Raw genomic sequence first — 61,567 nt, forward strand, 5'->3', positions numbered from 1 at the left:
GAATGATTCAATATACCATTTTTCTTTCTGCAAAATATGTGTAAAATTACCATTAATGGGGTTTCTCATTATATACAACCCAGCCATCAATGACATGTGGGGCCCAGATGGGTTAAGTACGGGTTCCATGGTTACTGTGTGGGCATGGGCTTTGGCTGGGTGAAATCAGCGAGTCCCATGTAGGTTTTGTAGTATGAGTCCCACATAGGAAGCCCATATGAGCTGATTACATGGGCCCCATAAGGGACAGGCATAGGCCAACTGGGCATGGGTTTGAACTGGGAACATATACATGGGTCCTGCATGGCATATTTATGGGCCAAGTGGCCATGGGTTTGAACTGGGAACACATATATGGGTCCTGCATGGTGCATTTATGGGCCAAGTGGCCATGGGTTTGAACTGGGAACACATATATGGGTCCTGCATGGCATATTTATGGGCTGAGTGGGGATGGCCGGATGGGTTTGATCTGGGAACACATATATGGGTCCTGCATGGCATATTTATGTGCTAAGTTGGATTTGAACTGGGAACACATGGGTCCTGCATGGCAGAGGGGCAAAGTAACTATGTAGGCCTATTGAGTTATGTAATTACTTACTGTACAATTTTTAGTTACTCTACATGTAGGCTAATCAAGCATGTTGAGATTGAGTAATTGTTACTCAATACATTTCAAGTCACGCTAGTCACCAAAGAACAAACATTGCATACATGTAGATCTTTTGCCAAAACAATCCATCAGTCATTTTCCACGACCAAAAAGGGTGGTGTTGGCGCAGTGGATAAGACACACGTCTTTTTGGCGTGAGAGACCCAGGTTCGAATCCACTGTGAAACACCAATGTGTCCCTGAGCAAGACACTTAACCCCTAGTTGCTCCAGAGGTGTGCGACCTCTGACATATATAGCAATTGTAAGTCACTTTGGATAAAAGCGTCAGCTAAATATGTAAATGTAAAATTTTTGTTAGTCGTGCAGAAAATGAAAAATGTAACTTCCCAAAAATTGAAAAAACATCAAAATTGATCAAAGTTTACATTGTGTTGAATTTTGCTGATTAGTGGACTCTCAGAAAGGTTGCAGGCCTACCGTAACACTTCAAATAATAGTCCAGTCCCAGACACCTGTCCCTTGGGGCAGAAACACATATTTAGACAACTAGGGATTATTATATTATCGGCCAATATTTGGCTTTAAAATTCAATATCGGTAAATATCGGTATCGGTTTAAAGATCCTTACAGAGCCCACTTTAAGGGGCATTCACGGTTGAATCCTGGTGCAATCCCACTTTAAACCCCTTTAGGCAGGTAGGGCCCAAATGGGTCTGACATTAATTACCCAGTTAAGACCCACATAAGACCCTTACAGGTCCCACTTAAAACCCATCTTGGCATCCACGGCTGGCCCCCGTGTGGATCCCGGGTGCAAGCCCATTTTAAACACTCTTAAAGCAGGTGGGGCCGAAATGGGTCGGTCATGAATTGCCCAGTTAAGATTCCACATAACACCCTTATAGATCCCTTTTAAAGCCCATCTGGGCATCCACGGCTGGATCCTGGGTGCAAACCCAATTTATACCCATTTGGGCAGGTGGGGCCCAAATGTGTCTGACATGAATTGCCCAATTAAGACCCATGCAGTACCCTTACAGGTCCAACTTTTAGTACATATGGATTTCCACAGCCTTCCCCAATATGGATCCTGGGTGCAAGCCCATAATGGGGCCCACATATCTATAAACTAAATCTAATTTGCATATTAATGTGTTTTTGGGGCAACATGTAATGAAAAAAGAAGTGTAATAATGGGAGTAATAATTGACAAGATTTTCATAATAATATATATAATATTTCATAGAATATTGAAATATAATTTCTTTCTCTATTCATTTGTTATGTCTCCAAAAATGCATAATAAATATGCTTTTAGTCCCAGTGTCCTCATGTGAGGACCTGTATGAAATCAATGTCCTATTTAGTAACAGAAAGTCATATTTTGATTTGAAACCCCATAGCATTTTCCTGAGATGTTGATTTATGACACATAGTTTAAAAATTAGACAGATTTAAATGATAACTACAAAATATTATCATATTTCCATAAGAGTGTCACTAAATTAATTTCAGACATTTTGATGACCAAGGAGAGGGAGTGGTCATGTGAAACATCCAATCATTTGGTATCTCTGAAAAGCCCTGAATGTGCTCTGTACAGGACATCCAGACTTAAAACTGTGGCATGAACAGTCTCAGAGAAATTTACAAAAATGTAATGTCCTCATATGAGGCCGCAGGGTCTCAAGAGGATAACTGACATGATAGCAGTCACTCCTGCTGAATGTGCTGCTCTTATTGGTGCCTATTTAGGGACACACACAGGAGTCAGGATGATAAGTGTGGTCGATATGTCCAGCAGAGCATAAAATTACAGTAACACCAAGCTGCCATGTAAGTTAAATGCTGTGTGTCTCATTTACATGTAGGAGATTTTGCTGTCGTGCATTGGTTCTGTTAGCATCTGGAGGTCTGCATTTGCTGCAGCCAGTCATGTGTTCACGGGTGCTGAGGGTCAGAGGTCAGGCAGAGGACAGCGGTCTGCAGGATCGTGGCCAGTGGGCTTGTAAAGCTGAATTTCTCCTGGCTGTTGCAGGACAGATTATCGGTCTGGGTAACGTGTGGCGATTCCTATATCTGTGTTACAAGAATGGAGGAGGTGAGAGACATACAGTGCTCTAGTCATACATTTTAACATTAATTTATAATATTCTTTTTACGCTTGATTGAGATACAGTGTTCCCAAAAGTATACTTTTATATTTTGCACTTTGTTATCCATTATCATGGAACATGTCTTTACAGGACATATACTGTAACATACACATATAACTTATTCACAACTCAAACATAATGTATTCATAATAGAGAAAAAAAAGGAAATTTTACTAATGAATGAGCACACTATAAAATTATTAAAACTGTAGCTAAAATTAAAATGAAAATTAAACTGAAAATATAAAAATAAAAACTCAGATTCAAAATATATATTGAACAAATATAAACTATAAACGGGCACCGGGAGAACACGTCATTTACTTCTTCGTCTGAAGCTTGCGTCCGAAGCATGGCAGGGAACTAGAGGACGCAGTGTCTCGTTCCCTACTCAGGGAACCATGGTTACATTCGTAACCTGAGACGTTCCCTTTCAAGGGAACTTCGAACTGCATCTTCTAGGGGCCGCTATGGGGAACAGTATACCCATGCCGCCATCATGAGGGGAGTGCAGGCCAGAATCATGGCAAACACTAAGTACCAACTCTATCATTTCCACAGGAGTTTAGACGGCTGACTGTGACAGTACCCCTTACGGCCAAAGGCCTAAGCTACATACCCAAATTGTTAGAGCCTCGGCCCGGGGTAGAGCTGAAGGCTTGGAATCAGGAAAGTTTCCTTTAAAGGGATATGGCTAAGAACCTAGCATTTTCCACCAAGTCTTGCCTGTCACACAGGGGCTACTGCTGGCTTACGCATAAGCTTGCTGAAAGAGCTGTCTCAACAGTTCTCTAGTAGCAACACCCTGTTTAGATAGGTATCCGAGAATACATAGGTGGAGTGGCGCCCAAGATGAAAGGGGCTTTTACCAACTCAAGAAAGGGCACGAAGCAACCGCGCGAAGCCCTCACCATATAGGATTTTAGAAAGAACGCAGAATACTAGCGTGCAAACTTACCACAGTGTGGATTTCAGAAATTGTGCAAAGACTTCACGTGCACACTTACCATAACATGGATTTTCAAATACTGTTCTAAGGAGGGGCTCTCGTGGCACTCTGCTAGAGCAGCTCATAGATGGAATGTTGCATCTACAGTTGTGGCCAAAAGTTTTGAGAATTACATAAATATTAGTTTTCAAAAAGTTTGCTGCTAAACTGCTTTTAGATCTTTGTTTCATTTGTTTCTGTGATGTACTGAAATATAATTACAAGCAGTTCATACGTTTCAAAGGCTTTTATCAACAATTACATGACATTTATGCAAAGAGTCAGTATTTGCAGTGTTGGCCCTTCTTTTTCAGGACCTCTGCAATTCGACTGGGCATGCTCTCAATCAACTTCTGGGCAAAATCCTGACTGATAGCAACCCATTCTTTCACAATCACTTCTTGGAGTTTGTCAGAATTAGTGGGTTTTTGTTTGTCCACCCGCCTCTTGAGGATTGACCACAAGTTCTCAATGGTATTAAGATCTGGGGAGTTTCCAGGCCATGGACCCAAAATTTCAACATTCTGGTCCCCGAGCCACTTAGTTATCACTTTTGCCTTATGGCACGGTGCTCCATCAAATGCATTGTTCTTCACCAAACTGTTGTTGGATTGTTGGAAGAAGTTGCTGTTGGAGGGTGTTTTGGTACCATTCTTTATTCATGGCTGTGTTTTTGGGCAGAATTGTGAGTGAGCCCACTCCCTTGGATGAGAAGCAACCCCACACATGAATGGTGTCAGGATGCTTTACTGTTGGCATGACACAGGACTGATGGTAGCGCTCACCTTTTCTTCTCCGGACAAGCCTTTTTCAATATGCCCCAAACAATCGGAAAGGGGCTTCATCGGAGAATATGACTTTGCCCCAGTCCTCAGCAGTCCATTCACTATACTTTCTGCAGAAGATCAATCTGTCCCAGATGTTTTTTTTGGAGAGAAGTGGCTTCTTTGCTCTCCTTCTTGACACCAGGCCATCTTCCAAAAGTCTTCGCCTCACTGTGCGTGCAGATGCGCTCACACCTGCCTGCTGCCATTCCTGAGCAAGCTCTGCACTGGTGGCACTCCGATCCCGCAGCTGAATCCTCTTTAGGAGACGATCCTGGCGCTTGCTGGACTTTCTTGGACGCCCTGAAGCCTTCTTTACAAGAATTGAACCTCTTTCCTTGAAGTTCTTGATGATCCTATAAAGTGTTGATTTAGGTGCAATCTAAGTAGCCACAATATCCTTGCCTGTGAAGCCATTTTTATGCAACGCAATGATGGCTGCACGCGTTTCTTTTTAGGTCACCATGGTTAACAATGGAAGAACAATGATTTCAAGCATCACCCTCCTTTTAACATGTCAAGTCTGCCATTCTAACCCAATCAGCCTGATATAATGATCTCCAGCCTTGTGCTCGTCAACATTCTCACCTGAGTAAACAAGACGATTACTGAAATGATCTCAGCAGGTCCTTTAATGACAGCAATGAAATGCAGTGGAAAGGTTTTTTTGGGATTAAGTTAATTTTCATGGCAAAGAAGGACTATGCAATTCATCTGATCACTCTTCATAACATTCTGGAGTATATGCAAATTGCTATTATAAAAACTTAAGCAGCAACTTTTCCCATTTCCAATATTTATGTAATTCTCAAAACATTTGGCCATGACTGTACAAACAGTATGATTGAGAGTCATCAACTCGATCTATGGAGACAATACTGGAGCGCTCTGGGGAAAAGATCTCATATGAGAGGAGAACTCCGAGCTCAGAGTAGCGCGCTCATAGGCGACCCTTTTTTGGAAAAAGGGGAGCACTGCTAAACTACCATGAGAATCGCCAAAATAGCCCCTCATGTTGAGGGAAGCGATGCTTGAAGTGTATAAATTAATACACACTGGCTGAATGAAGACCAAGGAACTAAGGTCTAATCATCTCAAGAAAGGAAACGAGGCGGAGCACGTAACCCTTACCGTACATGATTTCAGAAAGTGCGCAGAGTCTTTCGTGCACACTTACATAAATTTTAGAAAGTGTTCAAAGTGCACACTGATCACCATGTGGTTTTGAGAAAGTACACAAAGCTTAGCGTGTGTACCTAAAGGTTCCTAAGCGTCGCAGAGGTGCTGAATCGCACGGGAGAGGCAAGCTCAATTTTACAAACCTCGGCGAGAGGAGCATCACCTGAGGCAGCATATACAAGAAGACTTCTGTAACTGCCACCTCCACTTCCAGCTGGGTGTGACAGCACCACTTAAGCGGTCAGAAGACCCCTCAGGGTGACCTGGCCGGACATCCATGAAATTCCCTGCAGTGCTGTGCCTGATGATCAAGGAGGCTCCCGCAGAAGTCTGTGATCTCTGCCACCTAATACCAGAACATGAAGCCGGATGGCTGGTGCTGGCGAGTGTTTAGTAAACACTGTAAATGAGCACTGCAAAGGAATTTATTAGTAGACACATAACCACCAGCAATTTAATACACATAAATATATAGAGAGAGGGTTACGTACTCACCCAACCCTCCTGCGCTGGAGCCCCGCTCAAGGGGCGCCTCCTTTTATTAAGGAACATCAGTCAGGTGGTTGCTATGAACATAAAACCAACAAAAAATATTATAGGTCCAGTATAGGAGACTATTATGCGAGAGGTTTCCACCTAACCTCGATCAGGTGGAGAGCTGGTGGTTACAGGGGAATAAGGAAGGGGAGGATAAAAGCAGAAGTAAAAAATCCCTGAAGGGAATGAGTAGATTCCTCGGTATCAATCTGATTCGGATGAGAACGCTGCCTCGTCTGGATCACAAAATTTAGGTTCTGCTTACCTCCACGTGACCCACGATTCCTCTTACCCCTACCCGCAGGTGGGGGAGGAGCGCGAGTCGCGACACTAGCCTTCTGTGCCCATCTTTGATCCTCAGATCGAGGCCAGGACCCCTAAGTTTTTTCTTGCTCGGTCCTGGACCTTCGTGTAACAAAGGATCTGAAAGCAGCAGAGCGTGCCTTCGTCTCCCTGAACCTCTCGATCACCGTCTCAATGGAAATACCGATAAGTTCAGAAGGCGAAACCTGAGTATCGAGAAGAAAGCCTTTTCTTTCTTCCCGATGTCTGCCAGGTTAATCCACAGACGTCTCTCCGCTGCCATCATGGCCACCCTAGTCCCGCCCATGGCAGAGGCGCCTTGCTTTGTAGCATGGAGAGAGGTCCGTGGTACGGCGCGGCTACCTGATCAGGAGAAAGGCCCTTGCCTCCATCCAGGTCTCTTAGCAGATCAGCCTGATATGCTTGAAACACCACCATCGTGTGTAACAAAGCCACAGCCTGACCTGCTGCTGCGTATGCCTTGCCATCTAAGCCAGATGATTTTTTTGAAGGGGCTCAGATGGCAAGGAGGGAGCTTTAAAGAGAGGATGTCTCCCCCACAGAAAGAAATAGTTTTTTTTAGCTCTATCTACAGGGGGCATCCCCTCATAGCAGATTACGCGTATCACCTCGATGTCGGCAGATTTACTGTAATGCCGAAACCGAGGGATGTGAGAAGAAAACGGCCTCTTTCATTTCTTTTTGATATCTGTATGGAGATCATGCAAAAATGGAAGGCTCACCTTTGCTGGAGGGCTATGGTCAGAAAGAAAACCCTCGATGAGTGTTTTCTTTCTGACCACATCGTCATCTTGTTAGCGCATTTTCATGGCAAGCCCAATTTTTCCATGGCGCGATCCATAACCTCTAAAAGCTCTACATACGCAGGGCAGGAGAATTGAAAAGGCTCAGGCTCAGCTTCTTTACCATCCTCAAATATCTCCTGCTTTCCCTGGGTAAAAACCCAGCAGAGCACTAACCTCAGTTTCAGATAGTGTTAAAGATATAACATCATCCTCCCGAGGCTCTCTCTCATCCGCCGCCATTACGAGCGCAAAGGGAAAATCCCTTTTTAAATTATTCAAACAGATCCACCTGTTTTCTCACGAGCTCATTCTCCTCCGTGCCTCAGCAGCGGCAGGTCCTGAACCACGGGAAGCAGATTACTGCCTTTTTTTTCCTTTTTTTCAGAAGAGAGACAAACGAGAGTGGAGCTTTTTTTCCTTGAAAAAACGCTCACAATGCACGCCAATTGCCTTCTCAAAGACATCGCGTGCGTGCTCTTTACCCAAACAAATGACGCAAGGATCGCGTGTGTCATCGGGTGTCAAATAACGCAGACACGGATGCACACATTGTCTAAACACTTGCTAGTAGTCGCCATGAAATACAGAGAAAGATCACTCTTACCAGTTCTTTCAGATGCACACTTCAAACAGAACGGTCAGTGAAGACGAAGAAGAGAATGACGTGTTCTCCTCTCCCGGTGCCTGTTTATAGTCGCGCCGTTAGTGACGTCAGAGGTTGTTGCTGACCAACAAGTTGTTTTTTTTTCATTGTATGCTTCAGACATGGGTCACGACGAGGTGTTCCCCATAGCGGCCCCTAGAGGACGCAGTTCGAAGTTCAAAGGGAACTTTTTCACCATCAACACTATTACTGAACTGAACTTGGTTCATATTTGACCAATTTTAGAACACTGTTTTGCTGTTTATTTCTATGAAACTGCTTTGAAGCGGTCTGTATTGTATAAAGTGCTATAGAAACAAGTGACTAGTACTGTCAAACCTATAATCCTCCATCACTCTGTTTGCTGAGGATAGGTGTGTTCTTCGTGCCATATCTGTTGTTCCTGGTAGTGAGTGGCATTCCTCTCTTCCTTTTGGAGACTGCACTGGGTCAGTACACCAGTTTGGGAGGAGTCAGCGCCTGGATGAAAATCTGCCCTCTGTTTGCAGGTTTGAATTGAAAGTAGTCATGCATCCAAAAGTAAACCTCCTCTGATAATTTATTCACCCTCATGATGATCCGATTGACTCTTGTTTAAAGATGTTTTTTTTTTGTCATTGGTGTTTACAAATATAAAAAAACTTAAAGTTAAAATAAAAGACAATTTAAAATAAAAATAAACAGAAAAGTTGCTTTGACAACAAGCTGAATAAAATAAGCTAAAGTTTTTTAATTAATTTAACTGATTTTTTAATTAATCAGTTAATATTTATTTTATTTTAAGGGTGCACTGTGTGACATTGTTATTTTAGTATTTAGTGTTGTATTTTTAGTATTTTTTAAATGTCTGTGTAGTTTTAACTTTTATTTTAGTTTAATTTTACATTTTTATAGTACTACAATTTTAAACAATTTTCAATTGTTTTCCTTTAATATATATATATATATATATATATATATATATATATATATATATATATACATATATATATTGTGACGAGTCAGCTGCCTCCTCCCTGATTATCACCGGCACCCCGTCCTAAATCGCCGCCCTTCACCAGGCTCCTGACTGGAGTGGGTGTGTGAGAGGAGGGGCGCTGGACGAGTCAGGGCTGACGGCGTGTGATGGGGCACACCTGAAGGAAATGGAGCCTCATCACCGCCGCTGTTTAAAAGCCCACGCGCCTCTCCTCGGGAGACCTGTCTCTTCCGCGTGCATGCACACTGGTGTCCTCGTGGGTCCAGGAAGGGTGCGTTGAGGGACTCCCACGCCCACTGTGTCTGTCTTGTGCTCCTCCCGCCACAGTGGTGGAGAATATATAAGGCGGAGCCTAGACAGCGCAGTTCATCTGGTGACGTCATTCCCTCTTGCTTCCAAACGTTTGTGAGAACCCGGACTGGGACGGAGGAAAACCGGGGACAGCCTCCCAGCCACAAAAGGGGTAAGTGACGTTTCTGTTATTGTCATTTTACCCTGTGGTTGGTTGAGGCTGTCACTAAAATCCAGGTTTCCCTGTTCCGGTGTGCTGCAAGACAGAGGATTGCCCGGAGAGGAATCCCCGCCCACTCCGACCGTTTGGAGCCTGGTTGAGCATGGTAGCACTCCCATGTAAGCGGCGCCCTGATGACGGGGATGTCGCTTGGGAGGGGGAAAGTGACGAGTCAGCTGCCTCCTCCCTGATTGTCACCGGCACCCCGTCCTAAATCGCCGCCCTTCACCAGGCTCCTGACTGGAGTGGGTGTGTGAGAGGAGGGGCGCTAGACGAGTCAGGGCTGGAAGGAAATGGAGCCTCATCACCGCCGCTGTTTAAAAGCCCAATGCGCCTCTCCTCGGGAGACCTGTCTCTTCCCCGTGCATGCACACTGGTGTCCTCGTGGGTCCAGGAAGGGTGCGTTGAGGGACTCCGGCGCCACTAAAGACGTGAGCTGCCGGACCCGCGATCCGGATGGGAACCACACCCGTTTGCACGGCAGACAGGCCAGGATGCCGGGCCTTCCATCCCCTACCAGCGCCGCGGCCAACGTGAGTGATGCGGCCACTAGAGGAAGCCGCCTCCCCTCGTGCCCCGGACCAAAGAGGGGAGCGCTTGGGCCGCCGGACTCCGCCCCTTGCCTGGACCCTTCCTCCATGAACACTGCCCGACCCACATGAACCCCGCAGCACGACGAGGACACCAGATTCCCTGTTTATTATGGACACTCTTCCCCTTTGGCCACCTTTATCCCCTGTTTTATTTGATTTCTTTTAATAAAAGCCTCTCCGAGGCCTGACGCCATGCCCACTGTGTCTGTCTTGTGCTCCTTCCGCCACAATATACACACACACACACACACACACAAACCCGATTCCAAAAAAGTAGGAACACTGTACAAATTGTGAGTAAAAAATGTAACCCGGTTGAGTTATGTTCTTTAGTATAGGATGTACTAGTTTGAATAAATCTAAAATAAATGGAGTTTAAGGTTAAAAAAAAAAAAGTCAAAAAATTCATTGACCAGCAAAGAAATTTTGATTTTGCTCAATGAGAGAAATACATATGGTGTAATGTTCATTTACGGTATACAGCATTTAAAATGTTAAATATTTGTTGGGTAATAATATATGTGAAAATGTTTAAAAGATGCCTGTGAAAATAGTAAGAAAGAGTAACACAAATGTTTTGTGAATTTATTTTATTTCTGAAAGTTTTGTGTATGAGCCAATCACTGGAGAGGTCAAGGGTAAGAAGGACGTGAGAGACAGACGTGAGTGAGATGAACGTGAGTGAGTTTGTGCGGAGGAAAAAGACCGTTAATGTAATGCACCTGAAAATGAAAGTGTTCAACACGAACATTTACACAAGACATTAGTGGTGATAGTTCTGTTTGTTTGAGTGATAAACTCATTCGTTACGACAGACATAAGTTTAAATTGGCCAGCGACCTTAGTGTGAAAATATGAGACCGTGTGAAAATATGAGACCGACGATGATCAAAGACTTTCCTGGAGCCGGATAGCGTTGTCGAGTGATGGACTTTGCTGAGATCGTCAACTGTGTGAACCTTCTCTTCAACCGTCTTCTCATCATCACGAATCCTCTCGTCCTGTCTTCTGCTGCTGACGCCCTGCTGCTACACCGATTCTGTGCACGTGAGGTTACATTCACATTGAAGAAAGGTACAATTTGTTTATTTTGGCCTGCATGGTGAAACAGCCATTGGGTTTAAGGCTACAACGTACCCGAGCTACATTCAGGCCTGCATCATTTGAACACTTGAAGGGTATTTCATTTTAAGATAGGCTTTTGCCGGCTATTTTATTTTCTTGGGCCCTTATGTGTTTAATGTGAATTTAAATGCATCTGTGATGTGAAAAAGTGAGTTTGACCAGACATATTTAATTTCTGACATTTCTGACTTTTCTAAGTAAATGTTATATATTTTTTAAAACCTTTGTGGTTACTGACTCTTTTGATATTTTAAGTTAATAAAAAAAAATAGTAAAATTTGGGTTAAATGTGAAACTGTTTATAGGAGAAGAGTAATTCCAAGACTTAATTTCCTGATAAAGTGTAAATATTACTGCTTAAATTGTGATTTAAAGTGGAATAGTATTTCATTTCAAAAAAAGATAGTAATCACACACAAGTTAGATACTCATACATTTATTTGTGAAACATCACTTATTTGATTTGAAAGATATTTAAAGAACTTAGGATAGCCACCTCTCATCATAGTTTACCACTATGATGAGAGGCGCTACATAAAATGGAGGCACCGCTGGGATAATTAGTGTGGGTTTCTTGTTTTTTTTTTGTTTTGTTTTTTACATTTTACATTGAAATTAGCATTTTTAAGCTTTAAATTGTGCTACTTGATAAGTTAAGATGGAATGTATGAAAGAGATTGTATCAGAATTAAAAGGATGGTGCCATGGCGAGGCATTAGACGAGGGTCATGCAGTCCTGGTGCTCATTCAAGAAGATGTAGACACACATACAATAGAAGAGACAATGCAAACTGTGAAGTGTTTGTTACGTGTGCGAGTCCGAGGCCGAACTTTCAACAGTCAACTAAACCAATACCTGGTCTTGTGTGAATGTAAGGAAGTAGTAAAAAGCTAAATTGTTCCTATTGAAGTGTTTCCTGTTGATGGTGGAGGGCCGTGGCCTGTTATTATAGCAGATGCAGCTACCCCAGCCAGTACACAAGCTGGTATGTCCAAAACGCAACAAGCTCCAAGTAAACATGTTGAAGACCTTCGCACATTGTTACCTGAAAATGAAGCTGCTGCCAAGTCAACCGAAGCCATCCTGCGAGCTGTAAGTGATTTACTTGACAAGACATCCAAGTCCTCCAGTGAGCATGGAAGCTATCGCCGCCTACGAACTTTCTCTGGATTGTTGCCCACCCCTGCTGGATAAGAGCAGTTCGACCACTGGTTGGGTCAAGCACGGCTCATGGTGGAAGATTGTGACTGCTCTCACAAAGAGAAGAGGCGGAGATTAATGGAAAGTCTCAGAGGCCTGGCGCTTGACATAGTAAAATCAGCACGAGATAGTGATCCTGATGTAGGCCCTGAAGACTGCTTAGAGGCCCTGGAGCATGCTTTTGGTACAGCAGAGTCAGAAGAAGAGTTGTATTTTGCGTTTCGTTTACTGCAATAACAACCAGGTGAGAAGCTGTCTGACTTCCTCAGACGTCTAGAACAGTCGTTGAATAGGGTGGTGCAGAGAGATGGACTTCAACTTGGATGTGCAGATAGAGCAAGACTTATCCAATTGTTACATCGTGCGATAGCCTCTGATCTGATGTTAGATAACCTTCGTTTGAGAGAGAGGAGAGCAAAGCCCCCAACCTTTCTCCAGCTGTTAAAGGAGATACGCACCGAAGAGGAATATGAGGCCTCACGAAAGAAGATTACTCCTGTCATACAAGGTGGAAATGTAAGGCACAATGCTGATGTGAAACAGATGGAAATTCAGAACTTGAAGTCTGAGATCAAAGAACTTAAAGCCTTGGTTGCTGCTATCGTGACTAAGCCCACCCATGATACTACAATAAGCAGTGAGAAAATTCCTCCAAATGTAGTGTGCAATGAGTGCAGTTCTGACGGTGAGGTGGCAGCTTTGAAAAAACAAATGAAGCGCTTGCAACAGAAAGTAACAAATAAAGTAACTGAACCTCAAGCAGCCATTGCAGCTGTGAATACCTCAAAACCAGTAGCCAGTTCCCCACAACGATCATTCAAAGTATCAGAGGAACACTTCTGTTATCGATGTGGAGAGAATGGGCATTTCGCAAGGAATTGCCAAAGCCCAGAAAACCAGGCTAAAGTTATCAACAGACTTATCCACTTATCGAGCTAAATAAACCTGTTGCTCAAGAAATCCTGATGATAGATTCTTCACCAACAGCTGCCTTACCTGCTGATGTAATTTTTCATCCCATGGTTGTGCCTAGTGGGGCATTGGATGTCAACAGTTTGAGAATATTAGTAAAAAATGACTCTTCAAGAGAAACTTGCATACCTGTGGGAACAATGATTGGATGTGTGTACCACGTTGATTCACTTGCGACGATTCCCCCTAAGGAGACTGCTTCCTCTGACTTTGATGAGAGCATGATCAACTTTGGAGACTCTCCTATCTCAGAGCAATGGAAGAACAGATTATGCAAGAAACTGGTTCAGAAGTCTCATGTATTCTCAATGCACGAGTGGGACGTGGGATTAGCAAGAGGAGTGGAGCACAGAATTCGTCTCTCTGATTCCCGGCCTTTCCGTCAACGATCATGCCGGCTAGCCCCTGCAGGTATCGAAGATGTGAGAAAGCATTTACAAGAACTGCTGCAGGCAGGGATCATAACAGAGTTGCGAAGCCCCTATGCATCCCCTATAGTTGTAGTCAGAAAGAAGACTGGGGCTATTAGGATGTGGATAGATTACCGACTGTTGAATAGCCGCACCATACCCGACCAGTACACAACACATTCAGAAGATGCGCTGAATGCATTAACCGGGAGTCGGTGGTTTTCTGTACTGGATTTGCGCTCCGGCTACTATCAGATAGCTATGTCCGAAGAAGACAAAGAGAAGACGGCATTCATTTGCCCGCTAGGGTTTTTCCAATTTGAACGAATGCCTCAAGGCATTACTGGGGCACCAGCCACATTTCAAAAGTTAATGGAAAAGGCAGTTGGTGACATGAACCTCTTACAAGTGCTGGTGTACCTGGACAATGTGATAGTGTTTGGAAAAACTCTTGAGGAACATGAAGAGAGACTGCTCAAGGTCCTAGATCGTCTCGGTAAAGTTGGGCTGAAACCTTCAGTGGACAAGTGCCAGATCTGTCTGCCAAGGGTCAAGAATCTGGGGCATATCGTGTCTGCAGATGGAGTTGCCCTAGATCCAAACAAGATTGAGGCCGTCGCTGCATGGCCTATGCCAACAAACCTGAAGACGTTACAATCATTCCTAGGATTTTGTGGTTATTATCACAGATTCATTCAGAACTATTCTGAATTTGTTAGACCGTTGACTGAACTCACAAAGGGATATGCTCCAACTCAGAAGAGAAAGAAGTATACCCAAGATGTGAACAAAGTTTACTTGAAAGAATCAGAGCCATTCGGGAAAAGATGGGACCAATCCTGCACAGATGCGTTTCATCACATAATTCACTGTCTGACACATGCACCTGTCCTGGCATTTGCCAATCCACAACAGCCATACATCCTGCATGTGGATGCCAGCTTGAAGGGTCTTGGTGCTGTTCTTTACCAAGAACATCCTGAAGGTCTGAGACCAGTGGCCTTTGCAAGCAGAAAAAAGTCAGCTCTGCTGAGAGAAATTACCCCATACATCAGCTGGAATTTTTGTCACTCAAGTGGGCAGTAGTCGACAAATTCCACGACTATTTGTATGGGGCAAGATTCACTGTACGTACTGACAACAACCCTCTTACGTACTGTACATGCTGACCACAGCCAAGCTCAATGCGGTGGGGCATCAGTGGCTAGCTGCTTTATCGACGTATGAGTTTGATGTGCAGTATCCTGACCTGTTGTCAAGGAACATGCCAGAGGAGGACGACAATGGCTGGGTGACTATACCTCAGTCTGGTGTGAAAACCATCTGCCAAAGAATCTGCATCTCAGAGAATGCATCTCAGTATGCCAGTCTGTGTTGCTCAACTTGGAGCATCTCCCCACTGTGTTCCTGACCTGTATGCATTTCCTACACACATGGAGTTAAAGTCCCTGGAACTTTAACCATCTAAGTCATCAAGCATGGGCGTTGGCAAGAGGAGGGGACCATGAGTCTTGAGTGGTCCAGATTGAAAAAGGAAGCAGGAAAGCTGGCAATGAAAAATGGATTACTGTACCGGCACAGCAAGAAACCATCCGGAGAGGTGATCAGTCAACTACTCCTGCCGAGAGAGTTTCGGGAGATTGTTATGAAGGCCATGCATGATGACCTGGGGCACCTGGGACAGGAAAGAACTCTTGACCTGCTCCGAAGTAGATTTTTTTGGCCTAGGATGTCGATGCAGGTGGAAGAATACATCAAGAACTGTGGGGAGTGTGTCACTCATAAGACCCCTATACAGAGAGCTGCTCCGTTGCACCAGATTGTAAGCCTTGGGCCTATGGATTTAGTGTGCATGGACTTTCTTTCCACGGAGCCTGACTCCAAAGGCGTAAGTAACGTGTTAGTTGTAACAGATCATTTCACTCGGTATGCTCAGGCTTTCCCAACTAAAAGCCAGAAGGCCCATGTTGTGGCAAAGGTCTTAATTGAGAAATATTTCATACATTATGGACTGCCTTCCAGGATCCATTCTGATCAAGGAAGAGATTTATGAGAGTCGTTTGATCCGAGAACTGTTGACCTTGATGGGGATACGCAAGTCACGGACAACGGCGTATCATCCGCAAGGAGACCCGCAGCCAGAAAGGTTTAACCGAACTCTTTTCTCCATGTTAAGTACATTGGGAAGGGAGAAAAAGCGTACTTGGAGTCAACATGTGCCTCACTTGGTCCCTGCATACAACAGCACCAAGTGTGATGCCACAGGGTACTCTCCTTACCTTCTGATGTTTGGCAGAGAGGCTAGACGTCCTGTTGACTTGTGCTTCAGAACGTCCCCAGATGGCATAGAAGAGACGTCTTGCACTCAATATGTCACAAAGCTTAAGGAAGACTTGAAGCAAGCCTTCAAGTTAGCCTCTGATGCTGCAGACAAACGGCACCAGCGAAACAAGAGGTTGTATGATCGTAGAGTTAGTTTTCAGTCCATAGAGATCAGCGACAGAGTACTGCTCCGGAATCTAGGTCTGAGAGGCAAGCACAAACTGGAAAGCAAGTGGAGTCCTTATCCATATGTTGTCATTGTAAAGATGCCAAACCTACCTGTGTTCAAGATCAAACGGGAGGATGGAAGGCTAGGGTCAAAGACAATATACAGGGACCACCTTCTTCCGATTGGACAGATGGTGAGAATGCCATGCACTGACCAGGATGCTCAACCACCTACAAAACCCAAGACCAGAGCAGACACTCATAAGAGAAATCAAAGGGACTCAAGGCAAGAGACTCAAGAGTTACAGGAATTTTCTGACTCATCCTCTGACATGGAGTTTTATATCCCTCACTGCGTCAATTGGAGAGAGCCTGTCCAACGGGTGCGAAATACTTCCAGGCCAGTAGTTGAAGTAGAAGACGACCCTGAAACAGAACATGAAAATGACCCTGTAGCTGAACATGTTCATGAAATGGATTCAGACCCAGAAGAGGTTGATAACAACTGGGACCCAGAGTCTGAAGATGAGGAGTGTGATCCAAAAGTAGCTCTGGAAGAGACAAGTGAAGCTGGATCAGAGTCTGAAGAAGAGGTATCTGAGGTCCAGGAGAACAGAAGGCAGCCCAGCTCTGAGCCTAGACCTAAGAGAACGGTTAAACCAGCTATCAGACTTGCCTATGATAAGCCTGGTAAATCCAGAGATGAGCCTTTGACCATAGTACACATAGGGATAGTCATTAAAATAGGAAATCACTATACACATTAGTTATTATGCCCTTAGGACTCCTTTGTTAGTTTATTAGTGTCTGGTGAGGACACACAGACATTTAAAAGGGGGAGGGTGTGACCCGGTTGAAATATGTTCTTTAGTATAGGATGTACTAGATTGAATATATAATTTCATATTTTAATAAATATAGTTTAAGGTTAAAAAAAAAAGTTAAATTCATTGACCAGCAAAGAAATTTTGATTTTGCTCAATGAGAGAAATGCATATGGTGTAATGTTCATTTACGGTATACAGCATTTAAAATGTAAAATATTTGTTGGGTAATAATATATGTGAAAATGTTTAAAAGATACCTGTGAAAATAGTAAGAAAGAGTTACACAAATGTTTTGTGAATTTTTATTTCTGAAATTTTGTGTATGAGCCAATCACTGGAGAGGTCAAGGGTAAGAAGGACGTGAGAGACAGACGTGAGTGAGTTTGTGCGGAGGAAAAAGACCGTTAATGTAATGCACCTGAAAATGAAAGTGTTCAACACGAACATTTACACAAGACATTAGTGGTGATAGTTCTGTTTGTTTGAGAGATAAACTCATTCGTTACGACAGACATAAATTTAAATTAGCCGCTGATTTAGTGGTTAGTGTTTTGCATGGACTTTGCTGGTAAGCTAGCGGCCAGCAACCTTAATTAGTTAAGCCTTTGTGAAAATATGAGATCGACGATGATCAAAGACTTTTCTGGAGCCGGATAGCGCTGTTGAATGATGGACTTGGCTGAGATCGTCAACCGTGTGAACCTTCTCTTCAATCGCCTTCTCATCATCACGAATCCTCTCGTCCTGTCTTCTGCTGCTGACGCCCTGCTGCTACACCGATTCTGTGCACGTGAGGTTACATTCACATTGAAGCAGGCCCGGTTCTACGGGGGTGCTTGAGGGTGCTAAGCACCCTCAAATAAAAGTGAAAGCACCCTCAGATGAAAAATTATTAATAGCACACTTAAACGAGATTTTGCCGAAAATAAAACACCGACGGATTTCACACTCTTGCCTATAATAGGATAGCCTACACAAAATAAATAAATTAATAAAATTAAACAAATATATATATATTAAATATATTATTTCGTTATGCTTTCATGTTCAATGCATTGTAGTTGTCCTTTCGTGATCGCAATACGCAAAATGTGAAGCTGTCTCTTTAATTGCCCACTTTGCTTGCGTGCGTGCTTCCAAGACACGCTGTGTTCTGTGACCTTTTTTTTCCACTGCCCAGGGACAAGCATGTGAAGAGTCAGTGGCTAGAGTTCATATTTACTGACACAGAAGTTTAGCCCGAACCTCGTGTCATTTTAATGACGTTTCTCCAACATAATGTTCTCCAACATAAATGCTTTCAAGTCTGGATTCGCAAGCCATTTGAAGGAAGGTTACAGTACTGAATTTATTTGGATTAGCTTCTTCCTCCTCCTCCGAATCACAACCTGTAAGTATTATTATTAATAATTGTAGCATGCTCAATAAGTATTTTGTGCAACGTTATGTGTGTTGTGTAACGTTAAGCTAGCGCAGCTTCTTGGTCTTTTGCTGTCAATTGTTTTGAACTGCTGGTCGTTGTTATTGGAGTTGTCATAAAGAATATAGCAGCAATACCTTGGTGTAATAACGTAACTGCAGCAGTGCTTTATCAATATGTTTATGCATAACGCTTACAATGAATGATTGATTGGGTGTTGATGTGTTGTCATGGTTGTCATATTGTACAGACCCGGCAGTCAGCGCTAGTGCATTATGGGTAATTGTTTGTTGGGAGTTGATTTATGCGTTATTACAGCAATATGGTTGGGGTTTGTGTTAGTAAAGTTACATGTGTTTATGTTCAAGTTAGGTTGGATGTTCTTGGTACATTTTCTGCCTTGTTATGTAAAAATGTGTCTCTCACCGTCATGGAGAGAGATGTGTGTAAGGCAGTGACTTTTGGCCATTCAAGGAGTGTTCAATTGAAGTTGAAGCCGGTTACAACAAGGGTATCACCACAGTGTAGTTAGGCTATGTGTGGCATGTTTTAATGTTTTGCAAAGTGTAGATTGCTGCTTGTTTACATGCTATTCTATAATTTACTGCCAGATCGTATATTGTTTAACATAACAGCAATTACAGTAGTATTGTTGTATACAACATCCCCAATTTTGAGATACTATGTTTCAGACTGATGACTGTGCTATTTCCTACGATTATGTAAGGAGCACCCTCACTATATTCAGAAGCACCCTCAGTGATTTGGTTCTAGAACCGGGCCTGCATTGAAGAAAGGTAAAATTTGTTTGTTTTGGCCTGCATGGTGAAACAGCCATTGGGTTTAAGGCTACAACGTACCCGAGCTACATTCAGGCCTGCATCATTTGAACACTTGAAGGGTATTTCATTTTAAGATCGGCTTTTGCCGGCTATTTTATTTTCTTGGGCCCTTATGTGTTTAATGTGAATTTAAATGCATCTGTGATGTGGAAAGTGAGTTTGACCAGACATATTTAATTTCTGACATTCTTTTCTAAGTAAATCTGATATATTTTTTAAAACCTTTGTGGTTACTGACTCTTTTGATATTTTAAGTTAATTAAGAAAAAGAGTAAAATTTGGGTTAAATGTGAAATTGTTTATAGAAGAGTAATTCCAAGACTTTTAATTTCCTGTTAAAGTGTAAATATTACTGCTTAAATTGTGATTTAAAGGGGAATAGTATTTCATTTAAAAATATAGTAATCACACACAAGTTAGATACTCATACATTTATTTATGAAACCTCAATTATTTGATTTGAAAGATATTTAAAGAACTCAGGATAGCCACCTATCATCATAGTTTACCACGCTAGAGACGCTAGAAAAAGGAATGGAATAATTTACAAATCTCATAAAATTCTATTTTATTCAAAATAGAATATAGATAAGATATCAAATGTTGAAAGTGAGACATTTTGAATGTCATGCCAAATATTGGCTCTTTTTGGATTTCATGAGAGCTACACATTCCCAAAAAGTTGGGACAGGTATCAATACGAGGCCGGAAAAGTTAAATGTACATATAAGGAACAGCTAGAAGACCAATTTGCATCTAATTAGGTCAATTGGCAACATGATTGGGTATAAAAAGAGCCTCTTAGAGTGGCAGTGTTTCTCAGAAGTCAAGATGGTCAGAGGATCACCAATTCCCCCAATGCTGTGGCGAAAAATAATGGAGCAATATCAGAAAGGAGTTTTTCAGAGAAAAATTGCAAACAGTTTGAAGTTATCATCATCTACAGTGCATAACATCATCCAAAGATTCAGAGAATCTGGAACAATCTCTGTGCATAAGGGTCAAGGCCAGGAAACCATACTGGATATAGGTCAAAAAAGAAGCCATATCTAAACATGATCCAGAAGCGCAGTCATTTTCTCTGGGCCAAAGCTCATTTAAAATGGACTGTGGCAAAGTGGAAAACTGTTCTGTGGTCAGACGAATAAAGATTCAAAAGTTCTTTTTGTAAAACTGGGACGCCATGTCATCCGGACTAAAGAGGACAAGGACAACCCAAGTTGTCATTAGCGTTTAGTTCAGAAGCCTGCATCTCTGATGGTATGGGGTTGCATGAGTCCGTGTGGCATGGGCAGCTTACACATCTGGAAAGGCACCATCAATGCTGAAAGGTATATCCTAGTTCTAGAACAACATATGCTCCCATCCAGACGTTGTCTCTTTCAGGGAAGACCTTGCATTTTCCAACATGACAATGCCAGACCACATACTGCATCAATTACAACATCATGACTGGGTAGAAGAAGGATCTGGGTACTGAAATGGCCAGCCTGCAGTCCAGATCTTTCAGCCATAGAAAACATTTGGCGCATCATAAAGAGGAAGATGCGACAAAGAAGACCTAAGACAGTTGAGCAACTAGAAACCTATATTAGACAAGAATGGGACAACATTCATATTCCTAAGCTTGAGCAACTTGTCTTCCAGACTTTTGCAGACTGTTATAAAATGAAGAGGGGATGCCACACAGTGGTAAACATGGCCTTGTCCCAACTTTTTTGAGATGTGTTGATGCCATGAAATTTAAAATCAACTTATTTTTCACTTAAAATGGTACATTTTCTCAGTTTAAGCATTTGATATGCCATCTATGTTGCATTCAGAATAAAATATTGAAATTTGAAACTTCCACATCATTGCATTCTGTTTTATTTTTTTCACAATATGTATAGTGTACCAACTTTTTTGGAATCAGGTTTGTGTATATATATATATATTAGGGGTGTAACGATACGCGTATTCGTATTGAACCGTTCGGTACGAGGCTTTCGGTTCGTTGGACTAATTAATTATATTTGGAAAATAAAAAAAATTGTGAAATATAATTATATGCGTTCAACAAGGTAGCCCAATAACCCAAACGACGTAACAGGCAATGCCCCTGACACCCCCGAAGAAGAAAAAAACACCAACTCATGTTAGGCTACTCAGTCAGGCGCTTGCTCACTCAGTAATAAACGCTGAAGGCTCATTGCAAAATGGCCAATGCGTTTAACTTACAGGGAATCCAAAGTGCACCCAAACACCAGACCTGTTGGTTATTGGAGGATCTTCTATTTCTGGTCTGTTAAACGCATTAGCGATTTTGCAACGAGCCTTCAGCGCGTACTGAGTGAGCGAGCGGGGCCTTTCACACAGGACGCGGTATGCGTGGCGCAGCGCTGCGCTGCTCTATAAAACCCATTCATCTCAATGGCTTGCTCCGCGCAAGGACGTTTTGTTGCTGCGTCGACCAAAGCGCCAGCGCAGCGGTGCGCATCATTTGCGTGCTTGCGCGCACGCCGCGGTCAAAGTTCAAAATAGTTCAACTTTTGCCGCTGCGCTCTGTGACGATTACCAGCGCGACCAATAGGATCCAAAACAAGCACGGAAATCAAAATGAATGAACGGCTAGTACAGTACTATGTGTGTCAGAATTTCCTGAGCTGTACGATACAAGTTTGAGGTAGTATAGGGACATCGTCAGGAAAGCTGTGTCATGGAGACATATCTCCATTCAAGGAACAACAGACTATGATAGAGCTCCCGCTAAAAGTTTTTAAAACTCCGCCTACGCCATAGCGCAACGCAGCGCAAATCGCGTTGTATCTGAAGGGCCGCGCATACCGCGTCCTCTGTGAAAGGCCCATTACTCTGTAGTGGAAAACGTAGGTTTTAAGAACATGCTTAATGTAATTGAGCCCCGTTACAATATTCCTTCACGAGCCCATTATAGACAGACCGTAATTCCTGCTTTGTTCCAAAAAACATAAGCCCTATAGAGGACCAATTGAGTAAAAACACACTCAATATAAAGAGTTATAGAGTTCCATATAAAAAGTTACATCTTTGTATTTGTTCATAACTACTACAATAATATAACATTTTCATTTTTTTTTTATAAGGGGCTGTTTTTGTTTTATACAGTATGCTGCTAAGAAAACACTATAGAAGATGGGTAAAGAATAGCTCCATCATTGTTCAATGTAAAAAAAAAAAAAAAAACATTGTTAGTTTTAATAAATAAAACATTTTTTAAAAATCAAGGAAATTTATCTGCCAATTTTTTCTTTTTGCTGTATCTAAAACGTACCGAACCGTACCGTACCGAACCGTGACACCAGTGTTTCGTATCGAACCGAACCGTGAATTTTGTGAACCGTTACACCCCTAATATATATATATATATATATATATATATTACCTTAATTTAAAGTGTTGTTTTATGGTTTTAGTTTTAGTTAATAACTGTAATAACCCTGTTATTATCAGTCCTGTGTTCCCGTGTCTTGTGTTTTTTTTCCCATGTTCTCCCCATTACCTAGTTTCTCCCTTGTGTCAGTTATGTTTATTTGTTTCAGCTGGTTCCTGTTAATTTCCTTGATTAGTCCCATTACTTAAGCCCTATGTCTTCCATGTCTAGCTTCCGGTATTGTTCATCAATCCCTCATTCTACTTGTGTGTTCCTGCCTGTTCCATGTGCTCCTGTATCTGGATAAATAAAGAATGAATATTAATCCACTACATCTCTGCACTCCTTTGTCTCCTCCACAGTAGAAGCACTGTGACCGTTACGTTAGAAACAGACCCAAACTTCAGTTATGATTCACTGAAAATCTTTGTCACTGCTGTAATTTTAAATCTCATTTGCACATCATCGTTTATAAAACTTGGGCAGTCCATTCTATTACGACACATTAATTTAGTAACATGACTACATAAATCTGATAAACAGGCCCAAAGTCCGCATGTCATAGAAGTGTGTCTGTTTTGTTTTTTATTTGTGAATGCAACTTTATTTTGAGTCTATATGAATTTGAGTTTGTGCATTGTAATTTTAGATTGATTTATCTTTTATTTGTCTTTTCTTTGTTTCTGTATTTGTGATTGGATCATTCTGTTATTTCAGGTCTGGGTTTCGCCAGTCAGATCATGATCTTACACAGTTGTGTGTATTATATTGTTATTCTGGCCTGGGCATTTTTCTACCTGTGCAGCAGCTTCCAGACGCCGCTTCCCTGGTCGCACTGCAACAACACGTGGAATACAGGTGTGATCCCATTCATACATACCTCACGATCCCAGTGTGTCCCTACAGATCTAGGCCATTCCTCCAGTGTGTCAGTGCTCTCACATCATCCATGTGCTCATGCAAGTTTAGAGGGCCAAGATTTAGGGTGAATTTTGGCACAGTTCATTTCCATTATCCAAGCATCTTGTGTGTGTGTGTGTGTGTGTGTGTGTGTGTGTGTGTGTGTGTGTGTGTGTGAATTTATGAAAACTTATGTGCACATTGTATACTAACATTTCAGCTTTTTTGAGTGGGTGGGGGCTGATATCTTAATCAGAGAAAAATATACAGGTGCTTCTCAATAAATTAGAATGTCAAGAAAAAGTTCATTTATTTCAGTAATTCAACAAAGATTGTGAAACTCATGTATTAAATTCAATGCACACAGACTGAAGTAGTTTAAGTCTTTGGTTCTTTTAATTGTGATGATTTTGGCTCACATTTAACAAAAACCCACCAACTCATCTCAATTAATTAGAATATGATGACATGTCAATCAGCTAATCAACTCAAAACACCTCCAAAGGTTTCTTGGGCCTTCAAAATGGTCTCTGACAATCATTAACATCCTTCACAAGAAGGGTAAGTCACAAAAATGAATTGCCAATGAGCTGGCTGTTCACAGAGTGCTGTATCCAAGCATGTTAACAGAAAGTTGAGTGGAATGAAAAAATGTGAAAGAAAAATATGCAAAAAATGCACAGAGATAACCGCAGCCTTATGAGAATTGTCAAGCAAACTGGATTCAAGAATTTTAGAGAACTTCACAAGGAATGTACTGAGGCTGGGGTCAAGGTATCAAGAGCCACCACACACAGAAGTGTCAAGGAATTTGGCTACATTTGTCATATTCCTCCTGTTAAGCCACTCCTGTACCAAAGACAACGTCAGAGGCATCTTACCTGGGTTAAGGAGAAGAAGAACTGGACTGTTGCCCAGTGGTCCAAAGTTTTTTCAGATGATAGCAAGTTTTGTATTTCATTTGGAAACCATGGTCATAGAGTCTGGAGGGAGTGTGGAGAAGCTCATAGCCCAAGTTGCTTGAAGTCCAGTGTTAAGTTTCCACAGTCTGTGATGATTGGGGTGGAATGTCATCAGCTGGTGTTGGTCAATTGAATTTTTGATAACCAAAGTCAATGCACCTGTTTACCAAGAAATCTTGGAGCACTTCATACTTCCTTCTGCTGACCAGCTTTTTGAAGATGCTGATTTCATTTTCCAGCAGTATTTGGCACCTAGCCACACTGCCAAAAACACCAAAAGTTGGTTAAATGACCATGGTGTTTGGTGTGCTTGACTGGCCAGCAAACTCACCAGACCTGAACCCCATAGGGAATCGATCACCGTTGATCACCTGAAGATCCATGCTGGTTAAAAATGTGTCTGAGGGTGCTCCGCCTTGCTCTGATGTCATGCCGACATTAATTCAAAATTCAACTGAGCTGACCAAAAGCACGATGACCAAATTAGTTGCTGATGACACAGCTTAATCCTCATCGTTTCAAACACCCATGTTGTTGCATTCTCTTCAATTTTTTTTTTTTTTATCTTATATCACCTGAGCAACAGAACTGAAATTATATCATCAACATGAGTGTGAATAATGCAATATCCACCTTGATCTCGTAGGTGTCAGTTCTACTTCGAAAGGTCAGAACTGTCCATCTTGTCTGCACTTATTTCACTTCTCCCCTCACTACAGCCATAACCATCTTGGCAGCGCATCACTGTGTGTCACTCCTGGATTATAAAAAATTGGCAAAACGGTGGTATGTGTGTGGAACTGGTTGCTGAAACCCACTGATACCCACCTAGCTCAACAGTGGTGACAGCAGAGGCAATGCACCTGTCACTCAAGTTGCTACACCCCTAATTAAACAGAACTTTAAGGCTTAATATTATTTAAACATATTAGTTATAAAAAACTAAATGAGCTATAGAAACCAAAACCCCTTTTTGTGCCAGGCTGTAAACATTTTTTTTTTTGCTGTAAATTTGGACATTTTAACCTTGGGGGTCTGTGGGATTGACTCCCTTTTGTAGCCAGTCTCTAGCAGCCAGTTAATGAATTACAGTTTAAGTCACTTCCATGTTGGTTTCTGTAGTAGTTAATACTGTACGGTAATTATAGTATCAGTACTAGAGTAAATACGGTAAGGGGGATGGTGACTTTCCCCGGAACTTATCTGTATCAGTGAAGTACTACGAAGTAAACAGCACTCACCTTGGCTCTGTCTCTGCGTGTGTTATTGTTCCTCTGCAAATATTACAGTGGCGACGAGGATATAGAGTTAATGGATCCACATGAGGAAGGATATTGAAGATATCTGACGAGTGAAACTCAGTATAAAGGCAACATTCCGCCTGTTTTCGGGTTCGGAGGAAACCGAGACTGCTAGATACTCAAACGGCTAGGACAGGGACAGCGCATGAAACTGCATGAGCGCCCTCCTGTGGTGAGTGGAGGTAACTGAAAACAAAAACTGTGTCTTGCAAGACGAAGCAAGTTATAAATGAAAAGTGGAGATTAACAGAAGGAGCCATAGGAAGAAGTGTGCTGGAAGAGGGAAATTGTAAAGAAATTAAATAAAGAAAACACCTGAAGAGATGGCATTGATAGGAAGAGTTCCAGAATTTGAAAGTAAGAAAGAAGATTTTGATTCATATTTAGAACGATTTAAAAGATGGCTGTCAGCAAATGAGATTGATCCTGGGAAGAAAGCAGATGTGTTTCTGAGTGTCTTGGGTCCCACTGAATATGGACTGTTGAAAAATTTGATTGCACCGCAGAAGGTTACAGAAGTGTCATATGACAATATCACAAGTGCCCTGTCACTGCATTTTAAGCCGAAGCCCATTTTGATTGCAGAACGATTCAGATTCTACAAAAGACAGCAAAAGCAAGATGAAACTGTGGCTGAATACATTCTGGTACTGAAGACATTAGCGAGCACTTGTGAGTTTGGACAATTTCTCAATGATGCCCTCAGAGATCAGTTTGTTTGCGGCCTCTCAGGGGAGGGATATCACAAGCGGCTATTATCTGAAAAAGATCTTACATTCAAGAAGGCCTGCGATATTGCACTTGCTCTTGAGTTGGCTTACAAAGACACTATGGAATTGAGAGAACATGCTGAAAAACCAAAAGGGGCAGTTCACAGAGTCTTTAACACTTCTGGTGACCGGCGGCATCACAAGAAGAGTAACAGTTCATTTTACAACCGGCAGGATGATGGAGGAGCTAAACAGCGCATCTCTACAGAGAAAAAACAGAAGTGCTATCGATGTGGCAAGGACAATCATCAATCAACTGAATGCTACTATCGCACCGAAACCTGCCATGGTTGTGGAAAAGTCGGACATCTAAAAAGAGTCTGCAAGAAAATAAAGCATAGGGACAAAGCTAAAATGGTGAACGCAACTGGAGTAACTGATGATTCTGATGATTGTAAAGATGATGTGCTGGACTTGTTTACGGTGTACACCGCTCAAGGAACAAAAGATGGAATTTTTGTCAAAGTTGAAGTAGCTGGGAACCCAGTGAAAATGCAAGTTGATACAGGCGCATCTGTGTCCTTGATTCCAGAGTCTCTCTATCATGACCAACTGAAGGACTGTTCTCTGCAGCCAGTAGCCATTCATCTGTCTTCATACACAGGAGAAACCATTCCTGTACTTGGGAGAATTTTAGTGCCAGTGAAGTATGAGGGATACGAGTGGAAGCTGCCACTTGTGGTGGTGAAAGGCAGTAAACCACCACTACTGGGAAGAAATTGGATGCAGAAGATAAAGCTGAACTGGGGTAAGATCTTCAGTCTTCAAGGCGGTGAGAAAAATGAACAGCTCACCCTGCAAGCAATGCTTGAAAAGCACAAAGATCTCTTCAAAGACGGATATGGGAAGATTAAAGACTTCAGAGCGAAGATTAGAGTGCAAAGTGATGCCAAGCCCATCTTCCACAAACCACGACCAGTACCTTATGTGTTGAGGGAATCAGTGGAAAAAGAGCTGGAACGCTTACAGAAGAATGGCATCATAACACAAGTGGAAAGGAGTGAATGGGCGGCACCTGTTGTCGTGGTACCCAAGAAAGACAAGGCAGTGCGACTGTGCGGTGATTACAAAGTGACCGTGAATCGATGCATACTCCCGGAAGAATATCCACTTCCAAATGCGGAGGATTTGTTTGCTACTTTGGCAGGTGGGAGAGTTTTCAGTAAGCTAGACCTGTCTTTCGCTTATCAACAACTGCAATTAGATCCAGAGTCAGAGCAATATCTTACAGTGAACACACACAAAGGCCTCTTCAGATTCCATCTCCTTGCCTATGGAGTTTCCACAGCTCCAGCAGTGTTTCAACACACAATGGATCAAATACTGAATGGGATGGAGAAGGTTGTGTGCTTTATGGATGACATTCTTGTATCAGCACCTACAAAGGATGAACACCTGGAAATTTTGAATCAAGTGATGGCAAGACTGGAAAAGTATGGTGTGAGAATCAAGCTTTCCAAATGTGCATTCCTGCAAGACTCAGTGGAGTACCTAGGGTACAGAATAGATGCACAGGGACTGCACCCAACCACAAGCAAGGTCGAGGCCATAGTAAACGCACCAGCTCCGCAAAATGTTACAGAGTTAAGATCATTTTTGGGGTTGCTTAATTACTATGGAAAATTTTTGCCAAATCTGTCCACATTGCTGCACCCACTTCACCAGCTGCTACAAGCTGAAGCACCATGGAAGTGGTCTCCACAATGTGAATATGCATTTCAGGGCTGTAAACAACGTCTTTTGAATAGCAAATGCCTTGCACACTATGATCCAGAGAAGCCTCTCAGGCTTGCTTGTGACGCCAGTCCATATGGTGTCGGAGCTGTAATTTCTCATGTGTTTCCATCCGGTGAAGAGCAACCAATTGCTTTTGCATCAAGAACTCTCTCATCTAGTGAGAAGAATTATGCTCAAATTGAGAAAGAAGCATTGAGCATAATTTTCGGTGTCAAGAAGTTCCATAAGTACTTATACGGTAGAAAGTTTGAGTTGTTGACGGACCACAAACCACTTCTGACAATTCTAGGCCCCAAATGTGCAGTTCCAACTCTCGCTGCACTTCGCATGCAACGCTGGTCTTTAATCCTGTTGGCGTACGATTATGACATTCAGTACAGACGATCCAGTGACCACGCCAATGCGGATGCATTGTCACGTCTTCCTTGTGATCATGACACGGATGACACTACAGATGAAGGCGGAGTACTCTGTGTCTCACACATTGATGAGCTGCCTGTGTCAGCAAAAGACATTGCAGAAGAGACAAGACATGACCCGGTCCTTTCCAAAGTTCTCGATCTGACATTGTCAGGTTGGCCGAAGTTTGTGCCAAATCCAGATCTTAAACCATTCTATCTGAGAAAGGATCAGTTGTCTACAGACCAGGGATGTATTCTCTGGGGGTCGAGGGTGGTTATACCACCAAAGTTCAGACGGAGACTATTGTCTGATGTACATGATGGACATCCTGGAATAACACGAATGAAGGCATTAGCCCGAAGTTTCCTGTGGTGGCCAGGACTGGATCAGGAAGTAGAGAACTTTGTAGGCCAGTGTGCTGCATGTGAGATGACACTGAACAGGCCAGCAGTAGCACCCCTCCATCCGTGGTCATGGGCTGCATCACCGTGGGAAAGAATACATGTTGATTTCGCTGAGATCAATAAGCAGCACTACTTGCTGGTAGTGGATGTCTATTCAAAGTGGCTAGAAGTTCTGCCTACACAGCAGACAACAGCTGAGAAGACTGCACACCTTCTCAGAAACCTATTTTCATCCTATGGCCTGCCAAAGGTGTTGGTGTCAGATAATGGCGCTCCATTTACATCAGTAGAGTTTGAGCAGTTCCTCAAGAATAATGGAGTCCGACATGTTCTATCACCACCCTACCATCCTGCATCCAATGGAGCAGTGGAACGAGCTGTGCAGACATTCAAGAAAGCCTGGACTCGACTGGAAGCTCAGTCTGTGTCACCCCAGCAACGGCTTGCCCGGTTCCTGTTCACATACAGAAACACTCCTCACACAGTCACTGAGCGCACCCCGGCTGAGATGTTTCTAAAGAGACTACCTCGCACTCGCCTGTCCTTATTGAAGCCAGACATATCGGAAGTAGTGCTCAAGCATCAGCTACAGCAGAAAAAGGCTCATGACAAGCGAGCAAAGCCATTCCAGATGTTCAAAAGGGGAGAGAGGGTGTTAGTTCGGGATTTCAGACATCCAAAGAAGCTGTGGGTTTCAGGAACGATTCTGCAACGAAGAGGATCTCTGACCTATGAGGTACAAGTTGATCATCGTCAAGTCAAGGTGCATGTGGATCACCTGTGTGCGTCTAAAGCTGCTTATTCACCAAGCAGAAGGGATGACGATGATTTCTTGGAGTACGCAGCAGGCTGTGGGGATCCAGTAGAAAGCACAGAGCCAGAAAATTTTGCTGCTGGTCCATCTTCGGAAGTGCAACAAGAGCGGCGCTATCCAGTAAGGCAGCGGACAGCACCAACTAGATTAAATCTCTAAGTGTTCATTTGAGATGAGTTATGAATACGGTATTCATGTTCTGAGTGCTTACTGTTAGGTTAATGAGTTTTGTATATGTGGTATAATTTTAGCACTGCATATTATGTTACAAAATAGTGATAAAAGTACAGTTATTTCTTGTTATGGGTTCAAATCTAGGGGGAAGGAGTGTAGTAGTTAATACTGTACGGTAATTATAGTATCAGTACTAGAGTAAATACGGTAAGGGGGATGGTGACTTTCCCCGGAACTTATCTGTATCAGTGAAGTACTACGAAGTAAACAGCACTCACCTTGGCTCTGTCTCTGCGTGTGTTATTGTTCCTCTGCAAATATTACAGTTTCAAGTGAGAGACTGGAAGATTGCTCCTTGCATCTCTCTAGTATTTCCTCTCCTCCTACTATAAGTGCATATCAGTGGGCAGAGCTAAAGAGGCAGTGATGTAGAAGCAGGCACTGATCTTCTCCTGTGGAGGCGATGCTTAGCCACACTATTACGTCATGAAGTGGCACATCCAAGAAAAAAAAAAGAGTTATTTTGGTTTCAATAAAAGCTATTTTTAAAATAACGAGAGAGTTTTTATCACGACTCAGAGACAGGATGCAAATGCAAGGTGGTTTAATGACAAGATAAAAATATGGTCATACAAACAGACAAAGATGCTGAAACCACAGGGGGAGAGTGGCGACGATCACAAGCTCAGATGGTGTGTGACGCAGGGACCTTGGTGGACAACAGTGATGATCCTCGGTGATCCAGTGCTGTATCTCCTGGAGAAGGTGCTTGTGATTCTGGTGCAGGGAACAAGAAGACTCGAAGAACAACGGGGAATCCACGATCCAAGACAGCCAGGAGAACAGAACGGAACACAGGGAAGAACCACAACGATCTGCAGTGTTGGGAGTAACGGTGTTTAAGTATATCGGCGTTACTAACGGAGTTTAATTTTCAGTAACGGAGTAATCTAATTCATTACTTTTCCCATCGTTGCAATGCCGTTATCTTTACTGAGAATGTAAAGTGTCGCGTTACTACAATTTGGTTGAATAAAGCACGAGGTGTATCCACTTATTACAATTTGGTTGAATAAAGCACGAGGTGTATCCACTTTGGCTAGTGGATATACATCAGCTGCCTGACACCGTTGCAAATCCAATGATGATTGGCTGGGTGAGCGGTGCCCTGCTCACGCTGTCTCACTGCACGCTCTGACAACCACTAAACACAAGACAGCGTCAGCGATAATGGCGTTCTCAAACTGGAAGTACCGGAAATTAAAGGCGAGAATGTTTCTGTAACATGCACGGTTTGCCCAGGAGAAAAAAGACTTTATCCACATCTGCATCAAGCAACTCAAATCTTATGAACCACCTCACTTCAACACATGCTAACATGTTACTGTACTGAATATTTAATGCTGTGTTCAAACCAGACGCGACTTGCGTGAATAAATTGCGCTATTCGTGCATAGTTGGACGCTTGAACATTTTGAGTTCATACGCTTCATTCGCTCATGAAATTAACTTCACAACAGACGCGAATTCACGTCACGGGGGGGCTTCTGCCAGAAGAGTTCATGCAGCATTTTCAACCACCATTTTTATTCAGATAATTTTCTAAATATTACTGTTATCGTGTCATGAAATGTAGTTTTAAAAGTATTTCATGCGAGAATGTAGCTGTTTTAAACTCATATGCGGTTTATTTAAAAATGTGTTTCGCCGATTTTTGGAGGTTGTCTATTCACATCTTTGCATTGACTTAACATTTAAATCACTCGCGCCAGACGCTCTATTCGTATCTGGTGTGAACGCACCATAAGAGTTGGATAGAGTTCTGTTTATTGTGCAGTAACTTTAGGCCTAATATACAGTTACAGAGATTTGCACTAATGGCCAGGTTTCCCTTTGTTTCTTTTTACCCAAGTTTAAATTTGTTTGACTTAATTTTGTACTTCAATTCTATTTTCAATATTTGTTTTTTATATGTTTTTATTTCTATGCATATCATATGGCAGTCTGCAATCTATTGAGTTCAAATAAATACAACACTTTCTAAAATACTTAGTGTTTTTATTCTTCAATCAGTTAATATAAACATCTTATATATTAAAGAGGTTATAGGAGTAATTTGTAACTAATTAGTTTTTCAAGTAAGATGACCAACACTGACGATCTGACAACATGAGACACCAGTTACTGCACTTAAATAGACACACACAATGGGACGCAGGTCGTGCTGTTAATCAGTAGTGATCAGGGACCACGCCCACAGACACACACCTGCACACTAAACAAGCCGAGAGAGAGACAGGGAATCCATGAACAGTCACAGGATTTATTTTAGAAACATGGAAGGCGGGATGAATTCTCATGTACACAGGAGGAAGTTTGAGGCGGACTGCCTCAATGATTTTGGTGACAGTGAACGGGCCAATAAATTTAGGAGCCAATTTATTAGATACGGATTGGAGCGGAATGTTTTTAGTCAAAAGCCACACTTTTTGACCAACGACGTATACGGGAGGCTTTGATTGGTGCGCGCCCCCACCTGCAGCAGAGTCTCACGGGCTCTTCTCCAGGTGTGACGGCACCTCTGGATGAAGGCGTGAGTGGAGGGGACCGCGACTTCAGATTCCATACTGGCAAAAACTAGTGGCTGGTAACCTAAGCTACGTTCAAATGGAGAAAGGTCCGTGGATGACACTGGCAACGAATTGTGGGCGTACTCCACCATCGAGAGTTGTTGACTCCAAGAGGAAGGATTCTTGGGAACAAAACAATCGCAACACTCTCTCCAAATCCTGGTTGGCTCTCTCACTTTGTCTCTCTCACCCCTGGACACGGTCATCCAGCCCATGCAGGAACCGGTCCCACTATGCCTCCTCGTTCCAATGACACTCTGCGGCCATGGTGTGGAACTAGATGGAGTATTCCGACACAAAGCATTCCCCCTGGCAGAGATCGGTGAGTAGTCTGGCCGCCTCCCTATCCGCCGCCGCATGATCGAAGACCCTCCTCATCTCCTCTGAGAGTGCCTGGAATGAGGTGCAGCATGGATCCTGATTTTCCCCCACTGCCGTTCCCCACAGAGCCACTTTGCCCAACAGGAGGGTGAGGACAAATGCCACCTTGGTTTTCTCCTGATGAAACGTCTGCGGCTGCAATGAGAAATACATTGAGCAACGGGTAAGGAAATGCTCTGCAATACTCTGGCTCACCTGAGTATCCCTCTGGTGTGGGTAAACGGGCTCGTGTTGATGAGGCGGCTCAGGAGAAACTGGTAGTTTCTCAGGAAACAAGTCTCGACGAAGAACAATGCGGGAATCCACGATCCAAGACAGCCAGGAGTAGAGATGTAATCAGGCCATGAAAGTTAGGCCTGACAGGACCCAAGCCCGACAAGTAAATTTTAATTGACAGCTTTTTAAAAGCCCGAACCCGTTTACACCGACATTATTCAAATATGCCCAGACACACAGCTCTTTTGCCTTTTGTCAAGAAGGAGTCATTTATACATGTTTTAACATAATTTATTCATAACTAACGTAGACTAGACCACTTGGAAGTTGGAATAAAGAAATAAAATAAGTCCTCTATGACATTTTAACATCTCAGCACTCTAAATATAGACATAGGCTCATTTAGCCTATAAATAGACCAACGCACCAATAAAAAGGAGTCTTTTTTAACTAATTAAATTAAGATAAAAAAAATTTAGTGGCTTCGCCACTAGCAGCTGACATTTAATAAAATAATAATGCCAACATTACCGTAAAAAATCTGTCCACATTATGCATTTAAGGCTCAATGAATATTTAGTTATCATTTGAAAAACCTTTACTCACAGAGATTAGGCTAAGCCTACATGTTTTTGTGGAGGAAAATTATTGAATCCACTGTAGATGTCTTCAGCGCGTTCCTGCACTCACTGATGGTGTGTCATTATTCACTCATTATTCTCATTTTAAACATGGTCAAAACTTTTCCACACCTCAGACTTTGCTTTAGTTGCTGGTGCAACCAAAACGTAACCGCCAGAGGTAAGCCTCCGTTATACCTACTCAGCATACATTTTCGCATCTTTCTCGCGCTAATCGAAACACATGACCGCTTGTTTACCTCGCAAAAGAACCACAATGATCTGACAACATGAGACACCAGTTCCTGCACTTAGATAGACACACACAATGGGACGCAGGTGGTGCTGTTAATCAGTAGTGACCAGGGACCACGCCCACAGACACACACCTGCACACTAAACAAGCCGAGAGAGAGACAGTGAATTCATGAACTGTGACAGTTTTGAGATTTGAAACTTACAGAATGCTTTTATACACAGACACTGTTACATACAGTATATAAATTATCTACTTTACTAAAATGTCAAATCCCACAGTGTTGGTGGGTTGTTGTTCTTTTTTTTTAGCCAATCAGAAATGCTCTCTACTTTTCGGTCATTGTGTTTGTTGGCATCAGATTGGCAGATGTATTTTTAAGGGCAGGGTTTTCCACATTACGATGTAATTTTGAGTAAAATTTTAAACTTTAGCTTAAACTTTGTTTAACATTGACAGCAAATGCATCTATATGTACTTGTTTACATTCAGCAGATGATTTTGTATCTAAAGTGAATTCCAGAGCATCCAAAGTTTAAAAACTTTGAAAGACAAGTACATACGTGTAACCATGGGTAATATAGTTTAAATGCATTGTCTTGTATCTCCTCTAGACTCCTGCAGGGGCTTTGATCTAAACAACATTAGTGATCACTCTGAAAACGCCACGTCTCCAGTCATTGAGTTTTGGGAGTAAGTGTTTGGTATGAACATGCAGCAATGATTTGGAGGATCTGATGGTTTGTTTTGGGGTATTTGTGAGCATGTGTCTCTCTCCAGGCGTGAGGTGTTGGACCTGTCTGCTAATGTGGATTGTCTGGGCTCAGTACACTGGCGTCTGGCCCTGTGTCTGCTGCTGGTGTGGTCAGTCTGCTACAGTATTTCTGTGTCTAGAAAGGAGTAAAATCCACCGGCAAGGTAAACACTGCTCATGAGTGAGTGCTGCCCATGTTTTTATACCATAACATAAGAGAAGATCCTTCTTTATGCCCAGTCCAGTAACTCTGAGGCATATTCTATTGTATTGTGATGTTTCAGCTCTTTTAGGATTTAAGGTATATAAGGATTTATATATAAATTAGGATGATTTTAATATATAAATAAAAGTGCATTGCAATGTAAGCAAGCATCCATAAAAAAAAATCATATGTAATTAAATCATTAAATGCATCATGGAATGCTGAAATAAAAGGCATGTACTGTAAGTATATTGAAATGTAAGCTGGAATACATAAATAAATAAATATATTAATAAATTATTAAAAGCATCATGATATGTTGCAATAAAAATCAACAAAAAAAGTAACAATATTAATTTCAAAGGCATATGTTATGTCATATTTCAGGTCAAGTTTCATTAAAATTTTTATTTGATTTTCAATATGCTTGTATTGATTATATTAATTGGTTGTCTTTATAATTTTAACAATTTTATGCTATATGTATATTCTATTTTTGTTCTTTAACTTTTATTTCAAAGTGTATTTTGCTACGTATTTCATGAGGTTTAGCATTTTCTGGCATATTTCTTATTATTTTAATTTTAAAAAATGCATTTATTGTTGTTGTTGTTGTTTTTTTCTTATGCACATTTTATCACATTTCATTGTTCATTTGTGTTGTGTTATGTAAAAGTCGTGGCCAAAAGTTTTAAGAATTACATAAATATTAGTTTTCAAAAAGTTTGCTGCTAAACTGCTTTTAGATCTTTGTTTCAGTTGTTTCTGTGATGTACTGAAATATAATTACAAGCACTTCATACGTTTCAAAGGCTTTTATCAACAATTACATGACATTTATGCAAAGAGTCAGTATTTGCGGTGTTGACCCTTCTTTTTCAGGACCTCTGCAATTCGACTGGGCATGCTCTCAATCAACTTCTGGGCCAAATCCTGACTGATAGCAACCCATTCTTTCATAATCACTTCTTGGAGTTTGTCAGAATTAGTGGGTTTTTGTTTGCCACCCGCCTCTTGAGGATTGACCACAAGTTCTCAATGGGATTAAGATCTGGGGAGTTTCCAGGCCATGGACCCAAAATTTCAACATTCTGGCCCCCGAGCCACTTAGTTATCACTTTTGCCTTATGGTATGGTGCTCCATCGTGCTGGAAAATGCATTGTTCTTCACCAAACTGTTGTTGGATTGTTGGAAGAAGTTGCTGTTGGAGGGTGTTTTGGTACCATTCTTTATTCATGGCTGTGTTTTTGGGCAGAATTGTGAGTGAGCCCACTCCCTTGGATGAGAAGCAACCCCACACATGAATGGTGTCAGGATGCTTTACTGTTGGCATGACACAGGACTGATGGTAGCGCTCACCTTTTCTTCTCCGGACAAGCCTTTTTCCAGATGCCCCAAACAATCGGAAAGGGGCTTCATCTGAGAATATGACTTTGCCCCAGTCCTCAGCAGTCCATTCACTAAACTTTCTGCAGAAGATCAATCTGTCCCTGATGTTTTTTTTGGAGAAGCAAAATGTCATGAACAAGGTGACGTGAGCAACCAGAAAGCATAAAGCGCATCCGGGAAGCACATATGTTAGTTTCTGCGGAAGCGAGTGCCTGCAGGGATGCATTGATTATGGCAGGGTGATGCAGCATCACATTCCTTTCGTGGAAATATGGTTACATATGTAACCTCGAGACATTCCTCTTCAGGAACTTGTCCTGCATCGAACGCTTTGGGAATGAGAATACCCACTGCGCAATACAAGCCCCTGGTGTGTATCTTGCGGGCACATCAAGATTAGAGGATTTGGGTCCCTGGAGTAGATGTCAGGTCCAGACTGTAGGAACAGATGAATGTGTGTGAAGAGGAACAGTCTGCCACAGCACAAACATCCTGAAGGACCACACCCACTGATAAAGCCTAGGAGCCATAATCCTAGTTAAGTGCACTCGACCAGTGTGTTGGTCTAGAACACCCACTGACTCATAGCTTACATGGTTGCTGGAACCAATTTCTTAGGTGGACCAAAGCAAACAAATAATTGATCTGCTTTACGCCACTGGGCAGCTTTGTGAATGTAATTGAGTCTCTCCTGGCCTGCTTCCTGGAAGGAAGGGGGATAAAAGGCCCATAGTACAATTGGACCTGTCGATGAGGTGGGCACTTTAGGGACATACCGGGTAAATAAATTCAATTCAATTCAATTCAAGTTTATTTTTATAGCGCTTTTTACAATACAAATCGTTACAAAGCAACTTTACAGAAAATTATGTTTCTTCAATATTTAGTAGTAACTTATGGTGGTGACTGTCAGTTTGTGCACGTTTGACAGGATTTTTAGAAAAAATTAATACAAGGCGTAGTCAGCTAGACGATGAACATTATTAATATTGTTAATTAATAATTGTTATAAGATGCAGTCACACATGTAGCAATATTTGTTAGTTCTGTTTGTTGATTCAGGGTTAGCATCATCTGAGGTCCTCTGAGGGTCAGCATCATCTCTTCTCAGGTGTTCTGGATCCAGACTGGAGCTTGTGTAAATCCTAGTTACCACGGGATGTAAATCCCGTGGCAAAACATAGAAACAAAAAAGAGACATCATGAGCATAGTTGCTGATCCAACAAAGTAAAATTAGTTTAACCCAAGCTAATGAATAAAAATGCACATTTGATCAGATGCAACTACACTCACAATTTAAGAGATACATTATTCGAATGCTTGGTGAAAGAGATGCGTTTTTAATCTAGGTTTTAAAATCTAGATTTTAAATGCCCTAACTATGCCCAGGGCAAACTCCAGGCCTAACACAGCAAGAGCCTGGAGGTCCCCTATCCTCTTCAGCAAGGATATAGTGAGCAAGAAGACCTTAAAATGATACTCCACCCCGAAATGAAAATTTTGTCATTAATCTCTTACACTCATGTCGTTCCAAACCCGTAAAAGCTTTGTTGACACAGAAGAGCATACGCCACCTGTGTCCAGCTCATATTCTCCAAAATGGCACCACGGTGATGTGGGGAGAGACAGACGAAAGGAATTGTTGAATATAGTCGTTATAGTGTTTTTTCATGTACAAAAAGTATTCTTGTCGCTTCAAAACATTACATTTAAACCACTGATGGCAGATGCACTATTCTGACGATGCTTTTTATAATTTTCTGGACGTTGACAGTGTATTTTACTTGTCAGTCTATGGGACAGTCACAAGCTTCCCTGAATTGCCCCTGCAGAATCTCCACAAGTTTTCACTTCAAAGTGTACAGTTTCCTTGTGGCGGTAGCTCTGGACTGGAGTATGATCTCAACAACCTCAGTTGAGAGACCAGATGCTATGAGCTGTGCCCCCTCAGGGGTCATGCCCACAATTTCCATTTCTCTGGTCAGGGTGAAGGATGGTGCCCCCTGCCTGAGAGAGGAAGTCCCTCCTGATTTGAATCTCCTGTGGAGAGCTGTCGAGCAGGGACACCAGGTCCGAGAACCATACTTGGGCCCTGCCAGAACAGGGATACTAGCAAAAAATGGACCCACCCCAGCGTACTCTCTCCAGGTCCCCGGGAGCATAGCTATCAGGGGAAATGCATATAGATGAAGCCTCGGCCACGTCTGCACCATGTGTAGTGGAGCTGGATGCATAAGGGAGAACCAGAGCGGATAGTGTGCCATTTCCTGGGATGCGAATAGATCCACTCCCGCCTGGACGAACACCCCCCAAAGGACCTCCAACACTTCTGGGTGGAACCTCCATTCCCCGGGCCTCAGCCCCTCCCTCAGTAGGATGTCTGCTCCCTGATTGAGATGCCCGGGATGTAAACTGCTCTCAGCGAGAGGAACACATGCTTCAGTATGGTGTCTCACCGGGGGCATTGCCAAAGTTTTGAAAGCAGTGTCTTGTTCCCTTCAGGGAACCATGGTTGCAAATGTAACCTCGAGACATTTGTCTTTCAGGAACTGATTCAGACTGTTTCACCTCAACAGCAGCACCAGTTTCACTGCAGGATTTGCCATTTTCTTTGTGCTTGGCTTCATGGCACAGGAGCAGGCTCTGGATATTCCCCCCAAAAGCGTTGTCCTGGTCTGGCGGAGAAATATGATGTTAGTAGTGGTGAATAAAGGGGTGGGTGGGGAGTGACCCCTGACAGACCTGCAAAAGCTGACCAGATCCGGGAAAGGCCGTCTGAGTTGGAGTTGGCCGCTCCGGCCCAATGGAGCACTTCAAAGTGGAAGTCCTGGAGTGCGAGGAACCAGCATGTCACTCTGGCGTTGGTGTCTTTAGCGTGGGCCATCCACTGGAGGGGCGCGTGGTCCGTGAGGAGAGTAAACTTCTGCCCTAGGAGGTAATAGCGTAGCTCCAGGACTGCCCACTTGATGGCCAGAGCTTCCTTCTCGACGGCAGCGTAGCTCCTTTCGGCCAGGGTCAATTTCTGCTGATGTATAGGATGGGATGCTCCTCACTTTCTTGAACTTGAGACAGGACGGCCCCCAGTCCCATGTCGGAGGCATCCATCTGCAGCAGGAAGGGGCAGCTGAAGTCCGGGGCACGCAGGACCGGCTCCGAGGTGAGGGCCATCTTCACCTTTTTGAATGCCTCCTCCGCTTCCGGCGTCCAGCACACATTTTCCGGCTGCCCCTTCCTGGTCAGGTCTGTCAGGGGGCGGATAAGGAGGAGAAGTTAGGGATGAAACAGCGGTAGTACCCTGCCAACCCCAAAAATGCTCGTACCTGGGTCTTTGAGCTGGGCTTCAGTGCAGACTGTATCGCCTCGACCTTCTTCTCTTGTGGTAGGATGAGGCCCCTTCCGACTTTGAAGCCCAGGTACTTTGCCTTGGTCAGGCCCAAGTGACACTTACAGGGGTTGGCAGTGAGCCCAGCCCTATGTAGCTCCATTAGCACCCTCCGCAGATGGCCCAGGTGGTCTTCCCAGCTCTCGGAGTGGATGACCATGTCGTCCAGGTATGCCACGCCATAGGCCTGGTGAGGCCGCAGCAAGATGTCCATCATGCGCTGGAACGTGGCAGGAGGCCCGTGCAGGCCAAACCGGAGGGTCCGTTACTGCCAGTGCAGTTTTGTGTTCGTGTCACTTTGACCCGAGTATGTGTGGAGTACCATTAAGTGTCAAAAAAACTTTCTGTTAAATTATTTATGGAGTTATATTAGTGTCAAGTAGTATGTATCCTGTTTTGACATTGTTTGTAATTAATATATACGAGTCATAAATTTGGGCAGTTTTGGAGCAACCACGCAATACTAGTAATAATCAGATTATATGTACATTCCATTTGATCATTTTGCAATCGTTATGGGAAAATTACTTTTGAATGTGCCCTGAACATTCAGGAACAAATAGTAAGACATAAAATGTTCCATGAACAATGTATAATTAATGGTTTAAGGATATTATTTAAGACCAGATAAACTTGAATGAACGCACTTGAATTAATGTTATTGGAAGAATGTTTGTTCATTACTTTGAGAGAACCTTGACAGAACCTTCTGAGAATGGGACCTGTTAGCTGTAATTCCACACTTCTATATAACAGTCATCTTGTGAATATATCTTTATATATTCCTCATGATACTCATGTTGGGTTTGGACACTCAGGTGTGCTGTGTTTCTCAGGTGTGTGCGCTGTAGGTTTAACAGTGCTGATTGCTGTTTTTGTGTTTAGTTTGTCTGTCTGGAGGCATTGATAATGTCTGTGTCAGATCTGTATCCCTCGCTCATCCGCAGACGTCACCGGCGTGAGATTCTTCTCCTGCTTATATGTTCGGTCTGTTTCCTGATCGGACTTCTGATGGTGACACCGGTGAGACATTTCATTCAAATCCCCTTCTTCATTCAAAGTCAGAGTTGAAAATAAACATTCACCAAGTGCCAAATGCAAGTGAATGGTTGGTTTGTTAAATAAAAATTTTACTGGACAATTCAAATGCAGTAAAAAAGTCAAATCAAATATATATATATTCAAACCCAATTCCAAAAAAGTTGGGACACTGTACAAATTGTGAGTAAAAAAGGAACAGAATAATTTACAAATCTCATAAACTTATATTTTATTCACAATAAAATATAGATATCAAATGCTGAAATTGAGACATTTTGAAATGTCATGCCAAATATTGGCTCATTTTGGATTTCATGAGAGTTACACATTCCAAGTTGGGACAGGTAGCAATAAGAGGCAGGAAATGTTAAATATACATGTAGGGAACAACTGGAGGACAAATTTGCATCTTATTAGGTCAATTGGCAAAATGATTGGGTAAAAAGAGCCTCTCAGAGTGGCAGCGTCTCTCAGGGGTCAAGATTGGCAAAGGATCACCAATTCCCCCAATGCTGCGGCGAAAAATAATGGAGAAATATCAGAAAGGAGTTTTTGTTCAATGTGAGCCAAAATCATCACAGTTAAAACAACCAAACACTTAAACTACTTCAGTCTGTGAGTATTGAATTTATTTAATACACGAGTTTCACAATTTGAGTTGAATTACTGAAATGAACTTTTCCATGACATTCTAATTTACTTAGATGCACCTGTATGTGTCGAAAGACATAATAATAAAATGTGAAATTCTGTAGTTTTGTCGCATATTCATCTTTTAATCATATTTGCAAATGTCTTGACTCCACAGCAGATAAAGTTTTTTTGTTTTTACTGTTCCAATACTTATGGAGGGCACTGTATATATACATTATCATTCAAAATTCTGATGTTATTATGACTTTTGTTAAAGAAATTAATACTTTTATTCATCAAGGATGCATGAAATTGATCAAAAGTGACAGTAAAGACATTTATTGTAACGCAGTGACAGAGACGTGAGACATGCAGATCCATATGCAAGCTTTTATTCCTTGACATGGTCTAAACACAGACAGGGTCGAAACAGGAGCAAACAGGTATGGTATGGGCAAGACACAAGAATAATCCAAAGGCAAGCAAGGGTCTCCGAACAGTGAACAATATCCAGATGGCTAAGCAAGAGGGGTAATCTAGAATCCAGAGCAAAGGGTCAAAACACGAGTAAAAGGGCAAAGGGCAAGAAAAAGACTAAACTATGAAAATTATAAACTGAAACAAGACTATGAAAACTATAAACTTAAAATAAGAAAACAAACACAGAATGGCTTGGTATCGCAGCTATCGCTAGGGGAGGGATATGTGCAGAACAATACTCTGCAGTGTGTAAAAGAATGTCCAATGCTTATAAAGCATGTCTGATGATTGTGCTGTGTGTGTGTAATTGGTGGCAGCTGCATGTGATTGTTTTCAGGTGAATGTGATTGGTGCAATGGAGCATGGGAAATGTAGTCCAGGGTGCACTGTGTAGTGTTTCAAATATATGCTGTTCTTCTATTTATCAAAGAAACCTAAAAAAATGTATCAAAGTTTCAACAAAAATATGAAGCAGCACAAGTGTTTTTTAACATTAACAATATTTAGAAATGTCTCTGTGCAGCAAATCAGCATATTAGTGAAAGTGAAAGTCGTGACATTTGCCAAGTATGGTAACCCATACTCGGAATTGGTGCTCTGCATTTAACACATCCAAGTGCACACACACAGCAGTGAGAAGTGAACACACTGTGAACACACACCCGTAGCAGTGGGCAGCTAGAGATCCAGTGCCCAGGGAGCAACTGGGGGTTCAGTGCCTTGCTCAAGGGCACTTCAGCCATGGGTATTGAGGGTGGAAGAGAGCGCTGTTCATTCACTCCCTCCCACCTACAACTCCTGACAGCACCGAGCCTCGAACCTGCAACCTTCTGGTAACTAGTCCAGCTCTCTAACCATTAGGCCACAGCTGCCCCTATAAAAAAAATAAAGTGCTCTGCATTTAACTCATCCAAGTGCACACACACACACACACCAAATTCTGAGTATGGGTCACCATTTTTTACGGGCATCAGTGGGCGGTTAATTTATGCTGCAGCACCCGGGGAGCAGTTACCACGACACCTCAGTCGTGGTATTGCCGACCCAAGACTCGAACCCACAACCTTAGGGTCAGGAGTCAAACTCTTTAACCACTAAGACACAACTTCACACCCATTAGACCATGACCATTAAAATGATATAACAGTGAAAACTGGAGTAATGATGCTGGGAATTCAGCTTTGATCACAGAAATAAATTCCATTTTAAAATATATTGACATGAAAAATAGTTTTACATTTCAGGGCTCGACATTAATGACAAGTGGATTTTGTGAAGGGGCAAGTGAAAAAGAATTGTTCTTTCCTGACTGGACAAGTAAACTAATTAAAATTTTAATAACACACAATAACTTGGGCAGCACCGAAACTTTGGCGAGAATGATTCTGATTTTATTACTTTCAGTGTAAATGGTGACTTTCAGCACGATTGCAGATGTGATACTGACTTTATACAACTTTAGTTGAATAAACAAGTAATATTAACTGACTTACATTTTAGACACATTATTGATCATTTTCGCTAACAAAAATAATTCGAAGCAAAGCCGAAGTGATCAGCCGTGGCAGAACAGTTGCGCATCTCAGAGCAACACACAACAGTCTTTTGTTACTGAATGATTCAGCATTTTTGAACGAGTCAATGATTCAGTGAGCCATTCATAAAGACAGTCACTTGCTTCATTTATTGAATGAATCAGCCATTTGATTTGAATTAATTGGTTGAATCAGTGGTTCACTCATAAAAACAGTGACTTACCACCACGTACTGCTGGTTCAATTTCATATTTAAAAGTATCATTGCATTTTTCCAACATTTCATATTTGCATGTAAAAAAAGTAAAACATTAATCTAATAACATTATTTATGCATTTGCAATTTTGAGTAAATTAATTCATGGAGCTTCTTATCTTCATTAAACAGTTTAAGTAAATATAAATGGCACTTTTGATGCTGCTTCTGTGACAGTGAAGTGACATACAGCCAAGTATGGTGACCCATACTCAGAATGCGTGCTCTCCAGTTAACCCATCCAAAGTGCACACACACAGCAGTGAACAAACACCCAGAGTAGTGGGCAACATTTATGCTGTGGTGCCCAGGGAGCAGTTGGGGGTTTAGGGCCTTGCTCAAGGGCACCTCAGCCGTGGTATTGCCAGCCCGAGACTCGAACCCACAAACTCTCTAACCAAGGGTTATTCAAATCTTGCCTTGGAGGGCCAATGTGGTGCAGAGTTTGGCTCCAACCCTGATCAAAAACATAGATTAGCATGCTCAGGTGTGTTTGACTTGGGTTGAAGCCAAACTCTGCACCGCATTGGCCCTCCAGGGCAAGATTTGAATAACCCTGCTCTAACCACTAGGCCACGACTTCCCCCAACTTCTGTGATTCCTATGCAGTGGAAAGATGGGAGTTTGTTACTGATTTCAATTAAATTGTAGCGTATCTGACTCGAACCAGACAAATTAAAGAGTCGATCAGGACTGTGGTTGAAACATGAGCCAAATTCCTCAGGAAGGCAACAGGAGGTCATAAATCAGTCCTAGTGCCACAAGTCAGAAACAAGTTAACCAACCAACCAATTCTTTCACAGAACAGCTTTGAACATTAACACCATTAGAACAATTATTGACCATTTCAATTCGGAGAACCAGACTAAAATTCCTAAGGGGGGCCTTTTAACCTCTGGTTTCCACAGAAATCTTTGTGTCAGAGAATGGCACAGAAACTGTCTTTTCTAGATATAAATGGACCAAAATGAACTCAAAATGACTTCTAAATGAATATCAGTCCATCGCTTAACTCCATTTCCATTTATATGTAACCTTCACATTTGACTATCATGTTTAATCACTTATTGTGTGTGTCTTTTAATAACTATTGGATAGCTTAAGTATACATATTCATGTTTCGTATGTACGTGTTTGAATCTGTTAGCTTGAACCAGTTCTGACCATCAGTTATTTGTCAAATGTATCATATTGTTATAGGAATCATGTCCAAAATTAGACCCTGCAAGAGTGGGAAAATTTGGACCACATACTTGATAAGATAATATATGATTTATGATACTCCGAGCAGATGGTATCTGATTGGTCAAGACAACATTTGAGGTGTGGCCAACAGGCCAGTTTAAATAGTCAGGACACCATAAAATTTTGCTTTTAGCTTGTGTTAAGCTTTGCTATTAGTCATGTCTGCTTTTAGCTTGTAGCTTTGCTTCCTAGCTTTTAGCTTTGCTTCTGCTATTAGTCATGCCTGCTTTTTAGTTGGCTTTTAGCTTTTAGCTCTTAGCTTTGGTTCTGCTATTAGTCATGCCTGCTTTTTAATTGGCTTTTAGCTTTTAGCTTTGCTTCTGTTATTAGTCATGCCTGCTTTTTAGTTTGCTTTTAGCTTTTAGCTTGTAGCTTTGCTTCCTAGATTTTGCTTCTAGCCATGCTTTTAGTCATCACTGTTCTTTGAGCACGGTTCCAGTGTGCTTTGGCCTGCACGCCTGCTGCTACTTAGCCACGATGAGAAGAAACACCACCTAGTCTCATCAATCTTTACTTCTTTTCTTTTCAGTTTGAGAGTTCTGAGTTAAGTTTTGTAACACCGTGTCTCCGAGTCTGACCTCGAGTGCCCGTTCAACTTCAACCAGCTCACAGCTCTGCATCGTCAGTCAACGCCCAACCACGGGCTTCCCAAGACGTCACTTCAGCAACTACTGAACTTCCAGCCAATCAGCGACATTGGGAAACCCCCTTTCAACAACAACAAAGGGAGCCCCCTTTCCACAGGAGTGGCAAGTAACTTCTCCAGACATTTGTACTGGTGTATCTAATATAATTTTAACCTCATTGAGGAACTCAATGCGAGGGTTAATTAAGTTGATTGATGGCTGTTCATGTCATGTCACGTTTTGCTGTAAACATGGGACTTCACATTTTCATTCTCTTAAACTTATTCTTCCCTAACTTTCAATCTTCCTGCAACTTGTATGAATGTCTGAGTGCGTGTGCTTATGTGTTAGATTAGTTTATATGTCTTAGATTTATCTAATAAAGCCTTATTCATATCGAAAAGAGAGGTATCTTGTGTTTTGTGCTTACAAGTTAAAGTCTTAAACTGCCGATCTTGTTACTGTGCTAATTGATAGTGTTTTCACTATACTTTGGATATTAATATCCAGCGCAGATTTGATGTTAAACGGCGCATTCAGTGAATCGCAGGGCGTCTCAGTGATCAGCCGTGAAACAGTGATTCTGTTCAAATTCCCTTTAAAATCTTAAATGATTCCCTTTGAGATAAATTGACCTGTTTCCCTTGCAAAATAGTAACAATCATATAGTGTCTTATTATTCTAACTTAATTTATTGTATAAAATTTCAGAATTTGACGTAAATGGTGACGTATATTTAATCAGGTTAGGAAAACAATGTTCTTCATAAAGTTAAAAAGTGTAACAGCAAACAATTTAAGGCAAATATCACAAATATGCTGAATAAAGTAATTCCTGATAGAGCACTGATGAGACTATTGCTTCAGAATAAATTACATTTGCGTCCCCCAGACAAGTAACTTTTTTATTCGGACAAGTGAATGTCCTTCGGACAAGCACATGTCAAAACTTAATGTCAAGCCCTGCATTTGTTTACTGTATTTTTGATCAAGTAAATGCAGGCTTGGTGAGCAGAAGTGATTTAATTCAGAAACATTAAACATCTTTCAAACCCTTTCAGCAGATAGAGGTCTTTATTCTTGCTCTTGCTGTCTTTCTCTCGTCTCTGTGTCTGTGTTCAGGGAGGCCTGTATGTATTTCAGATCTATGATCATTTCTACTGCAGTGGAGCCAGTCTACTGCTGCTGTCTGTCTTTCAGTCTGTGGCCATTGGATGGATTTACGGTATACACACACACATTCACATTAGATACACAAACTCTCACACACACATTAATACATCAGTATCAATAGCTGCTTTAAATAGTTCACTGATTATCTAATACAATATAAGCGACCTTAAGGTACAGAATGTATTCATATGATACAATCTAGATCACATTTACAGTAAAGACAATAAGATTTTTTGCATTGCAGTAATAATATTTTGTGTGCTTAATGTGCTTAATAGTTTCACAATGCTCTTAATATAATGTCTGTATATATATAAAATTAGGATTTTTATCAGTTTTCTATATTTATGTTCAGTTATTTCACTTTAATAGCCTGGAAAAGGACCTACACATTGCCATTAAAGTAAAATGACTCAACCTATGCATAGGAGCTTAATAAAAATCCTAATTTTAGATGAAAATTTCAGATGGCACTTTTTTTCAGAGGCTTTTGCATCTGAACTCTGAATATATATAAAACCAAAATATTATCTCTTTTTGTCCTTCTTTCTTTGGATTTTGGGCTGAAATATTGACATGGACACTTCCGTGAGCTGATCTTTCAGGTGCGGATCGCTTCAGTAATAATATTAAGGCCATGATCGGTTACCAGCCGCTCTGCATCTTCAGGCTGTGCTGGCGTTACCTGACTCCCGCCATGTGCATTGTGGCTCACTAGATCTGGACAATGATAGCAGATGCTGATTGACTGCCAGCATCCTCTGAGAACATCTCTGTGTGTGTTCAGGGCACGTTCGGGTTCTCGCTCATGTTCTGGTCTCCTCTCACCCTCGCCAATGGTGTGATAGCCTCTGGATGGGCCATGGCGATGGGCTGGATGCTGACGCTGTCCTCTGTGTCTCTTCTGCCTCTCTGCGCCATATACAACCTCATGAACACTCCGGGAACCCTTCAACGGGTACAGAAAAAAAGCCACTTTATCATGTTAAAATCCATGAATGATCCTTTCCATACATTTACATGTTACCTTTTCAGCTGCCGCTGATCACAGCATGAGTATTAGAAGACAGCAGGTGCAATGAATACCAGGTTTTTGCTAAGGAGCCGAGCCAGACACCCGGCAGCTCAGCGTTGATACAGCAACCTTGGAGACGGAATGTGATGTCTCCATTCCCTCCTTCAGGGAACTAGGGTTACCATACATACCGAGACGTTCCCTTTCAGTCAGTCATTCTTAAAGTCACATCAGTGACCGACGAATTAGGATCCCTACCAAAGTGCCATGGGTGCTGCCCCTTCCAGTGCCCTGTGCGACCTGCCTGCGCCCCTCTTAGGTGTAGGCTGGGGCTCGGAACAAGTAGTTCCACTCACCATTGTCAAAGCATTACCTCACTGGGTGAGATTGGATAAAACTGGGAAAACTTACCCATTCCGCTTGGAGCAGGGATGCTGCGGAAGCCCAATCTTTCCCAAAGGAGTTTTGGGGAGGAAATACACATATAGCATCCATTTAGGTGTATACGGAGAACTGTGAGGTGACTAAAACCCTCTTAGAAAGATAGAAGTCTGCCGGGGAAACACAGGGTCCGATGCTATAATGTGGACTATACACATAAAAGTACTGCATAGGTCTCAATATGGAAAACAGCCTTCCATGATTCTTAGAGTTTTCAAGTAAACTTTAGCTCAACTGAATGCAAAGGCTCGAATGGGCCCTGCTGTAGTCCCAAGAGAGTATAGAGGAGGGTGGGGAAGGATTTAACCTCCTAAGGAGCTCCTCTAAGGAACCTGATGACGAGGTCATGGTTACCTAAAGACATCCCATTCATAGGGTCATGGTACCCAGCAATAGCGGCAATCTGGACTATGAGGGTGGAGGGGGACAGCCTTCGCTCCAACCCTTGTAGCAAAAAGGAAAGCATGACCACAATCGGGAATCTTTGGGGGTCTTCTCAGTGACAAGAACGCCACTCGACGAACAGGTTCCACACGTGAGCGTGTCTCGTAGACAGTGCTCTTGCCAAAGTGATGGTGTTCACTACTTCCTGGGGTAGGTCACCTAGAACTTTCGCGTCCCATCCAGGTACCAAACATGGAGTTTCCAAAGGTCTGGACATTGGTACCAATTAGTGCCCTAACTCTGAGTCAGTAGATCCTTTCTTAGAGGAATCGGCCAAGGACAGGCTGTCGCAAGAAGCACTAGTTCAGGGAAGCAGGTCCGAGTGGGGCAATACAGCGCCACTAGCAAGACATGCTCCTCATCCTCCTGGACTTTGAACAGTGTCTGTGCACGAAGGCTCACTGTGGGAAATGCATATTTGCATAGGCCCTGTGGCCAGCTGTGTGCCAGTGCGTCTGTACCGTGCTGGCTCCGAACCGTCTCCAAATCAGCTGCCAAGTTTGGTGGGGGCCTGGACAGGCAGGGTGGCCCGGCCATGCCTTGCTTTACGGCGTTGCTTTGCTGGAGGTTGCTGCGGCACAGGAGCAGGAGTGAGGGCCCGCCCTCAGTGATAAGCAGGCTGGGGCGCTGCAGCCAGTGGATGGGTAGAGGCAGCAGCTGCCCATCAGGGCATGATGTGTTGGATTGCCTTAGTCTGCTTCTGGTTAGCCAAGAAATGCTGGGCAAAGCTCTCAACTGAAGAATGATACTGTCGATACTGAGCAGAATGATACTGTAGCTCGACTCCGAAGCGTAAAAGCCTGGTATGCATTGGACCTGTTGCCTTGTTATACTCACGCTGTGATCAGCGGCAGCTGGACACAATAATTGCATGCCAATGTGCAATGGCTTGTTTATTTTACACTCAAAGTAGATTGGTCTATTGAATTGATATCCCAATTTCTTCGGTCACCGACGTGACATCGAGAGTAACCGACTAAAAGGGATCTAAAATATTAATAATCCTAAAGGATTCCACTCTCGTGAAGCATTGCGGTAGTAATCTTTCTCGCTTCACTTCAGTTTTGTTATTGTTACCTACAATTAAAATTATGAAAATGTGTTATTGTTAATTAATGCTAAAATAAAATGTAAATTTGAAAATTAGAAAAGTTATTATAAATATATATATAGGATCAGGGTGAGTTCCCCGAAGGGTGGATTTTATTGACCAACGTGAGGGGAAAAATAGCCAACGTGAGGGGTTTCCATTGCTCTGTGCTTGGCCTTCTCTCTCTTTCTCTCTCTCTCGGTGTGCAGTGCTGTGTGGGTCCATGTAGTCCATGTCTGTCAAGGGCTGGCGGTCACACGCTGCTGTCTGGAGGGGAACAACAGAGAAACATTATATACATATACATATACATATATATATACATATATTAGGGGTGTAACGGTACGTGTATTCGTACCGGACCGTTTCGGTACAGGGCTTTCGTTTCGGTGCACGTGTGTACCGAATGACTGAATGCAATATTTTGTTTGCGGAACATAGGCACATTTTCGGGTTTTCAAAACGAACATATTAAGTGGCGGAAGTCTCTGCGTTTAGCGCAAATCCCGCCCTGCAGCTGATTCTAAGGCCGGTGACACACTGGCTGCGTGGCGTGAGCGTGGCGTTTCTGCTGCGTGTCAGTAGCTTCGCGTTTTCTGTGTCTTTACACACCAGAATCGTGCCTGACGCGGCGCTGGCGCGCTGCTGCTACTGCAGGTGACATAGAGGGAGGCCGCCAAGGCGCCGACAGACCAGGATCTTGTCTTCACGACAACAATATCTATACTTCATGTTGAGCATAAATATAAAGCCTACTGATAAAGGACACTGTCAACAGTATTGACAGCAAAATATACTATGTTTGACAGGTGCAATATGCCAGTGTGTCACCGGCCTAAGGTTTTCAAAAGGCATCACGTGAGTGTGAACATTACTACTATAAATTATATTTTATTATTTATTTTATTAAAAAGTATTTTAAAAAAAAAAGTGTAAACAAATTGTTAAAAAAAGTTTATATTAATAAACAACCTGCAGTTTAATTTTTGCATTTCTTTCCCTTACTGTACCGAAAATGAACCGAACTGTGACTTTAAAACCAACGTAGATACCGAACCGTGATTTTTGCGTCCCGTTACACCCCTAATATATATATATATATATATATATATATATATATATATATATATATATATATATATAGACAAGAAATTGTCCAGCCGTAACTTCCTGTTTCACAAGATTATAAATATGAGGAATACAAATATAGCTCTGATCTGCAGAACAAGATCGTTAAGCTTCACAAAATGAAAAGTGGATTTAAGAAAATCTAAAGCATTGAAAATACCCATTTCCACCATCATCAGGGCAATATTTAAGAATTTGTTACAATCCTGCCTGGAAGAGGACATGTGTCTATATTGTCTTAAAGTAAGGTGAGGAGGACAGTTTGAGTGGCCAAAGTATCCCCTAGGATCACAGCTGGAGAATTGCAGAAAATAGTTGAGTCTTGGGGTCGGAAAGCTTCCAAATAAATAAAAAACAAATCAATCAAACAGCACCTACATAACCACAAGTTGTTTGGAAAGATTTCAAGAAAAAAAAAGAACTCTTTTTCAAAAAGAAACTCCTAGCATATTTATTTTTAAGACACGATTGGAACATCTTACTGGACTGAATTCTTTGGTCAGATGAAAGTAAATAAATGCTTTCTGGCAGCAAACACACAAGATCAGTTTGGTACACACAGGACTAGAAAAGTACACCATGTGTGCAATGAAATATACTGCTGTATCTTTAATGTTGTGGACCTATTTATATGCCAGAGGTCCGAAACATCTTAGTCATACATGGCATCATGGATTCTAGCAAAAAGCAACAGAAAAAATCAAAACCTGACTGTCCCTGTTAGAAATCTTATAATGGGGAGTGTTTGGATCTTCCAGCAGGACAATGATCGAAAAAATAAATAAATGAATAAATAAATAAGAAACCATTTCCAATTAAAAAAGATAAAAAATGGGTCATTGAATATTAAATTATGTTTCTCCCAGACATCCCAGTCCTCTGAACCCTATAGAAAACTTGTGTGGTGAAGTTAAAGGGGTCATGAACTGAGAAATCTTGATGTTTTGACACGTAAAAGGTCATTGTATTATAAAAACATCCTGTAAGTTTTAGAGCTCCAAAAACAGCTCTTATTGAAACCAAGATCAGAAATCAACTCGTTTCAGATTTTGTCCCATTATGACGAAGAAATGCAACTAATGACCACCTCTGCAAAATCAGATCAACGCCTGCTTCTATGTCATCGCATCTTTGACCCCACCCACTGGAGCATTAGAGAGAGGAAAAGGAGAGAAGATCAATACAGGATCACTGGACTAAAAATAACATTATCTTCCAAAGGACCCCAATCCTAGGAAAGTGCTTATTTATTTTCAACTATGTGGATATCGCAGAAGAGAATTCTTTGTTTGTAATATATAATGTAATGTAATGCTGTAATATATGGACCTGACACTAATTCTACAACATGTAAGTAGCTGAGTGCATTCTGATGCCTAATCTGTGATTAGTGATTTCTCATAACTATGATTCATGTACAGTCAGATATTCTTTGTCTCAAAAACATTTATTGCTGTTTATGTATCAGTAAATCGAGCCAGTGACTTTATACACATTGTATATCTTTGCAGAGTGAAAATAATCCTTTTAAATTGTGATTAAATTATATAGAGAAAGCAATCAAAGAACACTCCCTTTATAATTTCTGGAGATGTCACACAGCGTGAGTTTATATTCAGTGACTCTCTTATTTACATTGTGTTACACCACTAGTGTGTTACACCACTAGTTATGATGAAAGCATTCTTGAGCACTCAACAGTCTGTTATTGGCTACAACACTCATCGCTGCAACTTTTCATGCGACGGAAGTAGATCTAAATGTAATGCTATAATCAACACTCTACATGATTAATGCATTTAAAGTTTTCAAGACATCTCCACATGTAATACTTATTTCATATTCAAAGATGCTTAGTGGGACTGTTTTAATTCATTCACTTATAAAAGGGATGATGTAGAACATTTAATCACAAATCCAAGTGTTTTAGCCATCCGGAGTCAGACTAGCTTTCTAGTGCTGTAAGCCATGCATCATTGTTAACTGAATGACAGTTGTTTATGTAAGTGGCAAATAAAATCCCTCACGCAGACAGGGAGTCTCAAGTGTCTTGACTAATAACCCTCCTAATGTCTCACTCCTGAATAACAAGCCATTCATTTGTTCCTGTGTCCAGCGTTTCTGTCTGCTCTGCCGCCCCGCACAGGACTCCATGCTGACAGACGAGCACCTTTACACTGGTACGCATTTGACCTTTGATCTTGGCACAAAGAAGCCCAAAGATCCAATTAAGGACATGGTGTAACTGAGTGAAACTGAACAGATCTGATCTAAAGAGCTTTGATATGAGACTGTAGTGAAATGTTGAAGACTCTAAGGTAAAAGAAACTCTTTATTTGTGGCCAGCAGCTTAATAAAATGCAATTAAAGCTTATCTCCCATGTTAATGTAAGAGTATACTATGTGTTCTTTGTATATACATCCTCTAAATGCATGAAATATCGGGATGACCTACTACTTTTGCATCAGTCAATACACTTGACCTTCCATTTTCAGTGCAAATGAACCAGCTGAACAACTTTTTTTCTTGGCTCAGACTGCAATGGAACATATTTCTAAACTTGGATTCAGAAATGGTTTTACTTTTGTTCTAAAATTTTATTTAAAAAATTATTGTTTTGTTATGTACACTAAGCAGTACACTAGTAGTCCAAATGTGATATATAGGTTAGTTCTCTCTTGTAAACTGTGTTTGTTCATCCATTGCAAATGATTATGCTGCGCTGTTGCTTTCCATTTGACCTCTCATATTACTGATGCTGGAAACTTGTAGTGCCTGGTTTTGATATGCTAGTCATAGTTAGTCAGCCCAGGATATGTTCATAAATCAGATCTTTACTGGCATGATGACTCTTTTGAGTGTTTGCTCATACTGTAATGGGATATGTGAAAATAGAACAACATTTCTCAAAGATCTAATTAATATCTAATGTTTTTCATTATGACATTATTTTCATGATAATTAAGCATGTTGCTCCATAATCTGAATGCAAGAATAAAATAAAAATAATAATCTCATTCTTGTTTCTTTAATGCATTTACTTTGTTTTTGTTTTTTTTATAAATTATGATTCTTATTAGATTATCATGGCTGTAATACTTGCTTTTTTTTCTAAATAACAGTATAACATATCATGTTATATTAGTCACTATATTAAATTGAGCATCATTCTCATCATTCATCATTCATTCATCATTCATTTTATTGAAATTTGTTTGTCATGAAAATAAATCAAAGTGCAATAAGTCACAATGCAAATGCTCCTAAACACAGTCTTAATTTTCTTTAAGCAAATGAACATAGAGTTGTTGGTTTTTTGTTGTTGTTTTTTTGTGATCTTGTGATTAAATATCACCTATATATGTTCTTGACAGGTTTTCAGAGACTAGAGGCTAAATTACTTGATATAATTTATTTACAGCTGATATAGGTACATCATGTTAAATGTTTATCTATTTATAAGCATTTCTCATGTTTATGCATTTTATGTATCCGGAATATAAATATTTTTCATGGTCTGTCACATAATAAATACAATGATGCAGTAGAAGTCTATTACTGTAATCTGAATTATAGTCACAAGACTTCTAAAGTGAACAGATGACAGAAGCAGAGGAACCCTGAAAACAGAAAAAACTAATCGACAGATACTGGGTTTCAGTGTACTTGATTGTTTTTACTGACACTGTCAGTAATCATTTATCTTATGATTTAGTGCAAAATGACTCAGTTGTTTGTAGATCATGTGAATATACCTTAAACCTCTATTTGGCATATTGGGACATAACATAACAGATGCCCCTTAGCACTCTTGTTTTATAAATGGATTCATTTAGTGCTGTTGGCCCAGTGTGTGTGTGAGTGTGTGTTTGTTCACACAGAAGCTCAATATGCACGCCGTCTGTGCACGTGTCCATGCACGCAAGTCCATATGCACGTTTTGATAGTGTGTGCTCTAATTTTAGAGAGCATTGGATGGCCTGTGTGTGTCCATATGGTTGTGTGGAGTGTTATTATGTTCAGAGGATGAAGAATATATCTGATGCTGTAATATGCCTGTGTTTAAAAAAAGTACAGCAGCAGCAGATCTCCAGTGACAGCTGTTTCACGTTGGATTGTCAGTAATGGATGAAAGCATGTTTGTTTATATGTCTGTTAGGTCTGGAGCTATTCATGTAAATGCCATATTTATTATATGATTTATTTAGTGGATGCATTAAATAAAGATACCTAGGCATTTTCTCAGCCTTTGTAAACAACCCTGCCTTTTTTGACAGAAAAACTTGTGAGTAAAGCATCTTGCTCATTTTAATCTTTTGCATTTGTTAGAAGGTCAAAACTTGAGCCAAAGGTGAGCTGTGGATTACAGCAATGCCTCTAAAGATCCCAAAGCATTCATCACCCAAAACACACACCGGCCCATGCCCACAGGCCTTTGGTTTCTCACATCGCTCTGACCTGAGCAAACATCCGCCAACCCCATGAAATTCTGCCATCACAACATTTCGCACAAATCACTGACAGATAGGTGAGAGATGAGAGGTGCCTCTTCACAGCCTGATCATAACCACCATGTTTTGACCACAGGAAAATCAACAGGCCTGATTGCAAAGTATCTGACATTATTCCAGAATTTCACAGGAAATCAACATTGACTCTATGTTCCTGCTCTTATTGTGAGTGATTCAGCTGTGAAGTTATGAAGAAAAACATGTTTTTTTTTCAGAATCTTTCATCAAATCACTTGCTCGACCTCTGAAATGTCTTATTTTTTTTAGTTGATGTCATTGTGGGATGTGAGTTAAAGTTAACTTAATATGTCACATTATGTAAGTAAAATTGTTTGTGAATGCAGTTTCAAAGTTGTTTAGAGGTGAAATTTATTATATTTTGATGAAAGTTTATTTACTTATGTAGCTGGGGTTTGAGGGACCCTGGTGCAGGTTGTACCCGTGAGCCCTGTTTGAAATCAGGTAAATAGCACAAATAAATAAAGAGAACAAAGTTACAAATTAAATAGTGGTTAAGTTTTTCAAGTTTGTACGTGTTCAAGTACAAAACAGGATAATCAAATGTAAGTTATCATTGCATAGTCTTCACTGTATAAATTAAATGTAGAATAATTCTTGTTAAAACTACAAAGTAATTTAGTAAGTAGTTAGCAGTGAGTGATTTTCTCTCATTAATTTTCAGCCGCAACAGCTAGTAAATTAGGCACGGTCACTTTAAGAGACAATGCATCGAATATAATGATACACATCCGATTTGATACATTGATACATAACCAATCTTTTTTGAAGATACTCGCCAAGACAGGTATTTTGATATGTTTTTATGTATATGTCCATTCAAGTGCTAGAATTCGGTGTTCGTGGGCTGTGAGACGCGTCTCTCTGTATAAAATCACCGGGGGCTCCTATAATTGTCACCACCTTTCACCCCTTTAGCAACAGCTCTGCATTTATGCAACAAGCAGATTCTTTTATCTAAAGTTGCTTACAAATATGTTTTTTTTATATAATAACATCACTGATGAATAATTCACATTAAGACTTAAATTGAGAGTTTTAAAGACTGATTCCTGATAACAAGGAATTATACACATCTTAAATCATTTCAATAAATAAATAATAAATAAACTAAAGAAAAAATACTTTAAACAAAAAAACACTTCTAGTAAATTTCATAAATAATTAGAAACGCAACAAAGAAACGCAAGTAACATTTAATTGTGAAAATTTGTTGAAGTAGAAAAAATTAGGTAGTATTTCCTTTTAAAAAGTACTCCAATATTTATTTACAACTTCGAAAATCATTTTTTATAGTGTACAAAAGTGCATTAACATATATATTCCCTGAACATCTACTCTAAGTCATTCATATGGTAACTAAAGCTGAGAGTAACTGTTGATTATCACTGTCATGTTTTGAGCTCATAATACAGGGTGAACATGAGGAGGTGGGCTTCACTGTCACTATGAATGGATGCATGATAGTACACAGCGTTCTCTTGTGAACTCCTACACACTCCTATAGAAATGCAGCTGAACACTCTGTGGAGGAACAGGATGTCATACACGTGTTCGTGGGTTTCAACCATATGCATTGGCCGGAATGAAAATGTATAATTAGTTTATCATGAAAAATTATTCCCACATTGGTGGTATGCATATAAAAGATGCACTTCTAAAAATCTATTTAATGTGCATTCAATTATGTTGTGTCAAGACGCATTAAACATTTATATCAAATTACAATTTCGGATGTCTTTGTCACTTTTCATTCTAATCATTCAATCATTCTAATGCATCCTTGCTGAATAAAAGTATTGATTTCTTACATTTCCCAACAATTTGAAGATAATCACAGTTTACACACACACACACACACACACACACACACAAAATAATAATAATTAGTTTGATTAATCTCTAATACTATTGGTAATTGAATCCCTGTTTGCACAAAAAAAAATATCCACCTGTCTTATCTTTGGAAACAGAAGGATGTAAACCTGTGTTTCAACAAATACACACAGGACACAGAGGTAATGTGAAGTTATAAACAGCAGGTTTATTGAACACAGAGCAAGAAGTATCCAGCTAAGTGAGCGGGGAGTGGGAGAAGTCTCATGGTTCTTATCCGAGTGGTAATGTCCAATTCCTTTCCAATGAATCCGTGGGGCTGAAGGAGAGGAGAGATGGTGGACAATAGAAAGGGGGAGTAGACTGGCAGGTATCTGCATGGGTCTTATGTCTCCGCAACGGCTGCTGGAATTGGACACCCGGAACCAGGAATTGGACACCTCTCTCGCTCACCCGGAACCAGTGGTCTACAGCTGGAACTTCAGAGGGTTCTCCTGTCCAGGGGAATAGAGGGTGTTGGTAGCCGAGTATGCACTGGTGGTTTGCTTGAGGGTATTCCCATGGGAGGAATCAGTTTCAGCTGGTTGTCGTGACAGTAGGCCCAGAGACATCTCCCAATCTCCTGTATCTTCCACTCAATCTGTCCATTTGTCTGGGGGTGATATGCTGAGGAAAGGCTCACCTTGACACCGAGGATCTTGTAGAAAGCCCTCCAGATATGAGAGATGAACTGGGGCCCACTTTGGAGAAAACATCCCCCGGGACATCGAAGTTGCATAAGACATGATGAAAGAGAGCTTCTGCAGTTTCTAGGGCTGTGGGTAAACCCCGAAGGGTAATTTACTTGCAGGCCTTGAATCTGTCTACTGCAATGATAATGCAGGTATATACACCTCAGTAGGGGATATCGGTCACAAAGTCAACTCCGATGTGGGACCAGGTATGACGAAGAATGGGTAATGGGACCAGTTTCCAGCGGGCAGATGTGGAGTGTTGGTAATGCCACAGACTGAGCATCCACAGATATAATGGGAGACGTCCTCCCAATGTGAGAAGATAATTCTTCTGCACAATCTGACTTTGCTGCAGCCTGGAATTGAACTACTGGTTTCGTCTGGTCAGAGGAGAACTGGCCCCCCAACTGAGCCTGGTTTCCCCCAAGGTTTTTTTCTCCATTCTGTCACCGATGGAGTTTCGGTTCCTTGCCGCTGTCGCCTCTGGCTTGCTTAGTTGGGGTCACTTCATCTACAGCGATGTCGTTGACTTGATTGCAAATAAATGCACAGACACTATATTAACTGAACAGAGATGACATCACTGTATTCAATGATGAACTGCCTTTAACTGTCATTTTGCATTACTGACACACTGTTTTCCTAATAAATGTTGTTCAGTTGCTTTGACGCATTGTATTTTGTTTAAAGCGCTATATAAATAAAGGTGACTTTACTTGACTTGACGTCCTGGGCCATACTAGGCCACCAGTACCGATCTTGGAGGAGTGAGAGAGTTCACTGGCTGCCTGGGTGTTCAGAGCCCAGGGAAGCAGGAAGGGAGCCCAGAAGGGAGGACTCTAAGGACTTAGGTATGTAGGTTTTACCTTTTGGGCCTCCCAGTGGAGTGGATTCGGTCTGAGCACCGAGGAGGATTTGGTCATCCAGTGCCCACCACAAGGGGTTAACGAGGATGGCCAGAGGGAGTATGGGTTCCGGTGGGGGGTTTTCATCTGGAGCATGCACCCGAGAGAGTGAATCTGCCTTGACATTCTTGTCTCCGGGTCTGTAAGTGATGATGAATTTGATCCAGGTAAAGAAGAAGAACTAGATGGCCTGTCTGGGGTTTAGCTTCGTGGCACTGCAAAGATACTGGAGGTTCTTGTGATCTGTGATTACCATAAAGGGGTGTTGTGCTCCCTCCAGCCAGTGCCGCCATTCCTCCAGAGACAGCTTAATGGCAAGCAATTCACGGTTTCCGATGTCATAGTTACGTTCCACTGGGCAAAGCTTCTGTGAGTAATAGGCGCAAGGATGGAGTCATGGAGGCTCTCAGTGGTACTAGGATAGTACTGCCTCCACACTGGTAGTGCAGGCATCCACTTCAATGACGAATGGGAGTTGGGGATCTGGGTGTCTGGGATTGGGGGCAGTACAGAAGGTTTCTTGTACAGAAGAGTTTCTGTTAGAAAACTTTCTTTGGGGTTCAGGGACAGAGACTTGGGTTTTTGATGGAGCATGGTAGTGAGGGGGGCAGAAGAGGATACTGAAGTTCTGGATGAATCACCAGTAGAAATTGGGAAAGCCTAGGAATCGTTTGAGTTCCTTGACTGCCTGAGGTTGGGGCCAGCCACGGATGGCTTGGACATTCCCCTGGTCCATCAGAATGCTATCTGCACTGAGTATGTATCCATAGAAGTGGACCAAGGGGAGGTGGAATTTACACTTCTCAAGCTTCAGGTAGAGGTGGTGTTTCCTGAGTTGTTGTAGGACCTTTGTGACATGGTGGCAATGTTCGGCCAGGTGTCAGGGGTAATTCAGGATGTTGTCGGTGTAGACGATGACAAATTCATGAAGGAACTCCCGGAACACCTCATTCATAAGGGAAGTGAGCGGGGAGTGGGATAAGTCTCTTGGTTCTTATCTGAGTAGAAATGTCCAATTCCTTTCCAGGGAATCCGTGGGGCTGAAGGAGTGGAGAGGCAGTGGAGTTCCAGAATGGTGGAGATCGAGGAGCAGAGAGATCAGGTAACTATTAGGTGAGTAAACACAGGTTAGAGTCAGGTAAGTCAAGCAGAGTATGTTTGAGACCAGACAGTAAGTGTGAAGGAGGAGTGCAAGGATATAGTGCTGCTTATGAGTGCTGACAGATGGTGGTGCTCAGTAATCAGGTGATTTAGATCTGTTGAGTGTAGTTGGTGGAGACTGAGATGATTGTGAAGACTCCTGACACTGTGTCTATTGCATGCAAAACACCTGATTGCCATTCACTGGAAAAGTATTTATGGTCCATCTCTGCCACTCTAGATCAAAGAGTTGTCGTCTTGTGTGGATGGCAAAAAATAAAACATATTATACGAGATCTGGGACTTTCTACACTTTCTATAACATAATTGGCTTACTCTTGAGTAGAACCACATAATCGAATCATGCATTTAATGACAGTTGACTGTGTTAAGTGAATTGTGTTTTTCATTCCTTGTTCTTCTTAATGTAAAAAAAAAACAAAAAAAAAAACATTACAAATCTTATTTTATTTAATACATTTTCCATTTATATGGCTTATTGCATTAATGCATTCAAGCATTGTTAGCACCATGCTCTACTATTTGAGCTACAGTACTGGTAGAAAGCAGCATGAACATCCTGCAAAACATCTCCTTTTTTATAGCACATACAAAAGAAAGTCATACAAGTTTGAAATAATATGACAGTGATTAAATTATTTAATTTAAATTTATTTAATGACAAGTTCTTTAAGTTATAGTAAATGCACCCTATTGCCTACAGATAAATGCTGTGATACAGGTACACATACTATATGTGATGAGAGAGAGAATCCCAGTAGCCTGCATGTCTGCTGTTTCTGACTAAACACTATTACATGACTCAGCTTTAGTAAACAAACACTAAGCAGGAGATCCGTGAAGTGTTGTATCTTATATAAAATGCAGAATGCAATTTTGCTCTGTGTGCAATTTTTGAATAGCGACACATATTACGCAACACCCAAATCCAGTGTCTGACAGCACTGGCACAAAACCACCAGCATGCCTGAAGATGTAATAAATAGTCTCTTAACGCCACATAATTCTTGTGAATATCTGTCAGATTGCACAAACATGAACATACATGCTGACATTATTGGGCCATTCATTGACGCTTCTATTCTTGATGCAGCATGAATTATCCATCAACTCAAAGCTCAAGTCATCATATGTGAGTTTGGAGAAGAAGAAAGTGCCTTATTTAATAATTAAAATTATG

The 61,567-nt window shown here is 41.6% G+C and overlaps 1 protein-coding gene across 1 annotated transcript; it reads left to right on the top strand.

Moving 5' to 3' along the window:
• The first annotated feature begins 2,554 nt into the window (after positions 1-2,554).
• LOC132142212 (sodium- and chloride-dependent GABA transporter 2-like) lies at positions 2,555-54,090 on the top strand. Its single transcript, XM_059551896.1, is given in 17 exon segments — positions 2,555-2,720; positions 8,430-8,564; positions 23,534-23,674; positions 34,998-35,076; positions 35,164-35,257; positions 35,260-35,318; positions 38,719-38,868; positions 39,292-39,426; positions 39,806-39,968; positions 40,117-40,146; positions 40,234-40,422; positions 40,895-40,933; positions 41,001-41,138; positions 47,053-47,155; positions 47,709-47,809; positions 47,891-48,061; positions 53,338-54,090. Coding segments are annotated over 17 exon segments (2,022 nt in total). The 3' UTR covers positions 53,467-54,090.
• The last annotated feature ends 7,477 nt before the right edge of the window (positions 54,091-61,567 follow it).

The sequence above is a fragment of the Carassius carassius genome, chromosome 6 (assembly GCF_963082965.1).
Source record: "Carassius carassius chromosome 6, fCarCar2.1, whole genome shotgun sequence".
NCBI lineage: Eukaryota > Metazoa > Chordata > Actinopteri > Cypriniformes > Cyprinidae > Carassius > Carassius carassius.